Raw genomic sequence first — 65,444 nt, forward strand, 5'->3', positions numbered from 1 at the left:
ACTGGCAATACTAAAGTGCCTATAAGAACATCCAATAGTCAAAGGTATATGAAATACAAATCATATAGAGAGAAATTGTCCTATAATAACTACAACCTAAAACTTCTTACCTGGGAATATTGAAGACTCCTGTTAAAAGGAACCACAAGCTTTCATATGTTCTCATCTTCTGAGCAAGGAACTTAAACGTAAGCTTTTTTACATTGCACATATTGCACTTTTAGTTTCTTCTCCAACACTTTGAACAGGTTTCATTTTATTTGAGGCTAAATTGATTTTGATTTATGTATTATATTAAGTTAAAATAAGTGTTCATTTAGTATTGTTGTAATTGTCATTATTACAAATAACATTTTATTTTAAAATCGCCCGATTAATCGGTATCCGCTTTTTTTTTTGTCCTTCAATAATCGGTATCGGCGTTGAAAAAAATCATAATCTGTCGACCTCTACTAGGAACCCACATCTTGGTTACTTAACATGAATTTATTTTCAATTCTGGGAACAATAATTAGGGATGCACGATATATCGGTAAGCATATCGGAATCGGGCCGATATTAGCTAAAAACAAACGTTGGCCCAATGTCTAGTTAAACGCAGATGTGCAAAACCGATGTCAAAGCTGACGTGCATACCTATATAACATAGGTAGATGAGGTAATGACACCACAAAAAATATTGCGCTACATGTGCAACACAGCATTCCTAATCTAGTCTACAATGTCTGCTGTGTGGATCAAGCAGTCAACAAGTCCAGCAGTCATTTGAAAGAGTAAGAACATTTCAGTGAGACATCTCAAAGGCGAAATCTATTAATACCAAGATCATGGAATTCATTGCCCTTGACAATCAACTGTTCGCTGTCGTGGATAATGTTGGCTTTCGCCGACTGGTCGAGCACAAGTACGCACTTCAAAGTAGGCGCTATTTTTCCAGATGTTGTCCTACCGGAGTTACACAGTATTCTCGAAACTCAGTCATGAGCTACTTGCTACGGGTGTCACTGGTATTAGCTTCACGACTGACATTTGGACCAGCGATGCCAGCCCCATGAGCATTAGGAGTCTGACAGCACAGTGGGTCGATGAGGATTTCCTATTGAGGAAAGCCGTATTGCATGCTCAAGAATGTGCTGGTTCTGATACCATCACTGCTGCCATTTCAATGGCATTTGAGAACATGTTTGAAACATGAACACTCCTAGCTCCATTCGAACAACTGACTCGAGAAATAAGCTCAACTGCATCTTCAGCAGACGTGAAACCTTGTCACGGCATTGAAACGCCTGCTCAACAAAAATGCCAACACAGACTGTCTGTCGGGTTAACTTGGAAAAGTACTCTACTAGAGGCTGTGAACAAGCGATTCGGTGGCATTCTCTATGAGCCTCTACTGTGTCGCCACCATGCACGATGCTAAGTACAAGGACCGCTACTTCGATGCAGACAAGAAACAGGGTTTACATGAAATCTTATAGACACAGCTGGACAAGATGGAAATGGACACAGTGACAGTGCGCACCGAGGAAGAGAGGCCACGGACAGACAGAGCTGAAACTTCACTGCTTGACATGTATGATGAGATCCTGGTTGAGACTGAACAAATGAACAACGAAAACAGCAAAGTAAGTGAAAGAAATAGATTTTGATTATGTTTTGCTAGTAAATGGGGACATACGTAAATGCCCCCCAAAAACATTTTGGTCAGTGTGTGTGTGTTTAAACTACTTAACTGTACTAGAATGCTTAAAAGGCCGCTATTTTTATTTTTTATATCGGTCTAGTTTTCTTTGGCAAGGAAAATATCCAATATTGGTATCGGCCAAAAATGTCATATTGGTGCATCCCTAACAATAAGCCTTTCTTTGTTAGTTCCAGTCACAAATATGAATGACAATTTCTTACATCTTCTTGAAAGCTCTCCTGTTCCATCTTGTTCTCCATTGAGACGTCAGCATCACACAGAGCTGGATCATCGGCAGCCTTTACGTCAGAATCCTCCAAGGTATCGTCTGCCAAAAGTTCTGAGATTTCGGGTTCCCCCTTATCTTTAGAATCAGCCACCATAGAGGCACTTTTGGAAGGAGCAGGGTCTTTAGTATCAACACCAGCACCAACCTCGTCACCTAACAAGCTTTGTTTAGCTTCCACCTGGATAATCTCTTCGTCTAGAGCTTTGTTTTCCAAATCAACGTCCTCCTCCTTGACCACCTCCTCGATGTCCTGCTTGACCACTTCCTTGACCTCCTCTGAGGTGCTTTGTTGACCTTCTCCTTGTTCCAACACTTTCTCAGCAGGTTGTTTGCCTGTAGTGGGTTTCTCTTTGTTCGTGGCGTTTGAGGTCTTGCTAGTCTCCTCGCTCTTGTGTCTGCTGCTGCGGCCTTTACTAGAATCTGCTCTTCTGGATGTGGTGGAGTCAGGACTTTCTCTACAAGGCAAAAAACATTGAGGTAAACTTCCCTGACAAACATCCTGATGAGTCCTACAGGAAAATTGGGTATGGCTGCCATGGCCACAGGTGAAGAACTCTTACTTACCTCAGGTGCTTCATTGACGATGACAAGATTACTTTGACACTCTTTCCACTGATCTTTAGGGGGTTGGAGTGGTAGTACTTCACCATAATGTCAGCATCCTTCCAATCTACCATCTCAATCAGGGCCTGCAGATGAATAAGGGAGAATTCTTTAGACAAAGCTAGAGAAGGTGCTGCATAATGGAGGTTTTGGTGATGAATTTACCTAGCCATACAAAATAAATAGATACTGCATCGTTATATTGTTTTAATAATTGTTGTCTATTTGAAATCACCAGAGATTTGCAGAATTTGATTGATTACACATCAATTCCATATTGCCCGAACCTTACCTGGTCACTTGAAAATGTTGAATGCCGCACATCCCCAAACATCTTGGCGAGATCAAGAATCTCTGATTCTCTTTCCTTCCCAGGAGGTAGGTGGGAAAAACAAACCACTGTATTGGTAGCTTGTTTGGTCGGCCGTTTTTCTGGTGGTTCATCCAACCTTGGCGGCTAAAGGAAAAAACATGCTCATACTTTGGATCTCTGTGATTAAGAACACAGAATCTCACATTTTTAAGAGGCAGATGCACTTACATGAATACTGCACACCATAGGTGACAAGTACAGATTCAACTTAATTTCCTTCACGAAAGCTTGGTTTACACTGAAGTGATTCACCATATTGACAGCCTCTTTGTGAGAATCAAACTCCAGGAAGCCCTGTAACAAAAATACAACACCGAATCATCCAATAGACATTCAACTACAGATGTAACTTTTTTAGAGAGAGAATGTTAAAGCTGCAACATGTAACCTTTTGGGCAACCCAACCAAATTCACATAGAAATGAGATATAGCTCTGTCATTCTCATTGAAAGCAAGTCTAAGAAGCGATAGATCTGTTCTGTGTGTGCTATTTCTATGCTTCCTGTCTTCTACTTTTGTACTCCAGCTTCAAACAACTAAAAATACTATTTTTGGTTATTGAAAATATGTTTCACAGAGGTTTAGATGGCACAATGATTATCTACACTATACTTACTTGTTCAGTCGCATTCACTGAAATTAGGTGAACTATTACACATTTTTGCAACCAGGAAATGGCAGAGCGATTTTTGCATAGTGCATGTTTAAGAGTTTAGTGTTTATTACCAATTTGTGTAACTTACCTTGCAGGGGAACACCAGATGTTTTACAACCGTGCCGAATGGCTTGGCCAAAGTCATCAAGTCTTCAACACCAACAGAGCCAAGGGGAAATTTTGTGACCACCACCTTTGTGCCAGCCTGAAGCAAAATATATATCACACATTCAAGCATGCAGCTTTAAGCAAATAAACAATATCATAACAAGTGAATTAAATCTAGCTCTATTTATAAGAAAACAATGCCACAAAAAGGGGCATCGGTACCTTGGGCTTCAAATGGTGTCTTTCTGGTGCAGACCAGACTTCACCTAAAGATGAAAACATGAAAGGATAGTATTTATTTTCAAGTGGTTTGCAATTGGGCCTTATTTGGTCTGGATCAAACTTGACTTTGGAACGGGACTGGGGTTATCACCTCCTACGCGGTCTGAGCTATGTTGTCTCTTGTACGGCATAGCAGGACGTGGCGTTCTCCTGGGCGGTGAAATAGCATCTCTACTTGGGATGGAGTTGGACCTGGAAGATAACGTAAACAGTGCTAAGTAAGAAGAGGAACAGTTAATGATTTTACATCATGACATGCCTGTTTTCAACGTAAAGCTTAATTTCATGCCCCTCACATTTCCTTCCGGGTATCATGTTTATTCCAATCTGGATATCTGTAGAAAACAGAAAATAAAAAACGAATTTGAATTATACCTTGTTATAGAAAATATCTCAATTGATTTTGTGAACTGTATCAGTCCAGTTTCTAAATGTTTTACTTTGCATGAAAACACTTACAGATGCGAGAGTTCTAGACAGCCATCCGCATGGCGTAATCCATTGAGATGTTCCTTCCATGTCTGTGAAAAAAGCAAACCCATATTAAGCTAAATTAATGCCATCTTGGAAGGTTGAGTGTTCTGATTAAAATGATATAGAAACAGTCCAACAGCAAGAGTTTTGAAATATAACAAAGCTTACCTTATTAGAATTCAACATGCATAAGCATAGAGAGCATGTGTGTGGGTAAACCTTGGGCACAACTCCATGAAAATCATCCACTTGATAGGAGAAAGGAATCTTTTGCTGGCTGTCGGATGGTTTTTCAATTGGGGGCCTATTGTGACGGGAACCTCTCCTTGCTTCAGTCCGCTGTGGTCGCCGCCCCGGTCGACTGTAGTCAGTGTCTCTCCTATAGTCAGTGTCAATATGGCTGTTTGACCGACGAGGGACTGCAGGGGGACTGTCCCGTTTGCTAAGGTCTCCATCATCTGTATCCTCCTGACAGCTGTCTCCCTTTGGGGAGGCCTGTCCCTGCTCCTCTTGCTTGGCTCGACTGGCCTTCAGTTTCATTATCAGATAAGGCAACGTCTCCACACTGATCTCATTCTCTGGAATCTGGGCCAGAGCATCCACGTCTTCTGGAGAGAGCCCCAGAGTGGCATATAAGTTCATAGTGCTCATCGCGCCATCACCTGATCCTTGGTGTGCAGAGCTGTGAGCCTCACTGTCCTCCATTCTCAAACCGTCAGGGCACAGAGAAGTTTATTCTGAAATTGGGGTAAAATGGTGTTCAGTAATTTCAACTGATTATGTAACCTATGAACATGTCTAAGTCAACCTATATACTAGGCAGTGTCAGAGGAAGAGCCCAAAAAAGTGTCAAAGACTCCAGTCACCCAAGTCATAGACTGTTCTCTCTGCTACAGCACGGCAAGAAGGTACAGGAGTGCCAAGTCTAGGTCCAAAAGGCTCCTTATCAACTTCTACCCCGAAGCTATACGACTACTGAACAATTCATCAAATGGCCACCCGGACTATTTACATTGACCCCTCCAAACATTTGTTTTTACACTGTTGCTACTCGCTTTTTATTATCTATGCATAGTCACTTTACCCCAACCTACATGTACAAAATACCTTGACCAACCTGTAACCCCGCAAATTGACTCGTCAGTACCGGTAGCCCCGGTATATAACCTCTTTATTGTTGTAATTTTATTATGTTATACATTTTTTTTTACTTTAGTTTATTTAGTAAATATTTTGTTAAGTATTTCTTGAACGGCATTGTTGGTTAAGGGCTTGTAAGTAAGCATTTCACGGTGGTATTCGGCATAAAGTGTAGGCCCTAATGAAGGGGCTTGGGAAGAAAGTATCCTTCGCATTTGTATCTGAAATTCTACCATCTTTAATCGTTCAATAGTTAACTAGATGTCAATTGATGTCCCTCACAGAAAGAATAATATGTTTACCAGCCCAGAACAACGTAGATGCAAGCTAACGTTAGCTACTGTAGCTAGTTACATCGAACGGGCCGAAGGCCTCGGCACAATAGCAGCCAGTTGTTATTAACTAGCTAACTACGCATATTTAGCTCTGAATAACGAAGCCGAATATCTCCTCACCCTTGATGAATAAAGATTAGCTATCAAGTATGCCCCATGTAGCTATAAAGTAAGTACATTATTGTTAGCTAGCAGCACGCAACGCTGGAGAATGCTGCCTAGCCGCCCACAGCCAGGAAACTAGCTAGCAAGAAGAAGCTAACCATAGCTTTCTAGCAAGATAGTTTCGGGGTGAAAGTTTATGCATCCAGTTCAACTACCACATTAAATACAAATGGTGAATGCTGCAAAACATACCTTTTAAGAAGTACCCTTTTGGGTATTTCGTAAAATTAGGTGGCTAACGTTACAGTCTGGACAAAGATATGTGTAACTAACTAACCTTCTACCAGCGTCTCGTCAGTGACATAAAAAAAAACTACTTCCCATCGCGGAATTTACAAAATGTTCATAATAAAAGTCCCCCGCGTAATTACATTAATGTATTTATTCATGATATTTGAAAAATAATTGTCTAAACTTGAACTATGATTCATATTTAAGTAAAATTTGCATTAAAAGTCTTTTTTTCTTATTTTTAATTTCCAAAGTTAAATAAATGCCCCCATTGCAATACACTGGTTCATAGAGAAAAAAGTATACTATGTATGTGTCAACGTAAAAGTGGGGTTGGGAATTCTCGGTGGCGTCAGTAGAATCTACATATGGTGTAATTTCATGGAGGACTCGTCTAAATTCATAGCAACACTCTACTTCACCCACTCCATAGCCCTGAAAGCAATAAACTGTAGGCCTATAAATTACATATTGGCTTATAGAGAAACATTTGTGATGTAAACGCAAGGCACTTAAGCCTAATTCCTCCTGTAAATCGCTCTGGATAAGAGTGCCTGCTAAATGACTAAAATGTTTTTTTTTTTTTATCAAACAGACTTCCTAGTTTAGCAAACCGTCAGTCCTGGCTTGCTATTATGAAAATCTAATTGAACAATTCCAATAATGTGTTCAATTTGACTTTTGCCTTCAAAATCGTCTCAAACATAGAACATGAAATAATGAACTATAGCCATTGAATTATACCATGCTGATATACCATGCGTTCTAAAATGCCCTTCAAGCCAAACAGAAACAACTATTCAACACATGCCATAGCTGGTGTTCTAAACTGGGTGGTTTGAGCCCTGAATGCTGATTGGCTGAAAGCAGTAAAAATAAATGACATAACATACATTTTTACTGCTGTAATTACTTTGGTAACCAGTTTATAATAGCAATAAGGCACCTCGGTGGTTTGTGGTATATTGCCAATATACCACGGATAAGGGCTGTACCCAGGCACTCTGTGTTACGTCGTGCCTAAGAACAGCCTTTAGCGACGGTATACTGGCCATGGTATACACACCCTCTCAGGCCTTATTGGTTCATTGTAAACCGGGTGGTTTGAGCCATGAATGCTGATTGACTGAAAGCCGTGGCATATCAGACGGTATACCATGGGTGTGAAAAACAAAACAATTTACTGGTCTAATTACCTGGGTAACCAGTTTATAATAGCAATAAGGCACCTCAGGGGTTTGTGGCGTATGCCCAATATACCACGGATAAGGGCTGTACCCAGGCACTCTGTGTTACGTCGTGCCTAAGAACAGCCTTTAGCGACGGTATACTGGCCATGGTATACACACCCTCTCAGGCCTTATTGGTTCATTGTAAACCGGGTGGTTTGAGCCATGAATGCTGATTGACTGAAAGCCGTGGCATATCAGACGGTATACCATGGGTGTGAAAAACAAAACAATTTACTGGTCTAATTACCTGGGTAACCAGTTTATAATAGCAATAAGGCACCTCAGGGGTTTGTGGCGTATGCCCAATATACCACGGCTAAGGGCTGTAACCAGGCACTCCGCGTTGTGTCGTCCCCAGCTGTGGACCGGAGCTGTGGACCAACAGGCTCCTAAACAGCTTCTTTCCCCAAGCACGGAGACATTTCAACAGCTAGGCAATAGCTGGCCATCCTCACCCACAGTGTATCTGCACTGATTATCTGCACTGACTAAATGCCACTCACAGGTCTCTACAGAAACTCACACACACCTACACTGACAGTCCTGCACACACACGCATACATGTACACACATGCACATACTATCAGGTGTGAAGGTAAGACCCAGATGCAGACAACGTCGAACGTCAACGTCGAACAATGGTTTAATAATCCAACAGGGAAAGGCAATAGACAGGTCAAGGCAGGCAGGGGTCAGTAAACCAGAGGTGGGGCAAACATACCGGACGGCAGGCAGGCTCAGGGTAGGCAGAGATCAATAATCTAACAGACAAACAAAGAACACAGGTATAAACACACAGGGGATAATGGGGTAGATGGGCAACACCTGGAGGGGGGTGGAGACAATCACAAAAACAGGTTAAACAGATCAGGGTGTGACAGTATCCTCCCCTTTAGGGTCACCACCTGGCCTCCTATCTGAGCGCATACCTGGTTAACCGGGGTGCCAGTGGAAGTCGGCGATGAGGGCTGGGTCTAGGATGTCTCCAGCACATCTCTGGGCCATAACCCTCCCAGTCAACCAGGTACTGGAAACCCCTGCCCCGTGGTCGAACACTCAGGAGGCGTCTCACCGTGTACGCCGGATGGCAATCGATGACACAGAGAGGAGGGGTGGGCTGGAAACAGAATACAAAGGCCTGTGAGACATGGGATTAATCCTAGACACATGGAAAGTAGGGTGAATACAGAGGTTACGGGGTAACAAAAGATGAACAGCTATGGGGCTAAGGACTCTAGAGATGGAGAATGGGCCGATAAAACGGGGGGAAAGTTTACGGGACTCCACCTGGAGGGGCAGGTCCCGGGTGATGAGCCATACCCTCTGCCCGAGCCGATAGGGTGAACCAGGATAGGAGCAGTGGTGAAGTGGTGTTTTAAGGTCCCAGAACGCCCGGTCAGCAGCAGAGGACCACGTGAACGGAACCTTGGTAGAGGTAATTGCAGAAAGGGGGGAGGCCAGGGTGGTGTAACCCCAGATATTGCGGCAATAAAAGTTGGCGAACCCCAGGAAGCGTTGCAGCTGCACCCTGGACGTAGGCTGAGGCCAATCCTCCACTGCTCTCACCTTCTCGGGATCCATCTGGACACTACTAGCAGAGATGGTGTAGCCTGAAAGGGAATGGTGGAGCGATGGAACTCACACTTTTCCACTTTAACAAACAACTGGTTCTCCAGAAGGCGCTGGAGAACCTGTCGGATATGGAGCACGTGTTCTTGGGAGGAGCGGAAGAAGACAAGGATGTCATCAATGTAGACAAAGGCGAACCAGTTAAGCATCACACGGAGAGCATCATTCACCAGAGCCTGGAAAATTGCTGGGGTGTTGGTTAGGCCAAAGGGCATGACCAGATATTCGTAGTGGCCACTGGCCACTGGCCACTCGTCCCCCTCTCGTATCCGCACCAGGTGGTAGGCGTTTCGTAGATCCAGCTTGGAGAAAACAGTGGCCCCCTGGAGCGGCTCGAAGGCCGAGGAAATGACTGGTAGCAGATAACGGTAACAGTAATGTCATTGAGTCCCCAGTAGTCAATGCACAGGCGCAGGGTCTTGTTCTTTTTCTCCACAAGGAAGAAACCTGCGCCAGCGGGAGAGGAAGAGAGACAGATAAACCCTGTAGCTAGGGAGTCCCCAATGTAGGTCTCCATAGCCTTGGTCTCTGGTTCCGACAGAGAGTACAGATGCTAGGGAAAAGGTCAATCCCGCAGTCATATCCCGTCGCTTCCGCAATCGGGCGGTGCGGCAGAAGGTAAGTGGCCCGGGACTTCCTGAACACCTCCTTGAGGGTCCTGGTACTCCGCGGGAATGGCGGAGAGGTCCGGAGCAACTTCCGAGCCCCCCAGGAAGATGTCCCGGGGCAGGTTGCACCGACTTCAGACAATGGCCGTGCCAAAATGGACTCCAGCCCATGATAGACTAGTTGATGAGGGGATTGTGTCGCTGGAGCCAGGAGAATCCCAAAACCATGGGAGTCTGGGGGGACTTGATGAGCAGGAATTTAATGGTCTTGCTGTGATTCCCTGACATACTGTACGTAGGTTGATGGGAGTGGTGTTATGGGTGACCCGACCTATAGAGCACCCGTCCAGTGCTCTAACATCTATGGGAATGGAGAGGGGCTGAGTTCAGCTCGGAAGCCAGTGTGGCGTCCAAAAAGCACTCATCGGACCCAGAGTCAATGAGGACCCAGAGACATTTGGACTGGTTTCCCCACAGCAGAATTACAAAAAAGGGGTGTTAGTAAGGGAAGCAGAAAAGTTCTCCATATGGCCCACCAGAGTACTTGCTCCTACCGGTGAGCCTGGTCTTTTACCGGGCAAGAGGACACAAAATGACCAAAAGTCCTGCAATACAGACAGCTCCTTGTCTTGATCCTGTGTTGCCGTTTTGCTGGCGACAGCCCAGCTCTGCCTAGTTGCATAGGCTCGGGAAACAGTGCCTCGGCCGTCTTTGGTGACTCTCGAGGAAGGTCGGGAAGTGTCGGGTGCTCTCGGCAACAGGACTGTTGGGGACCTCCGGGGTGACTCGGAGGTGAGGTTGAATCCCTGGACGTGCGAGTGAAATCGAATTTCCTCTCCATCCGTCGTTTCCGCAATCTGCCATTGATGCAGATGGTCAAGGCGAGGAGGGAGTCAAGATCCGTGGGTAACTTCCGAGCAGCAAGCTCGTCCTTAACCTCCTCAGAGACACCATGCAGGGACATGTCGAACAGTGCTTCCTGGTTCCATGCACTCTCCGTGTAAACTGCACATAGAGTTGAAGTCAGAAGTTTACATACAAACACAGCCAACTACATTTAAACTCAGTTTTAAACAATTCTTGACATTTAATCAGAGTAAAAAAATCATGTTTTAGGTCAGTTAAGATCACCACTTTATTTTAAGAATGTGAAATGTCAGAATAATTGTAGAGAGAAGGATTTATTTCAGATTGTATTTCTTTCATCACATTCCCAGTGGGTCAGAAGTTAACATACACTCAATTAGTATCACTTCCTATGACTTAGCTTTTCCACCGCACTTTAGCTGAGACAGGTAGCAGACAGTCCAATAGAGTGTATTGCATTTGGTACTGTGGAGGGGAAGGAGTAAAAAGCCATCGACAATCCTTACAACACAGTCCCCCTCCAAAACTAAACATGTTTGGTTAGTAGACACCCTAGGTAGTAGCCTAAAAATGTTCATTGACACTTCAATATTTATTCCATATACAGTGAGTGGGTAAATAGTCACAAACTCTGAATGATCTTGCTGGATCGAATCCCCGAGCTGACAAGTTAAAAATCTGTCATTCTGCCCCTGAGCAAGGCAGTTAACCCACTGTTCCCCGGGCACTGAAGACATGGATGTTGATTAAGGCAGCCCCCTGCACCGCTCTGATTCAGAGGGTTTGGGTTAAATGCGGAAGACACATTTCAGTTGAAGGCATTCAGTTGTACAACTGACTAGGTATCCCCTTTTCCCTTTCCCAAATAATTATACTAATTTATTTGCAAAAAATAGTAGTTGTGTAAAGTACTTCTGTAAAAATACTTGAAAGTACTACTTAAGTCGTTTTTTGGGTATCTGTACTTTTCTATTTACATTTTTTGACAACTTTTACTTTAACTTCACTACATTCCTAAACAAAATAGTGTACTTTTTACTCCATACATTTTCCCTGACACCCAAAAGTACTCATTACATTTTGAATGGCTAGCAAGACAAGAAGATTGTCAAATTCTGGCGCTTATCAAGAGAACATCAATGATTATCGCTATTGCCTCTGACTCACTAAACACAATTTGTATATTATGTCTGAGTGTTGGAGTGGCTATCCATAAATTTAAAAAATACAATAAAATGGTGCCGTCTGGTTCGCTTAATATAAAGGAATTTGAAATTATTCATACTTTCACTTTAGGAATTTTTTATTAAGGTATCTTTACTTTACTGACAATTTGGTACTTTTTCCACCACTGAAGGATAGTGAGACAACTGCTGGGCACAGCACATAGCATTATGGTTGCACAGAACTAGAACAAGACACATGAGGCTTTCAGCCACTAGAGGGTGCTACTAGGACAAGACGTACACTGAGTGTACAAAACATTAGGAACACTTGGTCTTCCATGACATAGACTGACCAGGTGAAAGCTACAATCCCTTATTGATGTCACTTGTTAAATCCACTGCAATTCCTGGAGATAAAGGGGAGGGGACAGGTTAAATAAGGATTTTAAGCCTTGAGACAATTGAGATATGGATTGTGTATGTGTGCATTTAAAGCATGAAGTGGCAAAACTAAGTGCATTTGAAAGGGTAGTAGTACGGGTATGGTAGTAGGTGCCAGGACCACCAGTTTGTGTCAAGAACTGCAACGTGCTGGGGTTTTTACACTCAACAGTTTCCCATGTGTATCAAGAATGGTCCACGACCCAAAGGACATCCAGCCAACTTGACACAACCGTGGGAAGCATTGGTGTCAACTTAGGCCAGCATCCCTTTGGAACGCTTTCAACACCTTGTAGAGTCCATGCACAGAAGAATTGAGGCTGTTCTGAGGACAAAAGAGGGGTTGCAACTCCACACTAGGAAGGTGTCCTAAATGTTTTGTACACTCAGTGTATAAGCCACTAGTCCATATAATCATCTAGGAATACATCTCAACCAAACTTGAAATAAATTAAAACGTGATAGAATCTGTAAGAACCAAGAAACACTTTTAAGCATAGCACCAGTCATAACATACAATGACAACATTAAAAACAGACATTTCGCAATGTGCTCCACCTTATAATATTATTTTTCTTATATAAAGTAGTCATTCTCTTTAGTTTAGATTTTTCCGTGATGTAGCTATAATTTTGTAACATCATTTTAACATTGGCCCTATCCAAAGCTGAAAAAAAACGTATATTTTGAAGGCAAAATCGGAAAACCGGAAGTCTTAATATTGCTGGCGGGTTGCTAATGCTGCTGCTGTGATACTAATGCCTTGTTCTATCTGCGTCTGGCTCATGGGGTTTTCCGCGCTCCCTGGAGGTATATAGAGGTACTGCAAGGGGTCGCGTATTTTTTGGGGGAGTGTGGAATATTTTGGGGGATTTTCTAATATGACAAAAAAATATATGAATATTGCTAGCTACAAGATAATACCATTGTGAATACCATTTATATGTCTCTGTGTCCAGTATGAAGGAAGATAGTGGTAGTTTAACGAGCCAATGCTAACTAGCACAAGCACAATGACTGGAAGTCTACAGGAACATTTAGCATGCTAGCTGTTCCAGTTAAATAATTATTAAGCAAGTCAATTTAGACATTGTGTATGTGTGCCATTCAAATGGTGAAAGAGCAAGACAATAGATTTAAGTGCCTTTCAACGGGGTATGGTAGTAGGTGCCAGACACATAGGTTTATGTTTGTCAAGAACTGCAACACTGCTGGGGTTTTCACGCTAAACAGTTGCCCGTATGTCTCAAGAATGGTCCACCGCCCAAAGGACATCCAGCCAATGGAAGGCCAGTGGTCAAAAATGGATCATTGGTGAAAGAGTACAGAGGCTGACACGAATTGTGCAGAGCAACAGACAGGCTACAGTTAGTCATCTGACAGTTCAGTACAACATTTGCGCCCAAAGACCTATAAAAGAATGCACAACTCGTCGTACTTGACACAAATGGGATATGGCAGCCGATGACCTTACAGACTTCCACTCCTTTCAGCAAAAAACAAACTGTGGTTGCAGTTTCTTGTGGGCTAAGTAACGAAAACACTGAAGAATTGGAAAAACATTGCATGAGGAAAAAGTAAGGAACTTGTCTGTCGGCCCTGCATTAAAGACCAAAATTTGTTAAAGAAAATTGTGATAAATTAAATTGGTATATTTTTTTATTTAAGAACTAAAACATTAACAGCTGTACCATATAGATTGCAAAATAGTTGGGAAGAGATTTTCGATGTACCGATTCCATGGCACAAGATTTATGAACTGATACGCTAAACGACGCAGGATTCAAAACATATCATTTTTATATTTCAATTATTATACAAAATTCTTGCATCCAATAGAATGTTATATCGCTCGTGTACTGCAATCTATATGCTGATTAGAATTTAGCTCGCCTTGTTTTCAGATTAGCTTTGTTAAAATCCGCAGCTACAATAAATGCAGTCTCAGGACATATGGTTTCCGGTTTGCATAAAGTCCAGTGAAGTTCCTTGATGGCCGTCTTGGTATCCGCTTGCTGGGGGATATACACGGGTGTGACAATAACCGAGGAGAGTTCTCTTGGGAGATAATACGGTCGGAATTTGATTGTGAGGAATTCTAGGTCAGGTGAACAAAAGGACTTGAGTACCTGAATGTTGTTACAATTACACCATGAGTCGTAAATCATGAAACATGATTGTGACCGGAGAGATGTTTATTCCTGTTGGCGCGATGCACTGAAAATCCTGTTGGTTGTACTGACTCCGACAGCATGTCCCAAGCTAGCCATGTTTCCGTGAAGCAGAGTATGTTACAATCCCAGATATCGCTTTGGCAAGTAACTCTTGCCCTGATTTTGTCGACCCCGGGATGCTGGCCTTCTAGGCAGAGTTCCTCTGTCCAGTGTCTGTGTTCTTTTTCCAATGTTAATATTTTATTTTTATTGGCCTGCCTGAGATATGGATTTTTCTTTGCAACTCTGCCTAGAAGGCCAGCATCCCTGAGTCACCTCTTCACTGTTGACGTAGAGAATGGTGTTTTGAGGGTACTATTTAACGAAGCTGCCAGTTGAGGACTTGTGAGGCGTCTATTTCTCAAACTAGACACTCTAATGTACTTGTCCTCTTGCTCAGTTGTGCACCAGGGCCTCCCACTCCTCTTTCTATTCTGGTTAGAGACAGTTTGCGCTGTTCTGTGAAGGGAGTAGTACACAGCGTTGTATGAGATTTTCAGTTTCTTGGCAATTTTTCGCATGGAATAGCCTCCATTTCTCAGAACAAGAATAGACTGACGAGTTTCAGAAGAAAGCACTTTGTTTCTGGCAAATTTGAGCCTGTAATCGAACCCACAAATGCTGATGCTCCAGATACTCAACTAGTCTAAAGAAGGCCAGTTTTATTGCTTCTTGAATCAGAACAACAGTTTTCAGCTGTGCTAACATAATTGCAAAAGGGTTTTCTAATGATCAATTAGCCTTTTAAAGTCCTAAACTTGAATTAGTTAACACAACGTGCCATTGGAACACACGAGTGATGGTTGCTGATAATGGGCCTCTGTACGCCTATATAGATATTCCATAACAAATCTGCCGTTTCCAGCTACAATAGTCATTTACATGTCATTTACATGTCTACACTGTATTTCTGATCAATTTTATGTCATTTAATGGACAAAAAAGTATCTTTTCTTTCAAAAACAAGGACATTTCTAAGTGACCCCAAACTTTTGAACTGTTGTGTATACACTGTATATTGTATCCTACACTATCTATTGCATCTTAGCCGCTCTGTCACTGCTCATCCATATATATATTTTATTTATATATTCTTATCCCATTCCTTTACTAGATTGTGTGTATTAGGTTTTGTTGTGGAATTTGTTAGATATTAGGTTTTGTTGTGGAATTGTTAGATATTACCTGTTAGATGCTGCTGCACTGTTGGATCGAGAAGCACAAGCATTTCACTACACTCACAATAACATCTGCTAACTGTGTGTATCTGACCAATACAATTTGATTTGGATTTGATTTGAAATAGCCCTTACACAGCCTGGAGGTGTGTTGGGTCATTGTCCTGTTGAAAAACACATCATAATCCAACTAAGTACAAACCAGATAGGATGGTGGGATGCTGCAGAACACTGTGGTGTCCATGCTGGTTAAGTGTGCCTTGAATTCTAAATAAATCACTGAAAGTGTCAGCAGCAAAGCACCCCCACACCTCCATGCTTCACGGTGTGAACTACACAAGCGGAGATTATCCGTTCACCTACTCTGCGTCTCACAAAGACAGCGGTTGGAAACAAAAATCGCAAATTTCTACTCATCAGACCAAAGGACATATTTCCACTGGTCTAATGTCCATTGCTCTTGTTTTTTGGCCCAAACATGTCTCTTCTTATTATTGGTGTCCTTTAGCAGTGGTTTCTTTGCAGCAATTCGACCATGAAGGCCTGACTCACGCAGTCTCCTCTTTACAGTTGATGTTGAGATGTGTCTGTTACTTGAACTCTGATGGCAATTTTAGAGGCTGGTAAATCTAATGAACGTGTCCTCTGCAGCAGAGGTAACTCTGGGTCTTCCTTTCCTGTGGTGGTCCTCATGAGCGCAAGATTCATCATAGCGCTTGATGGTTTTTGCGATTGGACTTTAAGAAACGTTCAAAGTTCTTGAAATTTTCCTCATTGCCTGACCTTCATGTCTTAAAGTAATGATGGACTGTTGTTTCTCTTTGCTTATTTGAGCTGCTTTTGCCATAAAATGGACTTGGTCTTTTACCAAATAGGGCTATCTTTTGTAACTTCCCTACCTTGACACAACACAACCGATTGGCTCAAATGCATTAAGGAAAGAAATTACACAAATTCACTTTAAATAAGGCACACCTGTTAATTTAAATGCATTCCAGATGACTACCACATGAAGCTGGTTGAGAGAATGGGAAGAGTGTGTGCAAAGCTGTCATCAAGGCAAAGGGTGGCTACTTTGAAAAATCTCAAATATAAAATTGACCACTATCTCTGCAGTTTGCACGAGGACGTCTGCCGGGAGTTGGCCTGCAGGGACACCACCCTCCCCTTTGACCAGCTTGTGGACCTGTCAATTCGGCTAGATAACCTGCCGGCTACCCGCGGACATCCAGATCGGGATCTGTCGGTTCTATCCCCCAGCACCACCGCTCCGATACCCATGGTCCAAGCCTTTGTGGATGAGATTTTTAGGGACCTGCACGGGCAGGGTGTAAATCAAATCAAATCAAATCACATTTATTTATATAGCCCTTCGTACATCAGCTGATATCTCAAAGTGCTGTACAGAAACCCAGCCTAAAACCCCAAACAGCAAGCAATGCAGGTGTAGAAGCACGGTGGCTAGGAAAAACTCCCTAGAAAGGCCAAAACCTAGGAAGAAACCTAGAGAGGAACCAGGCTATGTCGGGTGGCCAGTCCTCTTCTGGCTGTGCCGGGTGGAGATTATAACAGAACATGGCCAAGATGTTCAAATGTTCATAAATGACCAGCATGGTCGAATAATAATAAGGCAGAACAGTTGAAACTGGAGCAGCAGCACGGTCAGGTGGACTGGGGACAGCAAGGAGTCATCATGTCAGGTAGTCCTGGGGCATGGTCCTAGGGCTCAGGTCCTCTGAGAGAGAGAAAGAAAGAGAGAATTAGAGAGAGTATATGTGGGGTGGCCAGTCCTCTTCTGGCTGTGCCGGGTGGAGATTATAACAGAACATGGCCAAGATGTTCAAATGTTCATAAATGACCAGCATGGTCGAATAATAATAAGGCAGAACAGTTGAAACTGGAGCAGCAGCATGGCCAGGTGGACTGGGGACAGCAAGGAGTCATCATGTCAGGTAGTCCTGGGGCATGGTCCTAGGGCTCAGGTCCTCTAAGAGAGAGAAAGAAAGAGAGAAGGAGAGAATTAGAGAACGCACACTTAGATTCACACAGGACACCGAATAGGACAGGAGAAGTACTCCAGATATAACAAAATGACCCTAGCCCCCCGACACATAAACTACTGCAGCATAAATACTGGAGGCTGAGACAGGAGGTGTCAGGAGACACTGTGGCCCCATCCAAGGACACCCCCGGATAGGGCCAAACAGGAAGGATATAACCCCACCCACTTTGCCAAAGCACAGCCCCCACACCATTAGAGGGATATCTTCAACCACCAACTTACCATCCTGAGACAAGGCTGAGTATAGCCCACAAAGATCTCCGCCATGGCACAACCCAAGGGGGGGGGGGGGGGGGGGGGGGGGGGGGGCGCCAACCCAGACAGGATGACCACATCAGTGAATCAACCCACTCAGGTGACGCACCCCTTCCAGGGACGGCATGAGAGAGCCCCAGTAAGCCAGTGACTCAGCCCCTGTAATAGGGTTAGAGGCAGAGAATCCCAGTGGAAAGAAGGGAACCGGCCAGGCAGAGACAGCAAGGGCGGTTCGTTGCTCCAGAGCCTTTCCGTTCACCTTCCCACTCCTGGGCCAGACTACACTCAATCATATGACCCACTGAAGAGATGAGTCTTCAGTAAAGACTTAAAGGTTGAGACCAAGTTTGCGTCTCTGACATGGGTAGGCAGACCGTTCCATAAAAATGGAGCTCTATAGGAGAAAGCCCTGCCTCCAGCTGTTTGCTTAGAAATTCTAGGGACAATTAGGAGGCCTGCGTCTTGTGACTGTAGCGTACGTGTAGGTATGTACGGCAGGACCAAATCAGAGAGATAGGTAGGAGCAAGCCCATGTAATGCTTTGTAGGTTAGCAGTAAAACCTGTAGGGAGGCTAGCACTGGAGTAATATGATCACATTTTTTGGTTCTAGTCAGGATTCTAGCAGCCGTATTTAGCACTAACTGAAGTTTATTTAGTGCTTTATCCGGGTAGCCGGAAAGTAGAGCATTGCAGTAGTCTAACCTAGAAGTGACAAAAGCATGGATTAATTTTTCTGCATCATTTTTGGACAGAAAGTTTCTGATTTTTGCAATGTTACGTAGATGGAAAAAAGCTGTCCTTGAAATGGTCTTGATATGTTCTTCAAAAGAGAGATCAGGGTCCAGAGTAACGCCGAGGTCCTTCACAGTTGTATTTGAGACGACTGTACAACAATTAAGATTAATTGTCAGATTCAACAGAAGATCTCTTTGTTTCTTGGGACCTAGAACAAGCATCTCTGTTTTGTCCGAGTTTAAAAGTAGAAAGTTTGCAGCCATCCACTTCCTTATGTCTGAAACACATGCTAGCAAGGGCAATTTTGGGGCTTCACCATGTTTCATTGAAATGTACAGCTGTGTGTCATCCGCATAGCAGTGAAAGTTAACATTATGTTTTCGAATAACATCCCCAAGAGGTAAAATATATAGTGAAAACAATAGTGGTCCTAAAACGGAACCTTGAGGAACACCGAAATTTACAGTTGATTTGTCAGAGGACAAACCATTCACAGAGACAAACTGATATCTTTCCGACAGATAAGATCTAAACCAGGCCAGAACTTGTCCGTGTAGACCAATTTGGGCTTCCAATCTCTCCAAAAGAATGTGGTGATCGATGGTATCAAAAGCAGCACTAAGGTCTAGGAGCACGAGGACAGATGCAGAGCCTCGGTCCGATGCCATTAAAATGTAATTTACCACCTTCACAAGTGCCGTCTCAGTGCTATGATGGGGTCTAAAACCAGACTGAAGCATTTCGTATACATTGTTTGTTAAACACTTTTTTTTGGTTACGACATGATTCCATATGTGCTATTTCATAGTTTTGATGTCTTCACTATTATTACACTAGCTTCATGAGGTGGTCACCTGGAATGCATTCCCTTAAATGAGTAGGTGTCCAAACCTTTACTATATATATAAAATATACAATCTACCAGCAGTGAAGCCCCTCAACATTTACATTACATTCACTCACAAATCGCCACCCCGACCCACCGTCCCAACCCAACCAAAATCAACACCCACCCGATGTACCAACAACCAACAAAAATATTTAAAAAACATGAAAAACAAAGGTAAACAACAACAGAAAGCAACAATGCAAAAACAAAAGACATTAAGGGCAACAAAAATCTAAACAGCAAGGCCAACTGTACGCATTTGTGGCAATATTTACATGTGTGTGTGAGTGTTGCTGATTTTTTAAATGTTTCACTTTAAAATGTTGACCAAACAAAAGCCAATGATCGCAATGTTAACTCTATCCACAGAAAATTTTACAAAAACACACTTACAGAACAGTGCACATGCAAAGTTTGGTAACAGAATGACGGCACAAACCGTCATTCTGTTACCAAACTTTGCATCTGCACTGTTCTTCAAGGAAATGTGTTTTTGTAAAGAGTTCAGTGGAAATTGTTAAAGTAGTCCTTGTGCATAGAGTTGTATGGTTTGTTTAACTTCGCAATCATTGGTTTTTGTTTGACATATTAAAGTGAAAAATCTGAGTCTCTCTCAGCCTCATTCTGTTATCGTGGAATTGCCCTTGGAGAGACAGGAAAGGTAGAGGGGTGTTTGAGATGGATGGTGAGTTAGATATCAACCCTTTCTGACAGTGGTATACTGTAAATGTACATTACTGTATTGTACATTGGCTGGGCATCTAGGTTTGTACCTGCAGACTTTCTATCACCAGGAAGAAAAACAATGACCAATACAGTAACTGAGTACATTGAGGCCTCAAGTGGTTTGTGATTATGTGATGTGGCTCAGTTGGTAGAGCATGGTGGGGGGGGACGGACCAGTATGAGAAAGTATGAACTCACTACTGTAAGTTGCTCTGGATAAGAGCGTCTACTGAACAGGAATGAATAGACCATTTCAGTTTTCACATAGAAATACATTTCATTTCAGGAAACTGCAAATTGAATAGGTGGCTCAGCATGGCAGGGCAAACATCATACTTGAGTGTTGGGAACTTAGGAAGCAATAGATTGGAAAAGGCACAATTCCCTGAATCCACATCTGATCTAGTTTTAGGGTTATAAGGAAATCGGTCCCATCTGATTTAAGACATCCAAATATGACATCCACATCTGATTTAAGACATCCAAATACGACATCCACATCTGATTTAAGACATCCAAATACGACATCCACATCTGATTTAAGACATCCAAATACGACATCCACATCTGATTTAAGACATCCAAATACGACATCCACATCTGATTTAAGACATCCAAATACGACATCCACATCTGATTTAAGACATCCAAATACGACATCCACATCTGATTTAGGACACCAAAATATGACATACACATCTGATATGGGGCTAGCGTTATAAAGGAAATTCATCCAAATGTGATCAAGATCTATGAAATCAAATCCAAATCTCATCTAGGGGTAGGATTATTAGGGAATTTATCCAAAATATGATTGAGATCTAGACATCCTCATTGAATAAGCTTAACACCCACTGAGTGGGCAGGACTTTTCAAAGGAGGGAATTTCCCACTTTTTTCTTCACATACTTGTCTGCACAGATGAAAATAGGAATATATGTTGAAACCAGGTGTTTCTGAGCGTTTTTTAGCACTTTTTTGGGAATCCTTCACAATTCCATCTAGGTAGGGTTATGTATCCTTATTTAGTCTAAGAAGCCCCCTCAAACCTTTAGGGTTGCCAGTATGTCGTTGGTATGTAACACGTGAAGATCCGATGTCTCTGACGTTGTCGGGGCAAGATTTTGACTGTCATTAAAATAACAACTTGCAATGGGTTGATTGACTACTTAGAGGGATGGAGGGTAAACTGAGAGTTGATTTTTACCTCAGGGGATCTAAAGGGACATGTCTTTCACCCCAGGTGGTGCCAGAACAACAACCTCTCCCTCAACGTAACCAAGACTAAGGAGATTATTGTGGACTACAGAAAAAGGAGGACAGAGCACGCCCCAATTCTCATCAACGGGACTGTAGGGGAGCAGGTTGAGAGCTTCAAGTTCCTTGGTGTTCACATCAACAACAAACTAGAATGGTCCAAACACACTAAGACAGTCGTGAAGAGGGCACGACAAAGCCTATTCCCCCTCAGGAAACAAAAAAGATTTGGCATGGGTCCTGAGATCCTCAAAAGGTTCTACAGCTGCAACATCGAGAGCATCCTGACCGCAAGGCACTACAGAGGGTAGTGCGTACGGCCCAGTACATCACTGGGGCTAAGCTGCCTGCCATCCAGGACCTCTACACCAGGCGGTGTCAGAGGAAGGCCCTAAGAATTGTCAAAGACCCCAGCCACCCCAGTCATAGACTGTTCTCCTTACTACCGCATGGCAAGCAGTACCGGAGTGCCAAGTCTAGGACAAAAAGGCTTCTCAACAGTTTTTACCCCCAAGCCATAAGACTCCTGAACAGGTAATCAAATGGCTACCCGGACTATTTGCAATGTGTGCCCCAACCCCTCTTTTTACGCTACTGCTACTCTCTGTTTATCATATATGCAGTCACTTTAACTATACATTCATGTACATTCTACCTCAATTGGCCCGACCAACCAGTGCTCCTGCACAGTGGCTAACCCGGGCTATCTGCATTGTGTCCCACCCACCACCCGCCAACCCCTCTTTTACACTACTGCTACTCTCTATTCATCATATATGCTCAGTCACTTTCACCATATCTACATGTACATACTACCTCAATCAGCCTGACTAACCGGTGTCTGTATGTAGCCTCGCTACTTTTATAACCTCGCTACTGTATATAGCCTGTCTTTTTACTGTTGTTTTATTTATTTACCTACCTATTGTTCACCTAATGCCTTTTTTGCACTATTGGTTAGAGCCTGTAAGTAAGCATTTCACTCTTGTATTCAGCGCACGTGACAAATATACTTTGATTTGAGAAGAGTATTTAACAAAACATTGCAATTTGCTCATCAACTCTCCTCTGGTTTTCAGTTGACACAAAGGTACTTGATGTATATAAGCCTAGCACCCATTGAGTGAGTTTTCAAGAAATTTCAAAGGGTGGAATTTCCCCCTTTTTTCTTCAGATACTTGTCTGCTCATATGAAAATAGACACATGTTGAAACCAGGAGTTTCTGAGGGTTTTTTATGCCCTGTTTTGGAAGACTTCCAAATGTAAATCTAAGTAAGGTATTCATCCATTTGCAGTCTTTCAAACTATTAAGGGGATTTCTCTGGGGGTCATAGCTTTAGCGTTAACGTGTCTATGTTGATGAAGGGATATGCATATGTAAGTCTCAAGTCAATCTGACCATGTACAGTGCCTTGCGAAAGTATTCGGCCCCCTTGAACTTTGCGACCTTTTGCCACATTTCAGGCTTCAAACATAAAGATATAAAACTGTATTTTTTTGTGAAGAATCAACAACAAGTGGGACACAATCATGAAGTGGAACGACATTTATTGGATATTTCAGACTTTTTTAACAAATCAAAAACTGAAAAATTGGGCGTGCAAAATTATTCAGCCCCTTTAAGTTAATACTTTGTAGTGCCACCTTTTGCTGCGATTACAACTGTAAGTCGCTTGGGGTATGTCTCTATCAGTTTTGCACATCGAGAGACTGACATTTTTTCCCATTCCTCCTTGCAAAACAGCTCGAGCTCAGTGAGGTTGGATGGAGAGCATTTGTGAACAGCAGTTTTCAGTTCTTTCCACAGATTCTCGATTGGATTCAGGTCTGGACTTTGACTTGGCCATTCTAACACCTGGATATGTTTATTTTTGAACCATTCCATTGTAGATTTTGCTTTATGTTTTGGATCATTGTCTTGTTGGAAGACAAATCTCCGTCCCAGTCTCAGGTCTTTTGCAGACTCCATCAGGTTTTCTTCCAGAATGGTCCTGTATTTGGCTCCATCCATCTTCCCATCAATTTGAACCATCTTCCCTGTCCCTGCTGAAGAAAAGCAGGCCCAAACCATGATGCTGCCACCACCATGTTTGACAGTGGGGATGGTGTGTTCAGCTGTGTTGCTTTTACGCCAAACATAACGTTTTGCATTGTTGCCAAAAAGTTCAATTTTGGTTTCATCTGACCAGAGCACCTTCTTCCACATGTTTGGTGTGTCTCCCAGGTGGCTTGTGGCAAACTTTAAACGACACTTTTTATGGATATCTTTAAGAAATGGCTTTCTTCTTGCCACTCTTCCATAAAGGCCAGATTTGTGCTATATACGACTGATTGTTGTCCTATGGACAGAGTCTCCCACCTCAGCTGTAGATCTCTGCAGTTCATCCAGAGTGATCATGGGCCTCTTGGCTGCATCTCTGATCAGTCTTCTCCTTGTATGAGCTGAAAGTTTAGAGGGACGGCCAGGTCTTGGTAGATTTGCAGTGGTCTGATACTCCTTCCATTTCAATATTATCGCTTGCACAGTGCTCCTTGGGATGTTTAAAGCTTGGGAAATATTTTTGTATCCAAATCCGGCTTTAAACTTCTTCACAACAGTATCTCGGACCTGCCTGGTGTGTTCCTTGTTCTTCATGATGCTCTCTGCGCTTTTAACGGACCTCTGAGACTATCACAGTGCAGGTGCATTCATACGGAGACTTGATTACACACAGGTGGATTGTATTTATCATCATTAGTCATTTAGGTCAACATTGGATCATTCAGAGATCCTCACTGAACTTCTGGAGAGAGTTTGCTGCACTGAAAGTAAAGGGGCTGAATAATTTTGCACGCCCAATTTTTCAGTTTTTGATTTGTTAAAAAAGTTTGAAATATCCAATAAATGTCGTTCCACTTCATGATTGTGTCCCACTTGTTGTTGATTCTTCACAAAAAAATACAGTTTTCTATCTTTATGTTTGAAGCCTGAAATGTGGCAAAAGGTCGCAAAGTTCAAGGGGGCCGAATACTTTCGCAAGGCACTGTATATAAGAAGGCTTGCCCCTAGACACTTGTAACTTCAGTGGGTGGCTCAACGAGGCACTCCAGACATCATACTTGAGTATTGAGCCAATATCAGCATATATATTAGAGTTGGGCTTAGGCACTTCCAAAGTCCATAATTGTATAGGACACGCCCCCCCCCCCCCCCCCCCCCCTGGACACTTACTATATCCATCTATACACCTACTAGATTAGATTTCGCACTAGACACTTACCGTGTCCATCCATATGCTATGCCTACTCTAGGTTGGAAGACTGAATTTAGCCCCCTCTGGTGGCCAAAACACCATGCCATTTTTTAAATTGGATTTCCATATTCGTGATCCAATAGAAGATTTATGATAAGCACAGGCCTGGATGTGACATCCAAAAAAAACTGAGGCCAAAATTGAATCCTGGCCACCTCTCCTGAAAGCATATACATGCCAGCCCCCAGTGTGCTGCCAACTCTCAGAGCCACCAGGTCAAGGGTAGTCAGACGTCGTTTGAAACTGGACACCTCCCCCTCTGGCTCCAGGGGCTTCCTAAGAGATAAGGGCTGTATGAACAGTAACAGTATGGCACCAGACATTCTGTAAGAGCAGAGGATCTGTCCATCAACATATCATTTATCACGTCATTTGGACAATCAACTTATTTAGAACGCTGGTAATGAAGTAATGTAGAAGTAGAAGTAATGGTAGGCCTATTTTCAATCAAAATAGAACAACAATTATTGGACCCACTCTATTTATTAACCGATGACAAGCAGTCTTGGTTTTAATTAGATAACCTGAACACTGCTGTCTATACATCTGATAAGACACTACAGACAAAACTACTATGACTGTTAACTTTCGCAAGCAGTTAATTTAGTCACTAGAATTTAGGATCATGCTCCATATTGGATTACAAATTTGATCACCAGATCAGTGTCAAATATAATATTTAATGTCAGACCTATGACCAGCCACAACCAATATTGAACTTAATCAAGCACTCAATTAGCAGTTTCCTTTTCAAATTATATTTGTGTAAGACTAGGAGTGGATTGTCTTCTCCCTGTCTGAATGTTGATATTAGATGGCAGTTCTTACATTGAAGAGATACTGTCTGTAAGAGCAGTAGATGAGACCAGTCAGATCCATCCCGTTAGGACAAAGGCTGCAGTACATAAGGCTAGTTTCAGTTCATATAACGAACGTTATAGTTCATATAACGAAAAAACGATTCGATTTTTCACACAAAAGTACTTTATTACAGACAGAATCACTCCTCTGTTTCATCAGCTATCCGGTCTGCTGGTCTAAGACGATCTCGAGGTGAAGAAGACGGATGTGGAGGTCCTGGGCTGGGTTGAATGATTATGCATACAGTTCAACTGCTACGTGCAAAACAAATTGTTAATGCTGTAAAACATACCTTTCAAGAAGTCCCTTTTCAGGTAATTCGTATAATTTGGCGGCTACAGTCTGGCCAACGATATGTATAACTAATCAATCTACCAGCGTCTCGTCAGCGACATTAAAACAGTAGCTTCTTCCCTTAACAGAATTTCTAAATAAAAGTCCCCCACGTAAACACATTAACATGAAACATAATTGTCTAAACATGAACTATGATTCATATTTAAGTGACATTTGTATTAAATATGGATTTTAAATCATTTTACAAAGTTAAATAAATGGCCCCAATGTAATACACTACATGAAATACATATGGGCATACAGAGAATTCTGTGTCGATGTAAAAGTGGGGTTGGGAATAATCAGTGGCGTCTGTAGAATGTACATATTGTGTTAGAGGGGCGGCAGGTAGCCTAGTGGTCAGCGCGTTGGCCCAGTAACTGAAAGGCAACATTGAATCCCCGAGCTGACAAGGTAAAAATCTGTCGTTCTGCTCCTGAAAAAGGCGGTTAATCCACTGTTCCTAGGCCGTCATCGTAAATAAGAATTTGTTCTTAACTGACTTGCCTAGTTAAATAAATAATAAAATAGAGAGCGCACGTCTGGTCCAAGTACAGAGCAACACTTCCTACTCCACCCATTCCATAGCTGCCAGTGCAGGCCTATAAATTACATTTTGGTTTATAGAGAAAAATGTGCCGATGTAAAAGTGGGATTGGAAATACTCAGTAGTGTCTGTTGACTCTATATGGAAGGGATAATCAACAATGCGTTATATTGAAAATAATGAACGACGTGGATGGTGTGTTCCATAACGCCTAGCAGAGTGGAATTTACCTTCCACGTAGTTGCATTATTTTCCAGAGAACACATAGAGCCCCGAGGTGACAATCCCTTTTATACAATGGCTATAATGTAACACATTTGCAGCAAAAAAATCGGTTCATTGGTAGGTAGAAATGTGTTCATCAACCACTAAAGTAGGTAGCAAGTTTACTATTAGATAGCTACAGTGGTTGCCTTGGTAACTAAACATACAGATTTGCTAGTTGAGCTAACCAAAACCATCAGTCCGAGCGTGCTATTAGGAAATGAACAATGACAAAAGTGTTTTCATTTCGACTTTTTCTTTCAAAAGCAGCTCAAACATAGAACATGAATGAACTATAGCCAGTGAATTTTACCGTGCTGTGATATACTGTGCTTTATAGAGAAAATATGCACGCTCTAGAGTGCCCTTCAAAGCAATTACAAAGTATTCAACAACGCCACCCATCTAATTTTCGTACGCTTCTAATACATGGACGCCAAACCCAGACACTTTTGTAATGAAACAGGCAGGAAGCAGGCCTTGAACCCTCGACCTTCTAGTCCGAAGTCCAGCGCGCTATCGACTGTGCCCCAAAAGCATGCTCATACGGAAATTTCGATATCCGCGCTATATAAAAACCCAGGGTCGATACACTATGATACAACTTAATAATAATAATAATAATAATAAATAACAATAATAAAGAAATACAAATAACATATTTTAAAAAATTGATTCATAATACAAAATCAGCTTTCATTGCTACATCAAACATGTCTAACGAAACAAAACACAGGTATTAACAAGAAAATACTCAAACATGCAAAAAATATCAATAAAATAATCACAAAAAGTATTTTTTAGTGCAATTGTATTCACGCTGAAAAAAATCTTATTATAATGATTCAGGAAGATTCTTGTTGTTATTCACTAGGGTTAATGTTGTAATAAGATAATTAAATTCAATCAGAAAAATGTGTAATTTTGGTATAGAATTTTGGAATTTGTGTTTGTGTATGAAGTATTTGGCAACAAGAATAAAAAAATTAACAATCATTTCAGTGGTTTTGTTATCATTGCAATAGTAACTTTAGTAACTATTGCTATATTTTATTTTAAAAGTATAGGCAGTGTTCATAATGGTAAATAAGTACTGTGCAAGGTTTTCCCAAAATTCTGACACAAATTTACATTCAAAGAACAAGTGATACAAGTGAACACAGATATCATCAATAGCCACAAATTTGGATATCATAGAATTACATGGATATATCTTATGTAAAATGTTGAAGTGCACTTCCTTAACTTTGTTTGGTATACCGTATTTGTAAGGTCTTAACCATGCATTTTTCCAGACAATGTCAGGAATAAGCATGTTCCAGAAAAACTTTCCTCTCGGTGTAAGTTGGTTTTGTGAATGAAGAATTTGTCTTATATATTTATTACAACTAGATCTCTCAAGTAAGCCCACGCCTTCCAATCTGAGTTCTGGATCAACTTTGTGATCATTCCCAAAATTAAGATGAGTTTTCATAAGTGTAGTTAGACCACTAGGAACAGCTTTGATCACAGAAATAAACTCTCTGAAAGGTATTGGAAACTCTTTCAATGTTATAAATTGTTCTTTTGTGAGAATATTACCCTTGTTGTTGAAAATATAAAGAACAAAGTCAATATTCCTCTCATGCCAGCCGGGATAGAACAATGATCTATTCCTTATAGTTATGTCTGAATTATTCCACAAAAGAGCTTTATGTGGGGAAAAATTGTGCAGGAAACATATTTTCCAGGCCATTTAAGCTTGTTGGTGAAACCTAGCCAATTTAGCAGGTAATCTTTCAGGAGTATAATTACATTTCAGTAAAAATTGAAGACCTCCCAATTTATTAAACACATTATTTGGAATGAAATACCATATTGAATCAGTATTTCAACCAGTTTATCTTGAAAGTGTTATTTATGTCAACAAAGTCCAACACTTCTAGACCGCCTTCAGCTCTTTTGTTAGAAAGGACATATTTTTTTAGTTTGTGAGACTTATTTTTCCAGATGAAGTCAAGAAAGGTCTTATTGATCTCTTTACAAGTAACTGGATTTACACATAACGATAATGAGGGGGTACACAAAACGAGACAGTCCCTCTGCCTTGGACAGAAGTACTCTCCCAAGTATAGAAAGATCTCTTTGTAGCCAATTATTAAATATATTTTTAGTTCACTTAACTTTAGGCGAGAAATTCAAATGTCTGACTAAGTGTTTTTTTGACAGATGTATTCCTAAATATTTAACACAGTCCTTTACAGGAATATTTTATATTTCTTTATAAGAGTCAAATAAACACAATATTTCAAATTTAGAAACATTCAGCATTAATCCTGATGCAATAGAAAATGCAGTTATAGCATTAAGGGCATGGGCGACCTGGTCTTTGTCTCTTAAGAAAAGAGTAGGCCTATATACCTTTTTCTAGTACAGGACACATTGACGCACACAGATGCGCGGGACTCTAGGCCGCAGTAAGAAAGCCATCTCCATCTACGACCATTCAACATAGCTTAGATTTATGTTTTCTAAACAAAATCACTTTTTTGAGTTCTCATACGCTTACAATGATGTTTTGATTCTTGCTTGAACAGTCGCTAAGGTTATATTTGGTTGTGATCTTTGCAAAATAACACTTTTGGAAACAACAGTTGTTAGCTATAATGCTAACTCAAAAGCTAGCCAAAGAGCCATTTTATTGGTTGAAGTTGAAGTGTTTTTTAACTGTAATGCAGTTGATTTGTGATGACACAACCATTATAGAAGCTTTTTTTGCTGCCGTTCTATAAGAACTCCCCGCCCCCAACTTGTGCATATTACCCTAGTGCAGCAATGTTCGCAAACACAGATAGGGGTCTATTGTTATAATTCATATGCGCCCCACTAGAAATCCCTGCATTAGCATGTTTTTGTTAGCTGATACATCATGACAAAATTCACCATATTACTGTCCTGCTAACGTGCTTGGACCTTGTGTATGTACACTTTTGACCCACTGGGAATGTGATGAAAGAATAAATAAATAATTCTCTGTTATGACATTTCACATTCTTCAAATAAAGTGGTGATCCTAACTGACCTAAGACAGGGAAGTTTTACTATGATTAAGTGTCAGGAATTGTGAAAAACTGAGTTTAAATGTATTTGGCTAAGGTGTATTTAAACTTCCAACTTCAACTGTAGATGGATGTCATGTTCCCATCAAGTGTCTATCAACTCCTGATGCTGAGGAGTACAGGAACAGTAAGAACTGGTTTTCCATCAGTGTTCAGGGTGTATGCACTCCTAAATTATAATTTTCAAACATCATTGCCTTTTGTAAAAGTGTTTTGGAAATTCAGTACTGAGAGAGACTTGGTCATTTCTTCTTCAAACAATCTTTATTTAAAATGGATTAATTAATGCAATAATGAAGCAGTCTTGACTGTCGGACCGAGTGCTTGAACCATACAGAAAATACAGTGTATTTATATACCAAACCTAAAAATGCTTCCAACCATGGCTGGCTCCACCGTTCCCATATGGATTGGGGGGAACCATGAGCCACTTTGGGCACATCCTGTCTTTATCTGCCCCCGGCGTTATCTTACCCCCGACCCTGGCCTAATTTCCCAGATGCCAGGATGTCTAAGAACCAGAGGCCTTTGTTCTACTCCTCTCTATCCCAGTTACAACCACCCCACATCCTGTCACGAATGCCGGCTGTAGGTTTTAAATCACCAGGTCAATCAAGTGTCAGTTCCAGCTCTCTCGTAAAACCCATGTCCACAGCACCCAGACTAGCTGCAGGAAGCTAGAGTGGACACCATAAAACTCAACATTAGCAGGAGAGAAATATTTAAGTAAATAAATTGTTCCATATCCAACAAATAAGATTAATACATATTTTTTCCCCTCACAAAAGGTGCAACTCACAATTCAAGGATTTTTCCTCAACTCTTCATTGTATGCTTAGTTTCAAAAAGGACAACATAGTGGACTACTACTTGGTGACAGTGGATATGGTCAGTAACTTTTTATTCAACCCATACATAAATACAACGTCTGAGCCGCAAAGATACAACTGAGCTCATATGCGGACAAGAGGGATGGTCGAGCGTATGTTTGGAGTATGGAAAAATCGATTCCCGTGTTTACACAATACACTTTGTTTCAAGACAAGATGCTGCAAAGTGATCGTTGCTACGGCTGTGCTGCACAACTACCTGAAGCAGCATTGCTGTCCTGATCCTCCAATGGAAGATCAGGATCAAGCAGATGTGCCCATGGATGAGGCAGGCAAGGACCAACGAGGACTTGCACACAGTTGCTTTCAAATTGCAACACCTCAACTAGATGAGATGCATCTAAATATGGAATTATTCATTATGGCTTATCTTTGCCTTGATAAATGTATGTTCTGTACAAAATTAAAATAGTGTGCAGCAAAACGAAATGAGTGACTAAACCAAGACTAGTTTAAAATGTAGTTTGTGGTGATTAAAATACTCACTCATGAATATCCAAATGACAAAACATGTTTTACATATATTGTTCACCATGGCTGGTAATCACAATAGTCTCATTACTGTACATATTTTGCATCATACCGCTCTCTTCCAACTTCATATCCAGTTCAACCTGTACAATTCTCATTTCATGTTCTTCAGATATTTAATTTGATGGTCGTGAAGTTCTCTGGCTAACTTCTCATGCACGGTCATCTTTTTTGTTCTCTGCTGAAAGGTGGTGGCAGAATCTTATCTCAGGGATGCTATAGCAGATGTGGCAGGTACACACTCACTGTGCACTGGCTCTTCCAACCTGTTCACATTCCTTTCCTCTGGAAAAAGAACACAGAAGCAAAAATAAACTCATATGGTCCTTAGATTGATGGAAGAATAAAGATTGACAGACAGTGGCATATATTTACCAAAGGAAGTGACCAATTTACTTTATTTCGTATATGTACCATTTGTGCTCAGCGCTTCTTCTGAACTGTCCAAATGGTCATCGTCTGGTATACCACCCAGAGGTTGCTGGTGCTCTATTATTCCAGACAGGAAGTCACTCAATTCATCAGTCTCATCTTTTTTTGGTGGTCCACCAACAGTAGTAAAATCGCTCTCTTCTGAACTCTGCACTCTCTCTTTTTAAAGTCAGTTTAAAGGTTCTTTCAGAGTCTATAAAAAGGCAGATATCATTCAATATGTGATGTCACAAAAATATGAATGTTAAATACTGAAAATAACGTATATAACTCACCTTAAGTAGTACTCTTCTTGTTTTTACATTTTCCTTTGCATTGAATTCACTAAAAATTGCAGCCCAACCACTTGTTATTTTGCTCAGTAGCAGTGGAATGGTTTTTACGTTCAATAACTGGATGGTTTGAGAAATTTTTGTTTTAGTAGCATTTTTTCATGCTCAAGTTTTGAATTTTAGCCTCTGCCATTGTTTTGTCTCAAGATTCACACCAGTGATGGTGTTTTCTATTCCATTCCCAGGATTATATGAGCACCATTAGACCAACAGCATGTGCTCATACTTAACCTAATCAGGCTTAACCCAGGTGTTCTCATTTAGGTTTACTTACCTTACTCAAGGACTCCGTAGTCTGACTAACTAACCCAAATTTAAACCACGTTCATGAATGCTATTTAAATGTCCTAGTTTAAATAGTACACATTAAGGCCTACTCCTGGAATAATATAAGCCCTGTCTGTGACACCTGCCCTAAAAGTCTGAACATGTGGAGAAGTGCAGCTATAGTGAGGGGCAACTTAAAGCCAATTTACGCTTGATCTGAAAAATGTGGTTGAAGCTAGAATTGCTGAGCCGCAGTAGGCATGCAGAGATCAAATGGAGCTCCATACCGCAAAACCATGCACGGGCCAGAATTTGTAACAATGTGGAGGGCTCCGCAAAGCTCCGCATTGACATGATTGATTGACGGTAGGTGGGGGCGGGAAGTCCTGCTCTGCTCTACTCAACGAAGCGCAAGTGTATATGCCCTGACATCTGCAGAGGCTGTATCACAGTAAATGCTGTACGGCCACTGCAGATACCATTTTAGCAATACAATGTGTTCTATATAACTGCCAATCTGAGGTCCTGAGCGCTCTGGAGCAGGTTATCAAGGATCTCTCTGTACTTTGCTCCGTTCATCTTTCCCTCGATCCTGACGAGTCTCAGTCCCTGCTGCTGAAAAAACATCCCCCCCCCAGCGAATCTTCTGGAATGAGCCGAAAATAGGAAAAGGTGTGAGTAGTAGCTCGGCAGCTATTTAAGGGGGTCAGTCGCAGCACTACCCGGTACACAGGACTAAATGTATCCTGTCGAGCGGAAGGATACCATATTGGAGTGAGCCAATATTGTGCTACATAAAGTCAGAGGCATGAGGCTACTATTGTTGGCCCTAGTTTGTCTGTAACATCAAATAAAAATGTAAATAGTTGCTGTGAAAAAGGGGTAATACTTTCTGTTAAAAGTTTTTTTTTTTTTTAAAGTGCTCATGTTTGGGTTCCCTGTGTTGCCAACCAGAAATGTTGGAGAATGTTAGATATATGGTAGCCTAATCTGCTATTTGTAATCATGTATAGTCAAGGGGTGTGCTTGTTTCTTGGGAAGTGGGTACTTCATGTGCTCTCACTCTACAGTGGCTATCACGCTAGCCTGCCTGCCTAGTGAAGTTGAACGAGAGCCAACTGAAAACTGAAGCACCAGATAAACGAATTATTTTTAATCTTCACGGTGAGCGAGTTATAAAGCATATGATGTGAAATACCAAGTTAAGCGGAGTTTAATGATATTATTGTCATGTTTTTATGATGTTTGAGTTTAATTAATCTGTAAAACTCTGTTAGCATAGAAGTTCACATCGTCCAACGTTAGCTCCAGCCAAGCTAGCCTACCACAGTCATGTCATCTGAGGACTCCAACGAACGTTCACGCGGAGAGTGTAAATAAAGGGAAACATTGTAATTTGCTGTTGTAAGGGATATGTTGAGAATGACATGAACATTTGTATTTGTGAGATAAGATGATAATTAATAAATTTTTACAAATAGTTTTTAGTAGCTGTTTAGAATTGTTGAAAATTACTATTAATACTGAAACTAACAATTTGTTTCGTAGAACTTCCCCCGCTCCTCAATGAATAAGGGTAAGAAGCATCAGTCATCTATCTTCCTCAAGTTAATTTCCTCAGCCCCGTTGTGCATACAGTATTGTGAATGACAGATCTAATTCTTACATTCACAATGCATGAGACACAGTTGATTTTAGTACATCTGAACATATTGACCTTATCCTTTCCCCCCTCATTTCCATTATTTTGTATTAACTAGCCAACTGTGAACGGGTGCATTGTGAATAACGTAAACATGTTTAAAAACATTAACAAGGCTACATATCTCATTATTGGAAAAGTGACCACATGCCTAAACCAAGTTCAAAACCTTCGTTTTAATTTAAAGATATGTGGTTTCTGCATGCAAGGTCACCAACAACAAAATGTAGCCTACACATGCATTTCAACATACAAATAAATAGCAGACCTGTCAACATTGGGAAATGTTTTTGAGTAACAGCACAACCCCCACCCCTTGTTTTCTATAGCTAGGTTTCCAGCCAATTGGTGACAGATTTCCAAGCAAATACTAAAAAATCTGCATAAAAACATGCGCATTTAAACAATTGATTTGTTGCGAATAAAAAGCTGTGAGCATAACATTTCCATGTACCGAATAAAAAAATACAAGTAAATGGATTTCCATCGCATTTTTAACTCTAGGCTACTGATAATTTTGTCAAAATAAATTGCATTATCGAGCAAATGTGCACTCTGGGCTTTGCGCGTTGTGCTCAAGCCAACAACTAAAATTACCACCGGGTTGTCTGAAAAAAAACTGGAAAGATGTGTACTTTCTTAATAAACCAATTTCTACCACCATTTTTAAAATTGTCTGACAATTTGGGATGTTTCACACCCTTATCTGAAAACGTTGAATTAACAATGGTTTAATAATCCAACAGGGGAAGGCAATAGACAGGTCAAGGCAGGCAGGGGTCAGTAAACCAGAGGTGGGGCAAACATACCGGACGGCAGGCAGGCTCAGGGTTGGCAGAGATCAATAATCCAGAGTTGGGGCAAAGGTACAAGTCGGCAGGCAGGCTTAGGGTCAGAGTGTCAGGGGCAAGCAGAGTGATCAGGCAAGGGTCAAAACCAGGAGGGTGAGAAAAAGAGACCATGGGAAAAGCAGGAGCTGAGATACAAAAACGCTGGTTGACTTGACAAACTGGCAACAGACAAACAGAGAACACAGGTATAAACACACAGGGGATAATGGGGAAGATGGGCGACACCTGGAGGGGGGTGGAGACAATCACAAAAACAGGTTAAACAGATCAGGGTGTGACAGTATCCTCCCCTTTAGGGTCACCACCTGGCCTCCTATCTGAGCGCATACCTAGTTAACCGGGGTGCCAGTGGAAGTCGGCGATGAGGGCTGGGTCTAGGATGTCTCCAGCACATCTCTGGGCCATAACCCTCCCAGTCAACCAGGTACTGGAAACCCCTGCCCCGTGGTCGAACACTCAGGAGGCTTCTCACCGTGTACGCCGGATGGCCATCGATGACACAGAGAGGAGGGGTGGGCCTGGAAACAGAATACAAAGGGCTGTGAGACATGGGATTAATCCTAGACACATGGAAAGTAGTGTGAATACAGAGGTTACGGGGTAACAAAAGATGAACAGCTATGGGGCTAAGGACTCTAGAGATGGAGAATGGGCCGATAAAACGGGGGGAAAGTTTACGGGACTCCACCCGGAGGGGCAGGTCCCGGGTGATGAGCCATACCCTCTGCCCGAGCCGATAGCATCCAGCAGGGGTCATGTGGCGATCTGCTTGTCGCCTATACTTGGAAGTGGTCTTCAACAGAGCGGCCTGGGCTCTCTTCCAGGTACGGCAACAGAGGCGGATGAACATCTGGGCAGAGGGATTGCTGACTTCCTCCTCTTGCTCGGGGAAGAGCGGAGGCTGATTTCCCAAGGAACACTCGAAGGGCGAGAAACCCGTGGCAGGGCAAGGAAGTGATTTTGCGAGCGTACTCAACCCATACAAGTTGCTGACTTCAGGTGGTAGGGTTGGAGACCATGTCCACTGGGAGTCTGTGGATCCGGAAGACGTGCTGCACCATAAGCTGGGTCGTCTCCTTGGCTGAGGATAGTTTGGGGAGAGCAATGACATGGGCGGCTTTGGAAAACTGGTCGACCACAGTCAGGATGGCATTGTTGCCCTCAGACGGGGGGAGACTCGTGACAAAATACAGGGAGGTATGGGACCAGGGATGGTGAGGGACAGGCAGTGGTTGGAGAAGACCAACCGGAGCTTGCCGAGGAGTCTTGTTCTGTGCACAGACCGTGCTGGCGGCGACAAACGCGGCAACATCCGGAACCATTGTCACAAAAGCATTGTCACACGAAGGCGAGGGTGTGACGAGAGCCCGGGTGACAGGCAAGCCTAGAGGAATGGGCCCACTCCAGGAACGCGGAGCGGACAGCGTCAGGCATCCGGTTATCTGTGCCCCCCCCAGAGTTCGGCTGGGACCGCTGCGCCTCCCGGACATGTTTCCCCATACCCCAGCTGAGTGCCTTCGCCAGGCACGAGGTGGAAAGGATGGTCTCAGGCTCCAAGGTGGTAACCGTGGGGTTATAGCGGCGAGACAGGGCATCCGTCTTGACGTTCTTGGACCCCGGTTGGTAGGAGAGGGAAAAGTTGAACCGGGTAAACAGCAGAGCCCATCTCGCTTGCCTGGAATTTAGATGCCTGGTGGTGCAGAGATACTCCAGGTTTTTGTGGTCGGTCCACACAATGAACGGATGTTCCGCCCCTTCTAGCCAGTGCATCCATTCCTCCATCACACCCTTATCTGAAAATGGGGATAGTTAATTAAGTAAATGCCCCCCCCCCCCATTGAGGGAAATTATGCCTTTGCAGCCTGAAGAGGATGCTTCATGTGCGAGCCGGTCCATTGGGGACAGGAGTGTATTACCCGCTAGACATAACAATCCTAAATGATAGTACAGATTTCTATAGTAATTACTAGAATATGTATAGGATTACTTGATTATTTTCTGCATATCGTGCATTCCAGTTGAACCAGAAGATTAAATGGAAATAAAGTGTATATGAAATTAAATCATGTTCATACTAATACTATGTAAAATATCTACTTATGTTGCAATATGATAGCCTAATATATTCAACATGTAAACTTATTTTTCATTCTCCATCACTCTAATAACATGACACACCCCTTCACTATTGTCAGTGGTTGAACTAATTACACTGTCTACATAACCAGAGTCAAGCTTTCATGACATTACCCTGAAGGCAGTGTTCCAAAACAGTGGTAGCTTGAATATAAAATGCACAACAACTTTTGTAGCCTCGAGTTTGTGTAAAATGTTAGGGAATACATTCACTGAACTCTCCCCTATCAGAAGCGTCTAGGCCTGTTTGTTCGATCTCCCTCCTCTGTCTTTTTCCTCAAGCGATGTGCTGCTCCTTGCCCCAGACTGGGTGAATCTTCTTAGCCAGCTCTGCTGTCACAGTCAAGCATCAGATGGTTCTCTGGGTTATGGCAAATTATGGGATGTAGTTCAAGCCAAACCTGTCCACATGTCCTTGATAAATGACAGTTACCATAAACAACCTTAGGCCTCTGTCAAGTGCAGTAGGTTCAGAGTAAATGTTAACCATAAGAGGTGACAAAAGTAACAGCAGAAGTCAAAGAACAAGTCCAACATTTATTTATTCAATAAGAGGAAACTAAATCCAGGTACTATTCCTAACCACAGAATGGGACTACATTTCGTAATAGGCTGCATTAATTAATTTCAAATGGGTAACAATGTTAACAGTAACAAAAAAGACTGGAATGTTAAAAACAAACTGGACAGAAATGTTTATACTAAAACGGCCTTCCTCTGGGAAGACTACAAGGGGACGACAATCCTCAATCAGATACGGGCTGTTTCTTTATCCATCTTTCTCTGAAAGAGAAGAAAATCAGTGTACATTTTCAATGCATTATCTATGTTAACCCATTACCAAGAACAGCTAAAAACAGATCCAAGTCTCATCTTTCCAAATGGTCAAGATTCCACAAGCAAAGGTGATAGCTAGCTTTAAATAAATAAGGTTTCCCTTGAAATGGATGAATATTCGACAATTAACATTTAACAGTGAAGCCTGGGGAATGTTGAGAATGTTCTTGCCTCAAGGTGAACATTATTATTATTATTTTTATTTTTTTTACAAAAACACCCCACCAAAGTATGATTCATAAGACTTGACATAGTTGAATTACCTTAAGGTTTAGATAATGTTCCTCACTGCTACAGTGGACTGATTTGGCTGTTTCCTCATTGTTGTAGAAGATGTTGCACAGCTTGCAGAAGAATCCAGTCCTTGGCACCAGATAGTCTAACCCTGCAAGTAAAAGGAGAGCGAAAGGGTCGTTATCACAATATGGCACTAAAAGCTCTTTAGCAGATCCCTGTCACACCTGATAATAAAAATAGGCAGCCACACAAACATAAGTCAGTTTCTCTAGCATCTTACCAACAGGGTTGTCAGGTTGATAAGGACCCAGAGGTCCCTCCTGCTTCTTCTTCTCCACCTGCTGCAGCTGCTTCTCCTCCACCTGCTGCAGCTGCTTCTCCTCCACCTGCTGCAGCTGCTTCTCCTCCTGCTGCTGCTTCTCCTCCTGCTGCTGCTTCTCCTCCCCCTCCTCCTGCTGCTGCTTCTCCTCCCCCTCCTCCTGCTGCTGCTTCTTCTCCCCCTCCTCCTGCTGCTGCTTCTCCCCCTCCTCCTGCTTTTCCTCCCCCTCCTCCTGCTGCTTTTCCTCCCCCTCCTCCTGCTGCTTCTCCTCCCCCTCCTCCTGCTGCTGCTCCTCTCCCCCTGGGAGAGCTTCCACACCACTGGCTTCCTCACCCTCAGGGTCCCCACAGACCCCCTCATTGTCAGACACAGGGCTCTGGACATCCTGGCCATACAAACACAATCATGTATTTTACTAATTTGTTCTACTTAGCCTGAGAGACCAACACCAACTGATTACTTATTGAATAACCAGTAACTGTAAAAGGATTGTTCACGGACATGCCAAAATTAAATACATAAATATTCAGCTAGCATTAAACTAACAAGGCAATATTTCACCTTGTTTAAATTAAGGAAACAAAAACATAGCAATAACCATCTTTCACCTCTGGATAGGGGCTTTTGGCTGACTGGCCATTAGTCTTTTCATCTCCATGATGATCTCTTGATCTTCTGTCTTTCTGACTGGCCAACCACAGCTCATATTTGACTGGAGGCTTCCTGTATCCGGAGGGCAGAATATGTCATGGAGTACTATATCATGAAAGTGTACTTAGACACAGCCCTCATACAGTCCAGTTGAACCATAGATTATTCTTTGGCTGTATATTCTTCCAATAAATTCCAATCAATTGAACTGGCAGTGGACATAGAATGCTAGTATCCAGTCTTCAAATTCCATATTTATATCATCTACTCTACTGCATATACTTAGGGTCATTAAAATTATTTACCAGTATATTAGGGAGTCTCCCTTTTTGCACAAACTGACTCTTAACAGAGTCCCGTAGAACTTGTGTGGACGTTGGAAGTACTTCACCATTTTCTGAGCGGCTTCCACGCTCTCCAACTGGATATAACACTGAAAGGAGAAAGAAAAACATCCATGTGAAAGTCCTTTATTAATAGAAAAACCAAATGGGCAGGTGAAACTTTACCTTTCCATGACGCCAGTTCAAATTATAGCCAGTGATTTTCCCGAAAGGCTGGGCAAGTCGTAAAAGAGAGACGTCAGAGTACTTCTGGAGTGGAAGCATACAAATGTAGATGGATCTCCCACTAGGACTCTGCAATGACAGAAACAAAGTCACATTTCACAAATATTGACTAGGTCTGTAGTTTAGTTTATAATACAGTGCATTTGGCAAGTATTCAGACCCCTTTACTTTCCACATTTTGTTATGTTACAGCCTTACTCTAAAACAATTCCCCCCCCTCAATCTATACACAATACCCCATAATGACAAAGCAAAAACAGGTTTAGATATGTTTGCAATTTTATTAAATATAAACTGAAATACATTTTTTACTTAAGTATTCAGACCCTTTGCTACGAGACTCAAATTTGATCTCAGGTGCATCCTGTTTCCATTGATCATCCTTGAGATGTTTATTCAACTTGATTTGAATTTACCACAGGTGGACTCCATTGATTGGACATGATTTGGAAAGGCACTCACGGGTCTAGATAAGGTCCCACTGTTGACTGTGCATATCAGAGCAAAAACCAAGCTGAGGTTGAAGGAATTGTCTGGTGAACTCTGAGACAGGATTGTGTCGACACACAGATCTGGACAAGTGTACCAAAACATTTCTGAAGCATCCCAAGAAGGTCCCCAAGAACACAGTGGCCTTAATCATTCTTCAATAGAAGAAGTTTGGAACCACCTAGACTCTTCCTAGAGCTGGCCGCCCAGCCAAACTGAGCAATTCGGGGAGAAGGGTCTTGGTCAGGGAGGTGACCAAGACCTCTGTGGAGATGGGAAAACCTTCCAGAAGGACAACCATCTCTGCAGCACTCCACCAATCATGCCTTTATGGTAGAGTGGCCAGATGGAAGCCACTCCCCAGAAAAAGGCACATGAGAGACCGCATGGTTTGCAAAAAAAAGCACCTAAATGATTCTCAGTCCAGATGAAACCAAGATTGAACTCTTTGGCCTGAATTCCAAGTGTCACATCTGGATGAAACCTGGCACCACCCCTACAGTAAAGCATGGTGGTGGCAGGTTCATGCTAGTGGGATGTTTTTCAGCAGCAGGGACTAGGAGACTAGTTACAATCGAGGGAAAGATGAACGGAGCAAAGTACAGAGAGACTTGATGAAAACCTGCTCCAGAGCGCCCAGGACCTCAGACTGGGGTGAAGGTTCACCTTCCAACAGGACAACGACCCTAAGCACACAGCCAAGACAAAGCAGGAGTGGTTTCAGGCCAAGTCTCTGAATGTCCTTGAGTGGCCCAGCCAGAGCACAGACTTGAACCCGGTCGAACAGCTCTGTGCAGCGACGCTCCCCATCCAACCTGATGGAGCTTGAGAGGATCTGATGAGGAGAATGGGAGAAACTCCCCAAATACAGGTGTGCCTAGCTTGTAGCGTCACACCCAAGAAGACTTGAGGCTGTAATCACTGCCAAAGGTGCTTCAACAAAGTACTCAGTAAAGGGTCTGAATACATAAGTAAATGTGACTTCATTTTTTGTGTGTTTAAATTAGTTTTAAACAAATATAAAAAAACAGTTTTTGCTTTGTCATTATGGGGTATTGTGTGGTACTTGAGGGGAAAAAACAATTGAATCAATTTTAGTAAAAGGCTGTAACGAAGCAAAATGTGGAAAAAGTCAATGGGTCTGAATACTTTATGAATGCACTGCAACTCAATTCTTTCATCAGATGCATAACGCATACTACACCATTTAGCAGACACCAAACCCACCTCCAACTCTTTCCGTGAAAAGCACATGCTAACATTGACATGTTTCCTCAACAACTGTCCTTTTCCTTTGTAGAATTTCACCATTTCACGTACTTCATCGGTAGTTTCAAGCTCTAACCATGCCTGAAAATATAGAAAAAGCTATATCATAAAAACAAAGACAGCAAACGTTTGCACAAATCAGGGGTTAAGTAAATAAACTCCTTCTTGTATGCCGAATTACATGAATGTCAAATTATTCACCACTGTTGCTTTGACAACATTTCCATCCCATGAAGAAAACTAGATAAGTACCATACAAAATAAAACACTGATCCCCAAATAACATATCTGCAAGTAACATAATTATGAACATACCTCCTGTCTGAGGAAGGATATGGAATGGTTTACAACTTTCACGTTTGCCCGCTCTGCCAGTTTCAATAGGGCCACCTCCACATTTCCATATCCCTTTCTAATTGGGCTAATTTGGACAACTTTTCCATCCTGTAGAAAACAATTTTAACCGACTATCAATAAAAACAACTTTTCTACACGTTTGACACATTCCAACTACTCAATATGGAGGAATACCAACCCATGAAGCATCCTTTGACTCTGCAAATAAAAACAAAAAGTAATTATTACTATAAATTATCTGGAGATTATCTACACAGGCTAGACAACTGTAATAATTGTTTTTGTCCATTGGTGCCAAGTAAGAATGTTTTGCATCATTCATTGCTTACCCAGCGGCGTGTCCCCTCCAGTACTGTCGTCAAGTTCATCCAACGTAACGAAGTCATCCATATTCTCAGGGAAATCCATGTCATCCATATTGTCCTGTTGGAAATAAGTCCACAACATCAATAAGTTAAAGAATTTGAGTTAAGGTCCACAGTGCTGCACCAAAACCATTACAAAATCTCACAAATGTGTGAGGTTGCAATGGGAAACTGTCAAAAGCATTTCAAACACTGAACATAAAAGCATGCAAAACTGTATTCAATAGTACTGAAGTATGATAGAGATCCATGTCACAAAGCTAGGAAGAGAACTCCGTGGCTGCACTATTACAATTGACATTGACAGCTTAAATATCCAAAGTTATTCAAACCTCTTGGTCAGGCCAGGTTTTAACCATGCTAAGGCTGAACAAATAAGCATGTCTAATTGATCAAATCGAATTGTATTTGTCACATGTGCCGAACACAGGTGTAGACCTAACCATGAAATGCTTACTTACAATCCCTTAACCAACAATGCAGTTCAACAATGTTTGGCTGACTTTTGAGCGATTAAGCGCCTGTTCTGGATTACTACGGTCAGTCTAGGTTTTCTGGGAACAATTGGAGCTTGTACAGAGATGGCTCTATAACCTTTGATATTAAACCATGGAACGTAAGGAGATCCTTCAAAGCTGATCTCCATCTGATTTGTACGGCACTCATAAAACTGATGGAATGAATAGCCCCTGAGCAAATCATATAGCCTACATACAGTGCCTTCAGAAAGTATTCACACCCCTAGACTTTATCCATTGTTGTGTTAGCCTGAATTTAAAATGGATTACATTTAGAGTGTGTCACTGGCCTACACACAATACCCCACGTCAAATTGAAATTATGGTTTTAGACATTTTTACAAATAAAACATTTTAAAAGCTGAAATGTCTTGTGTCCAATAAGTATTCAACCTTTTTGTTAATGGCAAGCCTAAAGTTCAGGAGTAGAATTGTGCTTAACATGTCAAATAACTTGCATGGCCTTTTTTTTTTTTAATGACTACCCAATCTCTGTACGCCACACATAAAGATAATTGTAAGGTCCCTCAGTCGAGCAGTGAATTTCAAACCAAGACCAGGGATGTCATCCAATGCCTCGCAAATAAGGGCACCAATTGGTAGGTGGGTAAAAAAAGAAAGAAAATCTGACATTGAATATCCCTTTGAGCATGGTGAAGTTATTAATTACACTTGCGTATCAATACACCCAGTCTAACTCAGTGGAAGGAAATAGCTCAGGGATTTCACCATGGAATATTGGTGACTAAAACAGTGTTTAATGGCTGTGATTGGAGACAACTGAGGATGGATCAACAACATTGTAGTTACTCCACAATACTAACCTAAATGACAGTGAAAATAAGGAAGCCTGTACAGAATAAAAATATTCTAAAACATTCATCCTGTTTGCAATAAGGCAAAGAAATTAACTGAGGACCACGTCATATTTTCAAGCATGGTGGTGGAGGCATCATGTTATGAGTATCCTTGTCAAGGTCTAGGGAGTTAAGGATAAAAAGGCACTGCTTAGAGCTAATCCAAGAGGAAAACCTGGTTCAGTCTGCTTTCCAACAGACATGGGGAGAAATTCACCTTTCAGCAGGACAATACCCTAAAACACAAGGCCAAATCTACACTGGAGTTGCTTACCAAGACAAAATGGAATGTTCCTGAGTGGCCTAGTTAGTTTTTCCTTAAATCTGCTTGAAAATCTATGGCAAGTCTTGAAAATGTCTGTCTAGCCATGATCAACAACCAACTTGCCCGAGCTTAAAGAATTATGTGCCAATATTGTACAATCCAGGTGTGAAAATCTGAGAGACTTATCCAGAAAGGTGATTCTAACAGACTCAGGGGTGTGAATACTTATGTAAATTAGATATATATTTAATTTTTAAACAAATTTGCAAACATTTATAAAAACATGTTTTCACTTTGTCATAATGTGTATTGTGTGTAGGTGTGAGAGACTAAGTAAGACATTTTAAATTCAGGCTGTAACAACAAAATGTGGAATAGTTCAAGGTGCATGAATACTTTCTGAAGGCACTGTAAGTAGCGTGCTATGGTATCAAGCAAACTCAATATTCCAACAAGCCATGAGTCAAACCGGGCATTGCTGACATGAGTCACAGAAAACATCTTGACTGTTTGTCTAGATTGACGAGGTTCAGAAGTGTCAGATACATTTTATTTGCCACTGAAACTTCTGCCAGATTTCAGTGGTTCTAGGCAATAGATGGCCACATCTGTTTCAACTGATCAGTGGAGGATCTCACTCAACAAAACTACATTCTCAGGAATGCTCCCAGAACTTCAACCAAGTTGAAGAGTTGAAGCTCACATGCTTTAAGAAGCCATTGCTAGGAACCCACATCTTGGTTACTTGACAAACTTATTTTCAATTCTGGGAACAATAAGCCTTTGTTGGTTCCGGTCACAAATATGAATGACAAGAATTTCTTACATCTTCTTGAAAGCTCTCCTGTTCCACCATGTTCTCCATTGAGACGTCAGCATCACACAGAGCTGGATCACCGGCAGCCTTGATGTCACAATCCTCCAAGGTATCGTCTGCCAACAGTTCTGAGATTTCGGGTTCCCCCTTATCTTTACAATCAGCCACCAGAGAGGCACTTTTAGAAGGAGCAGGGTCTTTAGTATCAACACCAGCTCCATTCTCATCATCTAACAAGCTTTGTTTAGCTTCCACCTGGATAATCTCTTCGTCCGCATCTTTGTTTTCCAAATCAACGTCCTCCTCCTTGACCACTTCCTTGACCTCCTCTGAGGTGCTTTGTTGACCTTCTCCTTGTTCCATCACTTTCTCTGCAGGTTGTTTGCCTGTACTGGGTTTCTCTTTGTTTGTGGAGTTTGAGGTCTTGCTAGTCTCCTCACTCTTGTGTCTGCTGCTGCGGCCTTTACTGGAATCTGCTCTTCTGGATGTGGTGGAGTCAGGACTTTCTCTACAAGGCAAAAACCATTGAGGTAAACTTCCCTGAGACATACTTCCTGATGAGTCCCACAGGAAAATCGGTCTGGCCACAATAGCCCCAGTTGAAGGACTCTTACTTACCTCAGGCGTTTCAGTGACAAGTATACTTTGACACTCTTTCCACTGATCTTTAGGGGGTTGGAGTGGTAGTACTTCACCATAATGTCAGCATCCTTCCAATCTACCATCTCAATCAGGGCCTGCAGATGAATAAGGGAGAATTCATTAGACAAAGCTAAATATGGTGCTGCATAATGAAGGTTTTGGAGTAAATCGTTTTAATAATTGTTGTCTATTTGAAATCACCAGAGATTTGCAGAATATGATTGACCACACTTTAATTCCATATTGCTCGAACCTTACCTGATCACTTGAAAATGTTGAATGCCGCACATCCCCAAACATCTTGGCGAGATCAAGAATCTCAGATTCTCTTTCCTTCCCAGGAGGTAGGCGGGAAAAACAAACCACTGTATTGGTAGCTTGTTTGGTCGGCCGTTTTTCTGTTGGTTCATCCAACCTTGGCGGCTAAAGGAAAAAACAAGCTCATACTGCGATCTCTGATTAAGAACACAGAATCTCAAACTTTTAAGAGGCAGGTGCACTTACATGAATACTGCACACCATAGGTGACAAGTACAGATTCAACTTATATCCCTTCACGAAAGCTTGCTTTTCACTGAAGTGATTCACCATATTGACTGCCTCTTTGTGAGAACCAAACTCCAGGAATCCCTGTAACAAACAAATACAACAGTGAATCATCCAAGACATTCAACTACAGATTTTGAGAGATAGAGAATGTTAAAGCTGCAAAATGTAACTTTTTGGGCAACCCAACCAAATTCACATAGAAATTAGATATATCTGTGTCATTCTCATTGAAAGCAAGTCTAAGAAGCAGTAGATATAGGGCACATAGAACATTTCTATGCTTCCTCTGTTAAATTTCCTCTTTTACCTTCGGTTTTGTACACCAGCTTCAAATAGCTGAAAAGACAATATCTGTGTTTTGAATACTCATACTAACTGCACTATATGTGACGTGAATTGAGAATATAGTATGCTTATTGGTCATAGCATGGATATAGTTAGTATGCCAAAAGTTCCCAGATGTCGTACTAACTTCGCCAAAATACAAAGTATGCAAGCAGTGTACACTTTCTCTGTGCTTTTAGGGCTGTTAATGCAAATATGCAGCCAAATGCGAAGCTAGAGTGACTGAGGATGGAAATGGTGGAAACTGAGTAGAGTGAAGCTAATAGTACAGAAAGTAAGAATGAGTGGGTTAGTGGCGAAGAAAAAGGGAAACAAGAGTAGCAAAGCTATGTTGGAAAACAGGAACCACTAGACTCGTTTTTGGTCCGAGTCAGGGTTTTGGATCAATGCTACTTGGGAAATCCGTTTACGTCTCCAGGAAAATCTGGAATGTGTTGGAGGAAAGTCTGGAGTGGGTGAGTCGCAAGAAGAAGCGTGTTTTAAGATATCGGAGTGGAATGTTTCCTGCATGGATTTTTGTAGCAGGGCGCCTAGCAAGGTGATTATTTCTGGGGTGACGCAAAACAAAGGCAGAGGACATAACTGAAGACATCGATGGAATAGTTGGTCCACGTCGCCTGACCTGTATGGTAGACGGAGAAAAGAAACAGACTTCATCCATGCTACTCTTCTTTGATGAAGAGTCTCCTATCTCAAATAAAGTTAGGATTCATGAGATGCCCTGTAAGAGATTTTGTGCACAAGACCCTTCAGTTTCACAAATTTAAAAGATTTGGTCATGTGTCAAGCGTGTGCAGAAGGGAAGAATATTGTACGCTAGATGAAGGGAAATGCTTCAACTGTGGAGGTGAACATGCGCCTGAATTCTTGAAGTGTCCTGTTAGGGTGAAGGAGAATGAGGTGGAAAGGGTAAGGAGTGTCCAGCGTGTATCCTATCTGGAGGCGATGAGAAAATTGGAAGGAACGAGTAGCGGGGAAGAAGCGATAGTAGTAGAGCCACCATGACCAGTGAAGTTTCTCATCAACCGAGGGGTAGTGAAATGCTACATGCTAAAAAGGTGGACTTTGTATTATTTATTGCAATGGTCATAAACTGTACAGAGATTTCAGAGCACTGTTGGTTAAGGGCTTGTAAGTAAGCATTTCACTGTTGTATTTGGCACATGACAAATGTTTTTATCTGACTCTCGTCTGCGTGTGCCAGAGTGCAGAATAACTGATGAACGCTCAACACCCATCAGTAAACGTCGGCAAAAAAAAAACGTGTCATTCAATTGTTGCCAGCAGCACAGTTACAGTCACCAACGGTCTGGATAACATAAAAGCAGCCTAACCCAGCTCTGCTAGGGTGAGTGAACTGGTCAGACTGAGGTTCTCTCTCATTATGTGTCTGGAAGTAGCTAGCCAACGTTAACCAGTTAGCTTGGGTGCTTGACTGCCGTTGAACGAACGGATCAACCCTACTCCTCGGCCAGAGCGTCCAGTGTGCACTCTAAACCCCCAGAGCAAAACGCTCTGAATTTACAAAGGACAATCTGACAATGCTCTGGATTTACAAACACCCAGAGCGCACGCTGGCACTCCAGATTGAATTTACTAACACACCGGGAATCATAAAATGTCTAGCTGGTCATTTGTTATGCTAACAAGCTAGCAAGAGGTAGCAATAGCATCAACTTCCAGTAGACAGGCGAAGCGCTAGTACGCACAACTGAAACGATAGCATTCGTTTACAGTATACTAAAATTAACTAATTGTATATATTTTCTTAATTTATTTAACTAGGCAAGTCAGTTAAGAACAAATTCTTATTTTCAATGACGGCCTAGGAACAGTGGGTTAACTGCCTTGTTCAGGGGCAGAACGACAGATTTGTACCATGTCAGCTCGGGGATTTGAAATTGCAACCTTTCGGTTACTAGCCCAACGCTCTAACCACTAGGCTACCCTGCCGCCCTGTCCTATGCACTCATTAAGTATGTAGCATACAGTAGGTTAGTATTGGTATTAGAACTGTAAATATGTTTGGTTATTGAAAATAAAATGTTTCACAGAGGTTTAGATGGTACAATGATTCTCTACACTATACTTAATTGTTTTGTCACATACACTGAAATTAGGTGAACTATTAATTTTAGCAACCAGGAAATGGCGGAGCAATTTCTGCATAGTGCATGTTTAAGAGTTTAGAGTGTTTATTACTCGGTTTTTATCATCAATTTGTGTAACTTACCTTGCAGGGGAACACCAGATGTTTTACAACCGTGCCGAATGGCTTAGCCAAAGTCATCAAGTCTTCAACACAAACAGAGCCATGGGGAAATTTTGTGACCACCACCTTCGTGCCAGCCTGAAGCAAAATGGAAATACATTCAAGCATGCAGCTTTAAGCAAATAAACATAAGTGAATTAAAAATGCTCTATTTATAAGAGAATATTGTCACAAAAGGGGCATCATTACCCTGGGTTTCAAATAGTGTCTTTCTGATGCAGACTTCTGGGCGGTTGAAATAGCATCTCTACTTGGAATGGAGTTGGACCTGGAAGATAACGTAAACAGTTCTAAGTAAGAAGAGGAACAGCTAATGGTTTTACATCATGACATGCCTGTTTTCAACGTAAAGCTTAATTTCATGTTTTCCCTAACATTTCCTTCCGAGCATCATGTTTTTGCCAATCTGGATATCTGTAAAAAAAACACACAAAAAAACAAATATAAGTAAAACCGTTATAGAAAATCTCAATTGATTTTGTGACCTGTAATAGTAAATTTTCTAAATGTTTACTTTGCATGAAAACACTTACAGACGCAAGAGTTCTTGACAGCCCTCCGCATGTCGTAATCCATTGAGATGTTCCTTCCATGTCTGTGAAAAAAAAAAAAAACATTAAGCTAAATTACTGCCATCTTGGAAGGTTGAGTGTTCTGATTAAAAATTATATATAAACAGTCCAACAGCAAGAGTTTTGAAATATAACAAAGCTTACCTTATTAGAATTCAACATGCATAAGCATAGAGAGCATGTGTGTGGGTAAACCTTGGGCACAACTCCATGAAAATCATCCACTTGATAGGAGAAAGGAATCTTTTGCTGGCTGTCGGATGGTTTTTCCATTGAGGGCCTAGTGTGACGGGAACCTCTCCTTGCCTCAGTCCGCTCTGGTCGACTGTGAATCTCCGCTCTCCTATAATCAGTGTCAATATGGCTGTTTGACCGACGAGGGACAGCAGGGGGACTGTCCCGTTTGCTAAGGTCTCCATCATCTGTATCCTCCTGACAGCTGTCTCCCTTTGGGGAGGCCTGTCCCTGCTCCTCTTGCTTGGCTCGACTGGCCTTCAGTTTCATTATCAGATAAGGCAACGTCTCCACACTGATCTCATTCTCTGGAATCTGGGCCAGAGCATCCACGTCTTCTGGAGAGAGCCCCAGAGTGGCATATAAGTTCATAGTGCTCGTCGCACCATCACCAGATCCTTGGTGTGCAGAGCTGTGACCCTCACTGTCCTCCATCCTCAAACTGTCAGGGCACAGAGAAGTTTATTCTGAAATTGGGGGAAAATGGTGTTCAGTCATTTCAACTGATGTTGTAACATATATACATGTCTAAGGCAACCTATATAGTAGGCAGTGTCAGAGGAAGGGCCCCCCAAAAAAGTGTCAAAGACTCCAGTCACCCAAGTCATAGACTGTTCTCTTTGCTACCGCGGGGTAATGGAGCACTAAGTCTATGTTCAAAAGGCTTCTTATCAGCTTCTACCCCAAGCTATAAGACTACTGAACAATTAATCAAATGGCCACCCTTTGTTTTTACACTGTTGCTACTCGCTTTTTAATATCTATGCATAGTCACTTACCCCAACCTACATGTACAAACTAACTCGACCAAACTGTAACCCCGCACATTGACTCAGTTACGGTAGCCCCGGTATATAACCTCGTTATTGTTATGTAATGTTATTGTGTTACTTTACTTTAGTAAATATTTTCTTAACTATTTCTTGAACTGCATGGTTGGTTAACGGCTTGTAAGTAAGTGTTTCACGGTAAGGTCTACACACCTGTTGTATTCGGCGCACGTGACAAATATAATTTGATTTGATGTCTAAATCAATGTTTTTTGTTTTTTATTATTATATATTTTTTGTATAATTTTTATTTAACCGTTATTTTACTAGGCAAGTCAGATAAGAACAAATTATTATTTACAATGACGGCCTACCCCGGCCAAACAGTGATACAGCCTGGTATAAAGTGTAGGCCCTAAAGAAGAGCCTTGCGAAGGATCTCCTTCGACGACTGTGTATCTGAAAAACTACCATCTTTAATCATTCAATAGCTAACTAACTAATTAGATGTCAATTGATGTCCCTCACAGAAAGAATAACGTCTACCAGCCCAGAACAACGTAGATGCAAGCTAACGTTAGCTACTGTAGCTAGTTACATCGAATGGGCCTTCGCCAAAGGCCTCGACAGCCAGTTGCTATTAACTAGCTACCTACGCATCTTTAGCTCTGAAACACGAAGCCCAATATCTCCACACCCGGGATGAATAAAGATCTATCAAGTATGCCCCATGTAGATATAAAGTAAGTGCATTATTGTTAACTAGCAGCACGCAACGCTGGAGAATGCTGCCTAGCCGCCCACAGCCAGGAAACTAGCTAGCAAGAAGAAGCTAACCATAGCTTTCTAGCAAGATAGTTTCGGGGCGAAAATGTATGCATCCAGTTCAACTACCACATGAAATACAAATGGTGAATGCTGCAAAACATACCTTTTAAGAAGTCCCCTTTCAGGTATTTCGTAAAATTTGGTGGCTAACGTTACAGTCTGGACAAAGATATGTGTAACTAATCCTTCTATCAGCGCCTCGTCAGTGACATAAAAAAAAAAGTACTTCCCTATCATGGCATTTAGAAAATGTTCATAATAAAAGTCCCCCCATGTATTTCTTCAAGATATTTGAAAAATAATTGTCTAAACATGAACTATGATTAATATTTAAGTGACATTGCATTTAATGTTTTTTTTATTGTTTTATTTTTTCAAAGTTAAATACATGTCCCCATTGCAATACACTGTATATGAAATACCTATTGGCTTATAGAGAAAAAAAGTATACCATGTGCCAGTGTAAAAGTGGGGTTGGGAATACTCAGTGGCGTCAGTAGAATCTACATATGGTGTAATTTCTAAATACATAGCAACACTATACTTCACCCACTCCATAGCCCTGAATGCCATAAACTGTAGGCCTATAAATTACATATTGGCTCATTTAAAAAATGTAATTAACCTTTATTTAACTAGGCAAGTCAGTTAAGAACAATGTATTATTTACATTGACGGCCTATCCATCATTTTTCTTATAGAGAGAAATGGCGATGTAAAAGCAAGGTACTTATGAAGCCTAATTCCTACTGTAAGTCGCTCTTGATTAGAGTGTCTGCTAAATGACGAAAATGTTTGTTTTTTTATCAAACAGACTTGCTAGTTTAGCAAACCATCAGTCCTTTGGAATGCCAAAAAGATCATCAAGGACAACAACCACCCGAGCCACTGCCTGTTCACCCCGCTACCATCCAAAAAGGGGAGGTCAGTACACGTGCATCAAAGCTGGGGCCGAGAGACTGAAAAATAGCTTATATCTCCAGGTCATCAGACTTTTTAACAGCCATCACTAACACAGAAAGGCTGCTGCCTACATACAGACTTGAAATCATTAGTCACTCTAACAAATGGATCACTAGTCACTTTATTAATGCCACTTTAACAATGATGTTTACATATCTTGCTTTACTCATCCCAAATGTATATACTGTATTTTATACCATCTATTGCATCTTGCCTATTCTGCTCGGTCATTGCTCATCCATATACTTACAGTGGGGCAAAAAAGTATTTAGTCAGCCACCAATTGTGCAAGTTCTCCACTTAAAAAGATGAGAGAGGCCTGTAATTTTCATCATAGGTACACTTCAACTATGACAGACAAAATGAGGAAAAAAAATCCAGAAAGTCACATTGTAGGATTTTTTATTAATTTATTTGCAAATTATGGTGGAAAATAAGTATTTGGTCACCTTGGTGTTCTAAACTGATTGTCTGAAAGCCGTGGTATATCAGACCGTATACCATGGGTATGACAACAACAAAAAATGATTTACTGGTCTAATTACCTTGGTAACCAGTTTATAATAGCAATAAGGCACCTCGTAGGATTGTGGTATATGCCCAATATACCACGGCTAAGGGCTGTATCCAGGCACTCCGCATTATGTCGTCCCCATCCACGGACTGGTTTCTCCTCTACCGTCTGGCTGGCGGTACAGGAGCATTGGGACTCGGACCAACAGGCTCCGAAACAGCTTCTATCCTCAAGCACTGAGACATTTCAACAGCTAGGCGATTGCTGGCCACACTCACCCACAGTGTATCTGCACTGATTATCTGCACTGACTAAATGCCACTCACAGGTCTCTAGACAGACACTCACACACACCTACACTGACAGTCCTGCACACACGAGCACACACACACACGCATGTAAAAACACATGCAAGTACACACACATGGACGAACACACACACTGACACCCACACACATACATACATACACTCACACCCACACACCACTTATACTGCTGCTATATTAATTATTATAATGATTATTTATCCTGCTACCAGTCACTTTCTCCTTACTCCTTACTTTCTCCCTGCCTACATCTAAATCTACCTTAACAACTCCAGTATCCCGACCCTGTACATTGTACATTTGGTACTGGTACTTACCCTGTATATACCCTATATATGCAAAAGTATGTGGACACACCTTCAATTTAGTGGATTCGGCTATTTCATCCATACCCGTTGCTGACAGGTGTATAAAATCGAGCACACCGCCATGCAATCTCCATAGACAAACATTTGCAGTAGAATGGCCTTACTGAAGTGCTCAGTGACTTTCAAAGTGGCACCGTCATAGGATGCCACCTTTCCAACACGTCAGTCAATCAAATTTCTGCCCTGCTAGAGCTTCCCTGGTGAACTGTAAATGCTGTTATTGTGAATTGGAAACGTCTAAGAGCAACAGAGGCTCAGCCGCGAAGTGGTAGGCCACACAAGCTCACCGAACGGGACCTCCAATTGCTGAAGCACGTAAAAATTGTTCCCAGTTTCAACACTCACTACCGAGTTCCACACTGCCTCAGGAAGCAATTTCAGCACAAGAACTGTTTGTCGGGGATCTTTCATGAAATGGGTTTCCAAGGCAGAGCAGCTACACTCAAGCCTAAGATCACCATGCGCAATGCCAAGCACCAGCTGGAGTGGTATAAAGCTTGCCGCTGTTGGACTCTGGAGCAGTGGAAACGCATTCTCTGGAGTGATAAATTACGCTTCACCATCTGTCAGTCAGACTGACGAATCTGTGTTTGGCTGATGCTAGGATAACGCTACCTGCCCAAATGTATAATGCCATCTGTAAAGTTGGGTGGAGGAGGAATAATGGTCTAGGGCTGTTTTTCATGGTTCGGGCTAAGCTCCTTAGTTCCAGTGAATGGAAATCTTAATGATACAGCATACAATGACATTCTAGATGATTCTGTGCTTCCAACTTTGTGTCAAGTAGTATTTTACTGGGTGACTTTCACACTTACTTGAGTCATTTTCTATTAACGTATCTTTACTTTTACTCAAGTATTTTTTTTTCCAGCACTGAAAGATAGTAAGACAACTGCTGGGTACAGCACATAGCTTTATGGTTTCACACAACTCAGACTAGGCACATGAGGCTTTCAGCCACTAGAGGGTGCTACTAGGACAAGACGTACACTGAGTGTACAAAACATTAGGAGAACTCGCTCTTTCCATGATATACACTGACCAGGTGAATCCAGGTGAAAGCTATAATGCATTTGAACGGGGTATGGTAGTAGGTGCCAGGCGCACCGGTTTGTGTCAACAACTGCAACGCCGTTGGGTTTTTCACACTCAACAGTTTCCCTTGTGTATCAAGAATGGTCCACCACTCAAAGGACATCCAGCCAACTTGACACAACCGTGGGGAGCATTGGAGTCAACATGGGCCAGCATCCCTGTGGAATGCTTTAGACACCTTGTAGAGTCCATGCCCCAACGAATTGAGGCTGTTCTGAGGGCAAAAGGGGCACAGCAACTGAATATTAGGATGGTGTCCTAAATGTTTTGTATACTCAGTGTATAAGCCACTAGTCCATATAATCATCTAGGAATACATCTCAACAAAACTGGACATAAATTGTGACGTGATAGGATCTGTGAGAACCAAGAAACACTTTTAATCATAGCACCAGTCATATAACATTAAATGACAATAGTAAAATTATAATAGTAGCCATTTCCCAATGTGCTCCATCGTATAATATTAATTATCTATATCAAGTAGTCATTCTCTTTAGTTTAGATTTTTCCCTGATGTAGCTATAATTTTGTTAAATAATTTGAATATTTGAACTATCCAAAGCTGCAAAAAAAGATTTCGCATCATAATTAGCGTTTCACCGAGACTTTTATTTTGAAGGCAAAATCGGAAAAACGGAAGTCTTAATATTGCTTGCCGGATGCCAATCCCTTGTTCTCTCTGGCTCTAGGGTTTTCCCGCGCCTCGCTGGTGGTCTATGGAGGTAGTGCAGAGGGTCTGCATATTTTTGGGGGTGACATGTTTGTGGGAATTTTTTAATATGACAAAAACATTTTTATGAATATCGCTAGATACAAGAGAATACCATCGTGAATACCATTTTATGTCTCTGTGTCCAGTATGAAGAACAGGAGGTAGTTTCACGAGCAAATGCTAACTAGTGTTAGCACAATGACTGGAAGTCTACAATAACAGTTGGCATGCTAGCTGTTCCAGTTTATCCGACTCTGGGGAAGTAGATAAATGGCCTCACTGCAAAAATCTCAAACAATCCCCTTAATATGGAGGACATTACTAATTAGAGAGGTTTTTCTGTATAGACTATTCTTAGGTGGACCTTCTAAGTGGTAATGTTCAGGATGGGAAATTAGTTTCAGTGTCAACTTAAACGACTATAACCAGATAGAAATCATACATAAATTATATTTTTATACCATCTTTGAGAACTACAAAACAAATAAAATCTACACAGTCAGGATCGAAAATAAAAAGAAGTCAGGCATTCAGGCCCATGCCCATTGATTTTGTTATGTTTGAGCAGCCATGGCAAAATGCATAGAATTGCAGGAAATTTGCTTTGAAACTGCAAAGTTCTTTCTCAGCTCTGTGGAATTGTTGGAAATGAGCTTAAAATCTGCAATATTTTCTTTCAGCTCAATGGAAAAATGTACAAAAGCAACATTTTCTCTCCACCGCCAAGATAGCTTTACCTTTCTAGCAAATAGGTTATGATAGAGTTTACATTTCCTTTTCCAATGAACTGTGAGGAGGCCAAAATAATATTAATAATAATCATATTAATTGATTAAACTTCTATAGAGATCATACATCATCATGATCAGAGATCATACATGTTTTTATTTTTTATTTCACCTTTATTTAACCAGGTAGGCCAGTTGAGAACAAGTTCTCATTTACAACTGTGAATTATGAAGCATGTGAATAGTTTTGTATCTAAAATCTATGTGTTGCAACATTTGAGTGCCACATGGAATCTGAACATAATTGCCAGTCAGGTGCATCCCTTCATGGTAGCAGTATATCCATCTGCAAATATATATATATTTCAGCAGGATAATGCCCCAAGCCACAAAGCTAAGCCATTTGTGGTTTAATTTAGTGCAGATGTGAAGTTTCTGAAGGGATATATGACACACTTCATGTTGTTTGAATATCAATTTACTGTACTTTATTAGAACACATCGTATTTCATAATAGTGCTGAGATTAACATTTAAAAAATGTAGAAAGTTCCTACTCATTTGTTGTTCCATTCAGGATAGTTTCCTCACTAATGTACCAGTTGTCAATGTCACCTTTGATGAAGCCAGCGATGATAACAAAAACAAACACTACTGTATTTACTGCTGTAAAAAATCTTATTCACAATAGCAGACTCTTTAAATGCCAAATCCCTATGGAAGAAACAAGTGATACATTATTAGAACCAAGAGTAAGCTCATTGTTCACTATACAACATATATAGTTAGAGAGTTCTTTACTGTGAAGATTTACCAGTTATTTTGCCAGATAAAACCTTTTTGATAATTTAACTTGCCTGCCAACAGCATTCTGAGAGCAGCAGCAAAGAAGTCTGGGTAGGAAGCGAGTCCTGGCAAATCCATTGCTGCATGTTAACCCAAAGAGTTGGCAATAGCATTTCCAATGAGGTCATCAAAGGTCCCACTCCATGCCCTGGCTGCACTTGATGTTCCTGATCAGAGAAGAAAAATACTGTATCAAGAAATCACAGGTGGTTACGTCTGCTTTGTATAAAAACAATTATAGTATGTCAGTGAGACACTTTCAATGCAGCAGTGAGCTCTGATTGGAATTGTTGATACATTTTTGTCCGTATGGGCTTGAGCTCTGATGGAGCATCCAATAAAACAGCTTATATCTAATATTTCATATTGATTATTAGATTTGACATGCCTATGACATAACAGCAGCAAGTTCCAGCCAGTGATCTCCCCCACTATCACATAGCTGTAGAGATAGGCAGAGCCAGTCTTGGGCACCCAAGCTCTAAATTCAGCATAGCACAGCCCTGCAAAGATGGAGGCTATTGCTGCCGCAAGGAAATATATAATTATACGGGGCCCAACCACGAACCTGGCCATATCTCCTAAGAGCACATACATGCCAGCCTCCAGTGTGCTGCTATCCCCCAGAGCCACCAGGTCAAGGGTCATCAGACATTGTTTGAAATTGGACACCTACCCCTCTGGCTCCATGGGCTTCCTAAGAGACAGGCTCTAGATGAACAGTAACAGCCTGGCACCAGACATTCTGCAAGAGCAGAGGATTTGTTCAAATATATTTGATGACATCATTTGGACAATCAACTCATTTAGAATGCTGTAAGTAATGGTAGGCCTATATTAAATCAAAATAGAACACAAATGATTAAACCCACTTTATTTATCAACCAATGACAGGCAGTCTTGGTTTTAATTATAGATATACTGAACACTGCTGTCTATATTGCTGATAAGACACTACAGACGAAACTAATATGACTGTTAACATTTGCATGCAGTTCATTTAGTCTCTAGAATTCCATAAGTAGGATCATATTCTACATTGGACAACAAATTTGATCCCCAGATCAGATTGACAAATATCATATTTAATGTCAAAATCAAACAAGAGCTATGACCAGCCATAACCAAGAGTGGATTGTCTTCTCCTTGTCTGAATTTTGATATTAGATGCAGTTCTTGCAATGAAGAGATATTGCCTGTAGAACATCAGATGAGACCAGTCAGATCCATCCCGTTGGGACAAAGGCTGCAGTACATATGGCTATAGTGCATTTCACTATAAGTAATTATACTGAGCTAAAATATAAACACAACATGCAAAAATGTCTATGATTTTACAGAGTTACAGTTCATATAATAAAGTCCCAATGGGAAGCCAGGCCCAGCCAATCAGAATTTGTTTTTTCATACAAAAGAGCTTTATTAAAGACAGAAACACTCCTCAGTTTCATCAGATGTCCGGTCGACTGGTCTAAGAAACCGGATGTAGAGGTCTTGGGCTGGTGTGGTTACACGTGGTCTGCGGTTGTGATGCCGGTTGGACGTACTGCCAAAGTCGCTAAAAGCAACGTTGGAGGCGGCTAATGGTAGAGAAATTTACATTAAATTCTCTGGCAACAGCTCTGGTGGACATTCCTGCAGTCAGCATGCCAATTGAATGCTCCCTAAAAACTTGAGACATCTGTGGCATTGTGTTGTGTCACAAAACTGCACATTTTAGAGTGGCCTTTTATTGTCCTAAGCACGAGTTACACCTGTGTAGTGATCCTGCTGTTTAATCAGTTTCTTGATATAACAGACCTGTCAGGTGAATGGATCATCTTGGAAAATGAGAAATGCTCGCTAACAGGGATGTTAACAAGTTTGTGCACAACGTTTGATAGAAATAAGCTTTTTGTGCATCTGGAACATTTCTGGGATCTTTTATTTCAGCTCATGAAACATGTTTCCAACACTTTACATGTTGAGTTTATATTTTTGTTTAGTATAGTTACGGTGATCTTACCTTCCTGGCTGTTTGTTAAGGTGCAGTCCCTCTAGGTTGTTCTGGATTCTGTCCTCTGTATTCGTAGGCACAAACCCATCCTGTGGCTTCTCTCCTGTTAACTTTCACTTCTCTGAAGTACAAGCATTTTTGACAGATTATGTTACATTTTAGATGTATTTGTCATTTCAGGAACAAAATAGGATCAGAATGATTTGTTCTAGAATTTGGACATGGTATGCAAACTGTCCAAAATTGGTGATCTCAAGGGGATGTTTTAGAGAATATGTCCAATAGATGGGGTTTTAATGAATTGTCCGTTTTTGTTATATTTAATTATTGTATTTTTTTATTCAGTGTTGTGGTGTGTAGTATCTTGAATAGACCAACATATAATTGGAGGATACAGGATGTAATCTTACTTTGGGTCCATACCCAAAGTTATTGGTATACACTGAGTCTCCGACTACAAAACTGTGAGATTTTGCATGTTTCTCATGGTAAGTTTTCGGTCCTGCTTGCTTAGGCTGCACCTTACTCTTTAGGTCTGGGTGTATCAAGTCTAACGTGCACCTCAACTTCCTCCCCATCATCATCTCAGCCGGTGAAAGTCCGGTGGTTGACTGGACTGACACGATAGCTAAACAACGCTCTACTCAGTTGTCTCCAACGAGTCACCTGCTCTCTTTTTCATTAGCTCTTTGAACGCCAGAACGTCTCTCTACCAAACTATTCGGCTCAGGGTGATGTGGTTCCGATGTGTGATTCCATTCTTTGTCATGAACTCCTTACTGTTCTCACACACTAAACGCTGAGCATTGTCTGAAACAATCATCTCTGGAATGCGATGAATACTGAAACTGTTCCTGAAGCACTACACGGTAGCAGCAGATGTAGCTGAGCTCACTGGATATACATCCAGCCATTTTGAGTGAGCTTCTACTATCACCAAAAACATCTTCCCCATGAAAGGACCTGCATAGTCTATGTGTAGCCTTCTCCAGAGCTTAATGGGCCACTCTCATGCATGGAGTGGTGCACTAGCAGGTGCTTTCCTTTTCTCTTGACATGTGGTGCATGACTTTACCTTCCTTTCAATGTCAGAGTCCATATTAGGCCTCCACATGTAGCTCCTGGCCAAGCCTTTCATTCTGGTCATGCCGGGATGACTCTGATGTAGCTGTTTCACCATTGCTGTGTGTCCTCTCTCTGGAACAATGATACAGGCTCCCCACAGCACACAGCCATCCTCGGGTCCCACATTGTGATCTGGCCACCTCCTCAGTGTGTACTCACTGACCCTCGACAGGACTGGATCTTTCGCTGTCCAGCTCTGGATTTGCTGGGAGGTCATCAGTGGGCTGTTCTCCTGGTCCAACATCAGCACTCGTTCCTCCGGAGGCGACTGCTTGGACACTCTGGGAGAGGGAGTCGGCTGAGAGCATCTGCATTACCATTGTCCTTGCCATGTGCTCATATGCTTGTAGTGTTACTGCCCATCTGGTCTGTGGACTTTTCCATGTGAATATTAAAGTCACCAAAAATTAGAATATTATCTGCTATGACTACAAGGTCCGATTGTCACGTTCTGACCTTAGTTCCTTTGTTTTGTCTTTTGTTTTAGTATGATCAAGGCGTGAGTTGGGTGGGTTGTCTATGTTAGTTTATCTATGATTTTCTATTTCTGTGTTTGGCCTGGTATGGTTCTCAATCAGAGGCAGCTGTCAATCGTTGTCCCTGATTGAGAACCATATTTAGGTAGCCTGTTTTCCATTGTGTTTTGTGGGTTGTTGTTTCCTGTTTAGTATTTTTGTTTCACCTTTCAGGACTGTTTGTTTGTTGTTTTGTCTAGTGTTGCATATTTCATTAACTAATATGAACACTTACCACGCTGCACCTTGGTCCTCCTCCAGACGACAAGCGTTTCACCGATAGGAATTCAGGGAACTCAATGAGGAACGCTGTATATGGCCCAGGCGGCCTGTAAACAGTAGCTATAAAAAGGGATTGAGTAGGCTGCATAGATTTCATGACTAGAAGCTCAAAAGACGAAAACATATTTTTTTGTTGTGTAAATTGAAATTTGCTATCTAATGTCTTGCTTGTGTTTCTTGGCCCAAGAAAGTCTCTTATTATTGGTGTCCTTTAGTAGTGGTTTCTTTGCAGCAATTACACCGTCTCCTCTAAACAGTTGATGTTGAGATGTGTCTGTTACTTGAACTCTGAAGCTTTTATTTGGGCTGCCATTTCTGAGGCTGGTAACTCTAATGAACGTATTCTCTGCAGCAGAGGTAACTCTGGGTCTTCCATTCCCGTGGAGGTCCTCATGAGAGCCAGTTTCATCATAGCCCTTTAATGATTTGTTACTGTACTTGAAGAAACTTTCAAAGTTCTTAAATGTCCGTATTGACTGAACTTCATGTCTTAAAGTAATGATGGACTGTTTCTCTTTGCTTATTTGAGATGTTCTTGCCATAATATGGACTTGGTATTTGACCACATAGGGCTGTCTTCTGTATACCCCCCCCCCCTACCTTGTCACAACACAACTGATTGGCTAAACGCATTAAGAAGGAAAGAAATTCCACAAATTAACTATTTAAGAATGCACACCTGTTAATTGAAATGCATTCCGGGCAACTACCTCATGAAGTTGGTTGCGAGAATGCCAAGTGTGTGCCAAGCTGTCATCAAGGCAAAGGATGGCTATTTGAAGAATCTCAGTGTTTAACACTGTTTTGGTTACTACATGATTCCATATGTGTTATTTCGTAGTTTTGAGGTATTCACTATTATTCTGCAATGTAGAAAATAGTAAAAATAAGGAAAAACACTTGAATGAGTAGGTGTTCTAAAACCTTTGGCCGGTAATGTATATATTATAATAATTTGTTTTATCATTATTACTATTATTCTATATCATTGTTATTATTGTAAGCCTATTTATTAATCGGAACCAGGTCTTTAAATATGCAAAACCTGTTTTGTTTAATTTGGCTGAGACATTTTCTTTGGCTAAATTAAATATTATTTGAATTGTGTGCTCCATTTTTTTGTTTAAGATAGGTTATAAGTAGGTCTGTTGTCAAATAAATAACATTAGCCTATTTCTATAATTGGTTGGGTATGGTAGGCACTTGTCTTTGTTGGTAATTGCTGCAATATAGCCTGTTCAAAACTTTTGTAAAGGTTTAAACCAGTTCGCAAGTGTTTTGTTTCATTCTATTGAGTCATTTTGTTTGGCCAAATTAAGTTTCAACTGTATTGCTGTGTTTGCCGCAATATAATAGCCTGCTCCTATTTTTCTTGTAAACAATGGCTTAGAAACTTAGAAACTTTGACGGTGTGGTGTGCCTTTTATTAAGCTTTAGCTACTGCAAACCTATGATATAAAGGCAGTGTGCACTTGTGCTCCAACTGACTGACATTTGAACTTGTTGAGAGAAATAAGGTTTTAGGCCTAGCAGACTTACTCCTATAATCTAACAGTATAATGCTTATCTTTAACAAATCAGCCTCCTCACGTATATCTGTATAGCAGACACAGTAGCCATCTGGCATTAAGAAATGCATGGACACCCTATAGACTCTGGCAAATGCGCTAGCCCAGTGTTACTTTGATTATGCCTGCATTTCATGGTTCACCAGCAGCCCCAAACATCTAAAGAATGATCTAGACTAGGGTTGAATATTTTCCAACTATTTTACAAATGTTCCACCCTGAGAATAATAACTTTTCTCCAGGGCAACCCCGTGTTTCCTACCCAGACCGGAAGTGTCATTCTAAAGCATATAAAGCATATGTCTGGATTTGATTAGAGCTTTGTTCGGCATGAACATTAAAGTCTGATGCCCGATGAGCTATATATTAAACACATTTTATGAGCCCTGCATTAAAGACATTTTATGAGCCCAAGCCCAAAAAAAGCCCAAATGATTGTCTTCTTATCCAATACAGAGCCTATGTTATAGGCTACCGCACATTTCGCACGACAGAAAAACATAAACGCTGATATAGCTATGTTCAAAAACAAGACGACCCCCAAAAGCCAGATGGAGATATGTAAGAAAGACATGCATTCAGTCCTTATATTACCGTAGCATATGCTGCAGCAAATGTACGGACCACAATGAAAATAAGTACCCGACTTCTTTTTGTGCAATCCCGGTCACTTTTACAATTATTTGTCTATAGGCCTAAAAAGTTTAATGACATTCAGATTGTCAAGCCAAGCCTTCAATACTGGGTAAGCCTACAAAGTAGGGAGGGATGCGTTTTCCGTTTGTCGAGATTGACATAGTCTATTTATTGTGTCGTTGAAAACACAAACCACGTCGGTATGTTTTGTTTAGACCTATTGGTTGTGTGGTGCATTGGCACAGTAACCTGTTGGTGGAAAATGTGTTGTATACATTTTATATAGTTAGAAATATGGCATCAAAATTGAGAAAATCTGATTTCTCCCTTGCTGGTCATTGTCTGCAACTGGCTCGGAAGTAATGAAACATGTAGGGAGAGTGCACTTTGGATCTGGCAAAAAATACTTGAATCAGTTATAGAACCCATTGCCCTTCATGGTTAGCGACCCATGGATATCTACTTTGTTTTTTTTGACACAGTCAATGCCACCCAGGGGCTACGGGACAGAAGGTTAAGGGTTCGCCGACCACAACACAGGCGCTGCACTCAATTCAATTTCAATTTAAGGGGCTTTGTTGGAATGAGAAACATGTGTTTATATTGCCAAAGCAAGTGAAATAGATAATAAACCAAAGTGAAATTAACAATCAAAATGTACAGTAAACATTACACTAACAAAAGTTCCAAAAGAATAAAGAGATTTCAAATGCCATATTATGTCTATATACAGTGTTGTAATGATGTGCAAATAGTTCAAGTACACAAGGGAAAATAAATAAACCTAAATATAGGTTGTACAGTTGAAGTCGGAAGCTTACATACATACCTTAGCCAAATACATTTAAACTCCGTTTTTCACAATTTCTGACATTTAATCATAGTAAAAATTCCCTGTCTTAGGTCAGTTAGGATCACCACTTTATTTTAAGAATGTGAAATGTCAGAATAATAGTTGAGAGAATATTTTATTTCAGCTTTTATTTCTTTCATCACATTCCCAGTGGGTCAGAAGTTTACATACACTCAATTAGTATTTAGTAACATTGCCTATAAATTGTTTAACTTGGGTCAAACATTTCGTGTAGCCTTCCACAAGCTTCCCACAATAAGTTGGGTGAATTTTGGCCTGTTCCTCCTGACAGAGCTGGTGTAACTGAGTCAGGTTTGTAGGCCTCCTTGCTCACACAAACTTCTTCAGTTCTGCTCACACATTTTCTACAGGATTGAGGTCAGGGCTTTATGATGGCCACTCCAATACCTTGACTTTGTTGTCCTTTAGCCATTTTGCCACAACTTTGGAAGTATGCTTGGGATCATTGTCCATTTGGAAGACCCATTTGCGACCAAGCTTTAACTTCCTGACTGATGTCTTGAGATGTTGCTTCAATATATCCACATAATTTTCCTCCCTCGTGATGCCATCTATTTTGTGAAGTGCACCAGTCCCTCCTGCAGTACAGCACCCCCACAACATGATGCTGCCACCCCCGTGCTTCATGGTTGGGATGGTGTTCTTCGGCTTGCAAGCCTCCCCCTTTTTCCTCCAAACATAAAGATGGTCATTATGGCCAAACAGTTATATTTTTGTTTCATCAGACCAGAGGACATTTCTCCAAAAAGTACGATCTTTCTTCCCATGTGCAGTTGCAAACCGTAGTCTAGCTTTTTTATGGAGGTTTTGGAGCAGTGGATTCTTCCTTGCTGAGCGGCCTTTCAGATTATGTCAATATAGGACTCGTTTTACTGTGAATATAAATACTTTTGTACCTGCTTCCTCCAGCATCAGCACAAGGTCCTTTGCTGTTGTTCTGCGATTGATTTGCACTTTTCGAACTAAAAAACATTCATCTCTAGGAGACAAAACGCATCTTCTTCCTGGGTGGTATGATGTCTGAGTGGCCCCATGGTGTTTACACTTGCGTACTATTGTTTGTACAGATGAACGTGGTACCTTCAGGCGTTTGGAAATTGTTCCCAAGGATGAACCAGACTTGTGGAGGACTACACATTTTTTTCTGAGGTCTTGGCTGATTTCTTTGGATTTTCCCATGATGTCAAGCAAAGAGGCACTGAATTTGAAGGTAGGACTTGAAATACATCCACAGGTACACCTCCAATTGACTCAAATGATGTCAATTAGCCTATCAGAAGCTTCTAAAACCATGACATAATTTTCTGGAATTTTCCAAGCTGTTTAAAGGCAGTCAACTTAGTGTATGTAAACTTCTGACCCACTGGAATTGTGATACATTGAATTATAAGTTAAATAATCTGTCTGTAAACAACTGTTGGAAAAATTATTTGTGTCATGCACAAAGTAGATGTCCTAACCGACTTGCCAAAACTATAGAGTGGTTGAAAAACAAGTTTGAATGACTCCAACCTAAGTGTATGTAAACTTCCGACTTCAACTGTATTTACAATGGTGTTTGTTCTTCACTGGTTGAGTTTTTCTTGTGGCAACAGGTCACAAATCTTGCTGCTGTGACTGCACACTGTGGTATTTCACCCAATAGATATGGGAGTTTATCAAATTGGATTTGTTTTCAAATTCTTTGTGGGTCTGTGTAATCTGAGGGAAATATGTGTCTCTTATATGGTCTAATATGGTTACAGACCTTCATCCATCCTGCCCTGCCTATCTAAGGTTTTCGAAAGCCAAGTCAACAAACAGATCACTGACCATCTCGAAACCCACCGTACCTTCTCCGCTGTGCAATCTGGTTTCCGAGGCGTCACGGGTGCACCTCAGCCACGCTAAAGGTACTAAACGATATCATAACCGCCATCGATAAAAGACAGTACTGTGCAGCCGTCTTCATCGACCTGACCAAGGCTATAGACTCTGTCAATCACCATATTCT

The 65,444-nt window shown here is 41.4% G+C and overlaps 2 protein-coding genes and 1 long non-coding RNA gene across 5 annotated transcripts in view; all 3 read right to left on the reverse strand.

The window, feature by feature from the left end:
• LOC110534100 (matrin-3) overlaps positions 1-6,454 on the reverse strand; it is a 14,671-nt gene extending 8,217 nt beyond the window's left edge. The window contains exons 1-11 of one of the 3 annotated variants that reach the window (XM_021618770.2): positions 6,301-6,454; positions 4,637-5,205; positions 4,454-4,515; positions 4,291-4,329; positions 4,086-4,186; positions 3,935-3,978; positions 3,693-3,809; positions 3,118-3,243; positions 2,869-3,033; positions 2,538-2,662; positions 1,906-2,428 (exon numbers count right to left, since the gene is read on the reverse strand). In XM_021618770.2, coding sequence (XP_021474445.2) covers positions 1,906-2,428; positions 2,538-2,662; positions 2,869-3,033; positions 3,118-3,243; positions 3,693-3,809; positions 3,935-3,978; positions 4,086-4,186; positions 4,291-4,329; positions 4,454-4,515; positions 4,637-5,173 — 1,839 coding nt within the window. In that variant the 5' untranslated portion in view covers positions 5,174-5,205; positions 6,301-6,454. Of the gene's footprint in view, positions 1-1,905; positions 2,429-2,537; positions 2,663-2,868; positions 3,034-3,117; positions 3,244-3,692; positions 3,810-3,934; positions 3,979-4,085; positions 4,187-4,290; positions 4,330-4,453; positions 4,516-4,636; positions 5,206-6,063; positions 6,082-6,300 lie in introns of those variants that run through there. The other 2 variants (XM_036990507.1, XM_021618771.2) reach the window with 2 other exon arrangements.
• Positions 6,455-30,247: 23,793 nt separating this feature from the next.
• Positions 30,248-34,927, reverse strand: LOC110534103. The gene is made up of 3 exons (XR_002475083.2): positions 32,127-34,927; positions 31,834-32,044; positions 30,248-31,704 (listed from the first exon to the last, which is right to left on the reverse strand). It is a non-coding gene; the product is annotated as an uncharacterized LOC110534103 (long non-coding RNA).
• Positions 34,928-37,656: 2,729 nt separating this feature from the next.
• LOC110534102 (matrin-3) lies at positions 37,657-51,149 on the reverse strand. The gene is made up of 21 exons (XM_036989354.1): positions 51,005-51,149; positions 49,214-49,745; positions 49,031-49,092; positions 48,873-48,911; positions 48,687-48,765; positions 48,459-48,575; positions 45,836-45,961; positions 45,590-45,754; positions 45,308-45,426; positions 44,699-45,197; positions 42,197-42,290; positions 42,046-42,065; positions 41,826-41,954; positions 41,469-41,591; positions 39,693-39,821; positions 39,489-39,616; positions 39,141-39,255; positions 38,741-38,917; positions 38,494-38,680; positions 38,240-38,361; positions 37,657-37,922 (listed from the first exon to the last, which is right to left on the reverse strand). The coding sequence occupies exons 1-21, from the start codon at positions 51,136-51,138 to the stop codon at positions 37,890-37,892; spliced, it is 3,129 nt and encodes a 1,042-aa protein (XP_036845249.1). The 5' UTR covers positions 51,139-51,149; the 3' UTR covers positions 37,657-37,889.
• Positions 51,150-65,444: the final 14,295 nt, after the last annotated feature.

The sequence above is a fragment of the Oncorhynchus mykiss genome, chromosome 10, assembly GCF_013265735.2.
Source record: "Oncorhynchus mykiss isolate Arlee chromosome 10, USDA_OmykA_1.1, whole genome shotgun sequence".
In the NCBI taxonomy this organism is placed as follows: domain Eukaryota; kingdom Metazoa; phylum Chordata; class Actinopteri; order Salmoniformes; family Salmonidae; genus Oncorhynchus; species Oncorhynchus mykiss.

Excerpts from the sequence above, each read along its gene's own strand:
- LOC110534102 (XM_036989354.1), bottom strand. The coding sequence starts at position 51,138 with ATGATAGGGAAGTACTTTTTTTTTTATGTCACTGACGAGGCGCTGATA. Across the intron at positions 48,912-49,030 it reads TGTCAAGAACTCTTGCGTCT|ATATCCAGATTGGCAAAAAC; the intron begins GTAAGTGTTTTC and ends TTTTTTTTACAG. Across the intron at positions 41,955-42,045 it reads AGTCAAAGGATGCTTCATGG|GATGGAAAAGTTGTCCAAAT; the intron begins GTTGGTATTCCT and ends TGTTTTCTACAG.